Source organism: Gossypium raimondii, chromosome 13 (assembly GCF_025698545.1).
Source record: "Gossypium raimondii isolate GPD5lz chromosome 13, ASM2569854v1, whole genome shotgun sequence".
In the NCBI taxonomy this organism is placed as follows: domain Eukaryota; kingdom Viridiplantae; phylum Streptophyta; class Magnoliopsida; order Malvales; family Malvaceae; genus Gossypium; species Gossypium raimondii.
In genome coordinates, this window is record NC_068577.1 from 49,275,738 (window position 1) to 49,346,791 (window position 71,054).

At 32.0% G+C, this 71,054-nt stretch overlaps 6 protein-coding genes across 12 annotated transcripts in view; 3 read left to right on the forward strand and 3 right to left on the reverse strand.

Annotated features, from left to right (window-relative positions):
• Positions 1–14,789: 14,789 nt before the first annotated feature.
• Positions 14,790–18,588, reverse strand: LOC105783169 (heat stress transcription factor A-1b). 2 transcript variants are annotated; one of them, XM_012608452.2, is made up of 3 exons: positions 17,936–18,588; positions 15,992–16,049; positions 14,790–15,892 (listed from the first exon to the last, which is right to left on the reverse strand). In XM_012608452.2, the coding sequence occupies exons 1-3, from the start codon at positions 18,182–18,184 to the stop codon at positions 15,000–15,002; spliced, it is 1,200 nt and encodes a 399-aa protein (XP_012463906.1). In that variant the 5' UTR covers positions 18,185–18,588; the 3' UTR covers positions 14,790–14,999. The 2 variants fall into 2 exon arrangements, with proteins under 2 accessions (XP_012463906.1, XP_012463905.1); XM_012608451.2 differs by having other exon boundaries at positions 14,790–16,049; positions 17,936–18,587.
• Positions 18,589–26,845: 8,257 nt separating this feature from the next.
• LOC105783057 (protein TORMOZ EMBRYO DEFECTIVE) lies at positions 26,846–35,473 on the reverse strand. The gene is made up of 15 exons (XM_012608239.2): positions 35,329–35,473; positions 34,612–34,928; positions 33,675–33,857; positions 33,409–33,558; positions 32,527–32,744; positions 32,000–32,288; positions 31,544–31,678; positions 31,300–31,418; positions 30,219–30,375; positions 29,810–30,056; positions 29,649–29,725; positions 29,368–29,487; positions 28,345–28,475; positions 28,100–28,274; positions 26,846–27,526 (listed from the first exon to the last, which is right to left on the reverse strand). Exons 2-15 carry the CDS (start codon positions 34,906–34,908, stop codon positions 27,173–27,175), a joined length of 2,652 nt encoding a protein of 883 aa, XP_012463693.1. The 5' UTR covers positions 34,909–34,928; positions 35,329–35,473; the 3' UTR covers positions 26,846–27,172.
• A 1,675-nt stretch (positions 35,474–37,148) lies between these two features.
• Positions 37,149–41,126, reverse strand: LOC128035946 (protein MAINTENANCE OF MERISTEMS-like). Of its 2 annotated transcripts, XM_052626173.1 has the most exons (6): positions 40,805–41,126; positions 40,518–40,718; positions 39,333–39,359; positions 38,531–39,242; positions 38,369–38,453; positions 37,149–38,259 (listed from the first exon to the last, which is right to left on the reverse strand). In XM_052626173.1, exons 4-6 carry the CDS (start codon positions 39,220–39,222, stop codon positions 38,182–38,184), a joined length of 855 nt encoding a protein of 284 aa, XP_052482133.1. In that variant the 5' UTR covers positions 39,223–39,242; positions 39,333–39,359; positions 40,518–40,718; positions 40,805–41,126; the 3' UTR covers positions 37,149–38,181. The 2 variants fall into 2 exon arrangements, with proteins under 2 accessions (XP_052482133.1, XP_052482132.1); XM_052626172.1 differs by lacking the exon at positions 39,333–39,359.
• A 5,904-nt stretch (positions 41,127–47,030) lies between these two features.
• On the forward strand, positions 47,031–48,649 carry LOC105783471 (uncharacterized). Of its 2 annotated transcripts, XM_012608954.2 has the most exons (5): positions 47,034–47,412; positions 47,577–47,654; positions 47,767–47,866; positions 48,076–48,218; positions 48,290–48,649. In XM_012608954.2, exons 1-5 carry the CDS (start codon positions 47,098–47,100, stop codon positions 48,497–48,499), a joined length of 846 nt encoding a protein of 281 aa, XP_012464408.1. In that variant the 5' UTR covers positions 47,034–47,097; the 3' UTR covers positions 48,500–48,649. The 2 variants fall into 2 exon arrangements, with proteins under 2 accessions (XP_012464409.1, XP_012464408.1); XM_012608955.2 differs by lacking the exon at positions 47,577–47,654 and having other exon boundaries at positions 47,031–47,412.
• A 2,929-nt stretch (positions 48,650–51,578) lies between these two features.
• Positions 51,579–53,628, forward strand: LOC105783470 (putative pentatricopeptide repeat-containing protein At4g17915). Its single transcript, XM_012608951.2, has 2 exons — positions 51,579–51,767; positions 51,954–53,628. The coding sequence occupies exon 2, from the start codon at positions 51,976–51,978 to the stop codon at positions 53,344–53,346; it is 1,371 nt and encodes a 456-aa protein (XP_012464405.1). The 5' UTR covers positions 51,579–51,767; positions 51,954–51,975; the 3' UTR covers positions 53,347–53,628.
• Positions 53,629–56,099: 2,471 nt separating this feature from the next.
• LOC105783045 (structural maintenance of chromosomes protein 5) overlaps positions 56,100–71,054 on the forward strand; it is a 15,743-nt gene continuing 788 nt past the window's right edge. The window contains exons 1-28 of one of the 4 annotated variants that reach the window (XR_008192834.1): positions 56,103–56,376; positions 56,800–56,977; positions 57,054–57,207; positions 57,752–57,825; positions 59,456–59,605; positions 59,684–59,788; positions 59,859–60,004; positions 60,462–60,573; positions 60,680–60,835; positions 61,429–61,550; positions 61,643–61,787; positions 61,870–61,935; positions 63,184–63,312; positions 63,402–63,500; positions 63,624–63,795; positions 63,867–64,012; positions 64,213–64,276; positions 64,370–64,494; positions 64,660–64,737; positions 66,009–66,081; positions 66,690–66,793; positions 67,536–67,652; positions 67,724–67,801; positions 69,097–69,196; positions 69,274–69,328; positions 70,314–70,362; positions 70,455–70,532; positions 70,626–70,698. Coding sequence is in view for 3 of the 4 variants with exons in the window: in XM_012608223.2 (XP_012463677.1) it covers positions 56,339–56,376; positions 56,800–56,977; positions 57,054–57,207; positions 57,752–57,825; positions 59,456–59,605; positions 59,684–59,788; positions 59,859–60,004; positions 60,462–60,573; positions 60,680–60,835; positions 61,429–61,550; positions 61,643–61,787; positions 61,870–61,935; positions 63,184–63,312; positions 63,402–63,500; positions 63,624–63,795; positions 63,867–64,012; positions 64,213–64,276; positions 64,370–64,494; positions 64,660–64,737; positions 66,009–66,081; positions 66,690–66,793; positions 67,536–67,652; positions 67,724–67,801; positions 69,097–69,196; positions 69,274–69,328; positions 70,314–70,362; positions 70,445–70,532; positions 70,626–70,698 (2,996 nt within the window). In the remaining variant the exon portion in view is untranslated. Of the gene's footprint in view, positions 56,377–56,799; positions 56,978–57,053; positions 57,208–57,751; positions 57,826–59,455; positions 59,606–59,683; positions 59,789–59,858; positions 60,005–60,461; positions 60,574–60,679; positions 60,836–61,428; positions 61,551–61,642; positions 61,788–61,869; positions 61,936–63,183; positions 63,313–63,401; positions 63,501–63,623; positions 63,796–63,866; positions 64,013–64,212; positions 64,277–64,369; positions 64,495–64,659; positions 64,738–66,008; positions 66,082–66,689; positions 66,794–67,535; positions 67,653–67,709; positions 67,802–69,096; positions 69,197–69,273; positions 69,329–70,313; positions 70,363–70,444; positions 70,533–70,625; positions 70,699–71,054 lie in introns of those variants that run through there. The other 3 variants (XM_012608223.2, XM_052626617.1, XM_012608225.2) reach the window with 3 other exon arrangements.

Here is a 71,054-nt window from a genome sequence, read left to right on the forward strand (position 1 = left end):
TTGCATAATAGATTAACTAGAATGAAATGTTATTTAAACATGATAAACATGATGTCTATACAAGTTTAAATGGTCTCTTGCTTGATTTCTTAGTGTATTCAAAATACAAAGTTAGACTGATTTGTCAGCAATGAATGCAGCATTTCACATTGGGGTTTGTCATCTGGGTCGAGTGTGGAGTGTCATATAGATTTTTCTTAAATTTGAATATATGACATTTTATATTCAATTGTTTTATTTAAAAATAAATTTCCAGTTAACAATATTCAATTAATAATATTATTAATTAGACCTTAGTTTTAAAATTTGACAAATAGAGAGATTAACCTTAAATTAAAAGTAAATAGATTAAATTTCAAATTTTAAAAATACAGGACTAGGACCTATTCGAACTTTTTCAAATATTTATAGTGTTCCAATAACTATAAATGAATGAGTGTAATTAATCAAAAGATAAATCTTTTGGTCATTGGTCCAAAGTTATATCATTTGATTTTTGAAAATAAATTATAACTATTCAAACAATATTATTTGAATAGTTATAATATTAAATGAATAATTATATATTTTTAAAAACATTATTATTCAGAAAGACACATATTGAAAGATGTCTCTATGAAGAGATGTGAAAATTCCTATAAATAGGAATGAGATTTCATTTAGAAATCACACCAACAAGTTCTAAAAGTTTTTTCTATCCTTCCTCATTTTCTAATATTATTAGATTGTTCTATAAAGAGTTACTGCAGAAATTCTTTGTAGAAATTGAGTTTCTTATTATTTATTGCTCAGTGTTTAGTGCACTATTTTCGTCAGTGCAAATCGCAAATAGTCATTGGCTTCATTGTATCCTCAAGGTTAATTTGCTTGAAACTCTTTTGCACACCGAATATAGGTGGGGGTGAATATAACCTTAAAGTAATTGCTTGATACACGCCTTGGAGCCTTGTCCTATTTCTTCATTTTCTATTCGAGTTACGTTCGTGTGCTCGAGATTTTCCTCACCAAAGGTTTCTGATAACAATTTCAAGGTTATAAAATTCCTGACGACTACCACAACACATGAAAGTGAAACACTAAGAGAGTTGGCTTCCAACTTTGTCAAACTTGATCGTTTTGATGGTGGCAATTTCATACAATAGTAGAAAAAGATACACTTCTTCTTAACAACTTTGAAGATTGTCTATGTTTTGGATGCACTAAGACCGAAAGAGAATGAAGTCGAATCTGTTACTGTAACCCGAAAAAGGAAAAACGGGACAATGTTGATTACATGTGCATAGGCCACATATTGAATGGTTTATCTGATGGTTTGTTCAGCACCTACCAAAACGAGGTCACCGCTAAGGAATTATGGGACAAATTGGAGAAAAGATACATGACCAAAAATGCTACAAGTAAGAAATTTATTGTCGGACATTTCAATAGTTATCAAATGGTTTATGGTCGTTTTGTTATGGAACAATTTTGTGATATTGGAAAAATTTTGAATCAATTTAAGAAATATGATATGAAAATATATGAAATGATTGTTGTATCCTCCATAATAAACAAACTTCCTCCATCTTGAAAAGACTTTAAAATAAGTTTAAAACATAATAAAGAGGAAATATCTCTTGAGGCTTTTGCAAATCATCTTCGTATTAAAGTAGAATATCGAAAGCAATATCATAACCTAAATTCTGAAAATGCCAAAGTGCATGTTACGAAGGAAGTATAGATTATTAAATCATTCAAGAGAAAGTTCAAACAGACTGATAGAGCACCTAAGTTCAAAAAGAAACAAAAGGGTTCGTGCTATCATTGTGATAAGCCGGGACAATTCAAGAATGAATGTCGATTTTTAAACAAGAAATCATCTTCTAAGGTTGATAATAATGAAAAGTTTGTTGCAATGATATCTGAAATTAATATGGCACAAGATGATAATGCATGGTGGATTGATACCGAAGCAACCACACATGTGTGCAAAGAAAAAAGCATGTTCACAAAGTTCACACGATGTGAAAATGACAATGTCTTGTACATGGGAAATTCTTCCACCGCAAAAATCAAAGGCAAAGGGTCTATTGAACTACAATTCACTTCTGAAAAGGTTTTAACCTTGAATGATATACTTTATGTACCAAAAGTTAGGAAGAATTTAGTGTCTGAAAGTTTGTTGAATAAGTTTGGTTTCAAACTTGTTTTTGAGGCAAATAAGTTTATTTTTTCTAGGGGAAGAATTTTTGTAGGGAAATGATATATGTGTGAGAGAATGTTCAAACTCAATATTATTAATAAGAAAAAATAATATTTCTACTTATATTGTTGAATCCTCTTGTTTATGGCATTATAAATTAGGTCATTTGATTTATAGAAAATTGAATGACATGCATAAGTTAGATTTAATTCCTATTTTTAATAATAATATTGAAAAATGCAATACATGTATGTTAACTAAAATTACTAGAAACTCTTTCCCTAAGGTTAAAAGGAATACAAAGTTGCTTAATTTGATACATAGTGATTTATGTTACATACATAATACTCCTACATTAGGTGGAAAGAAATATTTTGTTATTTTTATTGATGATTATTTTAGATATTTTATGTATATTTATTGCATTCAAAATATGAAGCGCTTGATAAATTTAAAGTTTATAAATCTGAAGTTGAACTTCAATATGAATCATTGATCAAGTGCTTAAGATAGGATAGAGGTGGAGAATACTATAATCCAAGTTATTTTAAATCATTGGGATCATTCATCAAGTTTCAACCCCTTACACACCACAACAAAATGGTGTAGCAGAAAGGAAAAATAGAGTCTTGACTTAAATGGTAAATTTAATATTATCATATTCAAGTCTGGGACAATGTTTTTAGGGAGAAGTTGTTCTAACAGCTTTTCATATATTGGATAGCATTCCTAATAAGAAAACTAAAATATTCCCCCATGAACAATGGAAGAAAAGGAAACCAATTCTTAATTATTTGAAGTTTTGGGGTTATAGAGCTATTGTCAATGTTCCAACACCTAAACGTAAAAAGTTAGGTGAAAAAGGAATTGAATGCATATTTATAGGATATGCACATAATAGCAAGGCATATATGTTCATGGTAATTGAACCAAATGATTCAATTTCAATTGATATTGTTATTGAATCAAGAGATGTTATTTTTTATGAAAATAGATTTAATTCTATTTCAAGACAATTACATCCACAACAATTGATTCATTCTTCAAATGAGAATGATTCCATTGGAACAAATTGATAATAATGAATCGGTCAAGAATTAAGAAGAAGAAGTAAAAGGATTAAAATGTCAAAGATTTTGGACCAGATTTCATTATGTTTCTTGTAGAAGGAAAAGGTGAAATTATATGCAATAAGATACATTAATGTTATAATATGGAATCTGATCCTATTACATTTGAAGAGGTAATGAAATCTCAAGACTTTACTTTTTGGAAAGAAACAATAAATGATGAGATGGATTCAATAATGGGAAATTAAACTTGGATCTTTGTTGATCTTCCACCTAGTTACAAACCAATAGGTTGTAAATGGATCTTGAAAAGGAAAATGAAGGTCGATGGAACCATTGATAAATTTAAAGCAAGGTTGGTAGCCAAAGGTTTTACACAAAAATAAGGTATTGATTACTTTGATACCTATGCTCCAGTAGCAAGAATTGCTATAATTAGACTCTTAATACCATTTACCTCAATATATAATTTGGTTGTTCACTAGATGGATGTTAAAACTGCATTTTTAAATGGTGAATTGGAAGAGGAAGTGTACATGGAACAACCGAAAGGATTTGTTGTTCCAGAATAGGGGCATAAGGCATGTAAGCTTGTTAAATCTCTATATGGACTTAAATAAGCACCAAAGCAATGGCACCAAAAGTTTGACAAGGTTGTTTTAGCTAATGGCTATAAAATAAATGAATACGATAAGTGCATATATAGCAAATTTGAAAATGGAAAAGGTGTCATAATTTGTTTATATGTAGATGACATGCTCATTTTTGGCATGGATTTGAAACAAATAGAAAACACAGAATTTCTTGTCAAACAACTTTGCTATGAAGGATATATGTGTAGCAGATGTTATTCTTGGGATTAAAATAACCCGAGAGAAAAGCACTATAGCTTTATCACAATCACATTACATTGAAAAAGTGCTTAAAAAGTTTGATCTTTTCAATTGTGTACCAGCATATATACCTATGGATCCTCAAATAAAATTAGTATCTAATGCTGGTAGGAAAATTGATCAATTGAAATATGCAAGTCTAATTGGTTGTCCTATGTACATAATGACTTGTACAATACCAAATATTGCATATGCTGTTGGAAAATTGAGTAGATATGCAAGTAACCCAAGTAGTTTGCACTAGCAAGCTTTGAATAGAGTACTTAGGTACTTAAAGAAAACTATTAACTATGGATTGTGTTATAATGGATATCCTCCAGTTTTATAAGGGAATTCGGATGCTAGTTAGATTACAAGTTTGGAAGATCATGCATCTACTAGTGAACAGATCTTCATTCTTGGTGGAGTCATTTCTTAGGGTTCCAAGAAACAAACATGTACTACTGATTTCACCATGGCAGTAAAATTTATTGTATTAGCCGCTACATCTAAAGAAGCAGAATGGTTAAGAAATTTTCTTTATGATGTACTTTTATGGTTTAAACCAATTTCAACTATTTTTGTCCATTGTGATAGTGAGGCTATTCTAGCAAAGGCATATAGCCAAGTATATAATGGGAAGTCTAGACACATTGGATTAAGATATAGCTATGTCCGACAATTAATCTCTGATGGAGTGATCACTATTAATTATGTGAGATCAAGTGAAAATTTGATGGATCTGTAACACCCCTAACCCATGTCTGTCGCTGAAATAGGGTTTCAGAGCATTATCGTAGTTTACCAATCAAATAGAAATAAATTACAAACATTTCATAACATATAATATTCAAGTCATAAACCAATCAAACTCATATATATTATCCCTTATTCGAGCCCTCGAGCCCAAAATACGCATTAGAAACAAATTGGGACTAATTCGGAAACTTAGGTAATTTTTCGAAAAATATTAAAAATTTTCAAAGCTGCAGGGTTCACACGGCTAGGAGACACGCCCGAGTCTTAAACCGTATGGGAATTCAAAATAGGGACACACGATCGTGTCCCAGCCTGTGTCCATGCCCGTATAACTCTCTGACTTAGGTTATACGGCCAAGCCACACGCCCGTGTGCCAGACTGTGTGCCCTTTCGAAATGGCCTCGCACACCCGTGTGCTAGCCGTGTGTCTCAGACGGTCGAGTCACACACCCGTGTGTTTGGCCGTGTGGACTCAGCATGTACCTTAAACAACAAGTTTACCATTCCCTGCAAGCTTGGACACTAAGTAATTCAAAAATCATTCGTTTAACCAGTTCAAAACACAATCAAACACATTCAAATCATGTCAAAACAATCGTCCTAGGTGCCTAACCAATGTACCCTCATTGGTACCACATTTATGTCATCAAAACATATCATCAAAGCATTATTCAAGTCCAAATTTTAAACATACCTAATTTAATCCATTTTGCCTAGTTTTTGAACACTTAAACATCATTTTAACATGTCATAATATAACTTCAAACACAAACTCATATTCATATGTATATACCAAACCATTATTAAACTTATAACCTCATTTACAATCAAACCACAAAATAACTATTATTTAGACACACTAGGTACATGCCGACACAAAAGGATAAACATCACCACGTTTGAGATCGGGATCGTTGTTGGATGTTGGATCGGTGATCAAAATTGAAGTACCTAATCTGCGCACGGAAAACAAAAACCATACGCTGAGTAAAATTTGATGGTATTTCTATAATCCGAATATTTAGAGACAAGAGATTACAAACGTATATTTAAAATATAAACACATATTAATATTATTTAAAAATCACAACTACCATATGCCAACTCTTTAAATTCATACATAATAGCATATCATATTTCATTTGTTTCACAATTATCCCGATTCTCATACTTGTTATATAAATAGTTTTTCACAATTTGTTTCACATTTCATTTAAACAATAACATTATTCATTCCATATCCAATTCATGAGTACATAATTTATGTATCTCATTTTCATGATTCAATTCACTATTCCATTTTCAATTCACTTACAATATCATCCAATATCAATCATAGTACTATTTTATTTAACTACTCATATTAACACGACTCGGATTCAGACGGATACACGGATCTAACCAACACACCAGTTTGCCACCCAGTGCCTCATCGAATAAATCTGAAGTGATAGATTGACACCCAATGTCTCATCAACTCGAAGTCGAAAAAGTCCCTGAACTCATCCAATCCTATGGCATGCCATCTATATCCAACTAAGCCCGATATAGTTAATAGGGTTTAATTTCACTTTCCAAATACAACCAAAATTCAATTATAATGTTTGCACATATGTATATTCATTTCAATTCAATAATCAATACATTCATAATATATATATATATCAATTCAATCCATTCAATCAACTTCAATTCAATTCAATTTCAAAGTGACAAATACTCACCTTAACACTTACCATATGCATTTAATAAAAAATACAACAATTAATAACTAGTTTCGGGTTATAAAAATATAAACCAGAAATTTCGAGCTATTCCCTGTCGACTTTAACTTTCCCCTTTTTAGTCGAGGATTCCAGTACGACGTTAGCTACAGAATTAAAACAATTAAAATTCATCTATACAACACAATTCATTTTTATATTGAATATTTTAATTTTTACTCAATATTTGCATAATTTTCAATTTAGTCCCTAAATTGAAACTAACTTTATTTCTTTACAATTAACCCTATATTTTCACACAAATTTCACTTTAAACTAAATTTAACTCCCTATTTTCACTTAAATTCCTAAATTTCAAAATTTTCACAATTTAGTCTCTATTATTCAAAATTTACAATTTATTCTACAATTTAATCCTTTTCACTTCTAACTTAAAAATCTATCAATTTAATCCCTAATACTAAAATTATTCAACATTAACAACACTTAAAAACTCAATAATTTCTAAAATTTTGACATGGGTCGGGTAATATTTAACATCGGGATTTCAAAAATATAAAAATTACAAGAAAATAGACTAAATCGACTAACCAATTGAACTTGAAAACTTTGAAACCCTAGCCTTGTCTTTCTCCTTTCTTTCTTTCCCCTTTTTCTTTTCTTTCTTTTTATTTTTATTTCGTTTAGCCTTCTTTCTTTCTCTTTTTCTTATTTTGTTTTATTATAATTTTATAATATATATACACTTAATTCTTAAGGTTTTATATTATAACATATATATTTTAACTTAAATTTTATAATAATATGACACCTTATCTCGCCTCATTTAAAGGAGAATGACATAATTGCTTCTTTAGTCCCTTTAATTTTTTTAATCTATAATTTAACTTTCACCCTTTATGCAATTTAGCCCTTATACCTAATTACTCTTAATTCATGCAAATTCACTTAACCAAAACCTAATTAACTACACAACTAACTTCATAAATATTTTTAATAAATATTTACGAGTTCGATTTATGATAATGGAGTCTCAGGAATGTACTTTTTGACATTCGTGACTATCGGATCGTTATAGGATCCTTTAACAAAAAATCTTGCTAGAGATGCAATTAAAAAAACCTCAAAAGAGATGGGACTCAAGCCCATTAATTAGAGTCACCCATGATGGAAACTCGACTCAATGTTTGGTATAACATCAAGTCTTGAGTTCAATGAGACAAAGTACATCATTAGCATGTGACTGTTAGCACTATAAATAAATCCATCCTAAGCTTAAAGTGTTAGGTGCCCGTAATGATAAATGAAGGATGATTAATGTACTATTAATGGACCCATAACATAAATATGTTAGAGTGTTATAATTACGAAAACACTCTTGATGGGATCTACTTATGTGAGTGGAAGTATGGCCGCTTCTAGGAGCTCAAGGGCTTGGCTCTGATAGCACTCATAAAAACCAAAATAGTGTCCCTAGATACCATGCATTGGCCGATGTTGAAATCATTGTATGAAATGTGTTTAGTTAATCAAATGGAATAGTTGGTTCATAGCTTAGTCTACCATGCAATTTCGATTAACTTTTAGTCTACCATGCAATTTTGATTAACTTTAATATATTTTCACTAAGTGTAGGTTCAATCGTAAGACACGTTCATTTATGCAAATTGATTTCCAAGAATATCAAAATCTAAAATATTTTGAAAATGGGGGGAGATTGTTGGAACATTTTCAAATATTTATAATGTTCCAATAACTATAAATGACTGGTGTAATTAATCAAAAGATAAATCTTTTGATCATTGGTCTAAAGTTATATCATTTTATTTTTAAAGAATTATAACTATTCAAATAATATTATTTGAATAGTTATAACATTAAATGAATAAGTATATTTTTTAAAGACATTATTATTCAAAAGATACATATTGAAAGATGTCTTTATGAAGAGATGAAAATTCCTATAAATAGGAATGAGATTTCATTTGGAAATCACACCAACAAGTTCTAAAAATTATTTCTATCCTTCCTCATTTTCTAATATTGTTAAATTGTTCTATAAAGAGTTACTGCGGAAATTCTTTGTAAAAATTGAGTTTCTTGTTATTCATTGCTCATTGTTTAGTGGATATTTTCGTCAGTTCAAAACACAAATAGTCATTGGCTTCATTGTATCCTCGAGGTTAATTTGCTTGAAATTCTTTTGCACACCGAATATAAGTTGAGGCGAATATAACCTTAAAAATAGTGGCTTAATACACGCCTTTGAGCCTTGTCCTATTTCTTCATTTTCTATTCAAGTTTCGTTCGTGTATTCGAAATTTTCTTCACCGGAGATTTGTACTACTATAATTAGAACTTTTTATTTTAATGCAATAACATCATTTGATATTCTCTTACAACCAAATGTAATTTTTCTAATAGTAAAATAGTAATTAATGAGATTTTTACCAGCGTGAACTAAATAAATAAAAAGTGTGCTTTTTTTTTACTTTATATATATATATACATTTCAAACCTTTTTTCCTTTTTCTTAATGGTTTAAACGTATTTAAAAATAAAAATCAATTGAGCCATATACAAAATTCAATTCAATTGAGCTTATGTCATTAACAAAAATAAAACCAATTAAGTCCCTCTATTAACTATTTTTAAATTTTATCATATTGAGTGTTAAAATCAATTGACAAACCAATCAAATACAACCACTTTTGATTGAATCTTATATTTGTCTCATAAAAACCATAAAAATAATTAATATTATAAAAATATTTAAAATATATGTAACAACATTACAAATTTATATAAACTTATAAAAATTCATAAAACTTATAAAAAATTCTAATAAATTATAAAAAAATAAAACATATTTGAAATTTCTATAAAATTATAAAATTTATAATAAAACTTATAAAACTTATAAATATTATAATAAATTATAACATATCAATAATTATAAACCTTATAAAATTCAAAACAAGTTCTAATCAATTATAAAAATTTTATATTTTAAAAATATAAAATATTAAAATATATAATGATCATAAAAATTCATTTATTGATTCCTCATTGTTTAGTATGACTCCTATTTCAATTAAATTTGAGAAATAATCTTCCAGTTAAACTCTGTTTATTTGTTTCAATCAAACTCTAATTAGTCTAGATTATTATTTTTATTATTTGACCTATAAATAGACTTTTTACAACCTTAGAAAATACAGCCATTAGAGATTAGAACTAATAACACTTTTAGAGAATTTTGTGTTTACGTTTTGAGGGCTATTTGTTTTCAAATTTTTGAGTTTTCAGGGTTTAATTTTTATCTCCATCTTTTGTATTCTTCGTTCTTTTGTCATTATAGTATAATTATCTTTACCCGTGGTTTTTTTATCCTCTTTGAAGGGGATTTTCCACGTTAAATTTATGTTCAATTTTTCAATTTCTTCCGTTATTTTTATTTGTTCGTTGTTTAATCGGGTTGATCCACTACAAGTGGTATCAGAGCTAATTTAATTTTCATAGATCAGCCCATGCAGAGATAGTAGCAACAAGGTTTGAAATTGAGAAGTTCGATGTTGTCACAAATTTCAATCTATGGTAAGTTCGGATGATGACAATTCTAGTTCAAACTAGCTTGAAAAAGGTTATTATCGGGAAAAAGCTTGAGAATCTAAATCAAACAGAATGGGAAGAGCTTGATGAAAAGGCATTGTCTGCAATCTAGTTGTGCCTTGCAAATATAGTATTGCAGGAGGTATTGATGGAGAATACCTCATCTACATTGTGGAAAAGGTTAGAAACTCTTTATGCGACCAAGTCTCTAGCTAACTGTTTAGTGTTGAAACAATGTCTATTTATATTTCGCATCAACAAAGGTGAGCTTCTTAGAGATCGCATCAGTCAATTCATTACTCTTTTAAATGATTTAAAGAACGTTGAGGTTCAAATTGACGATGAAGATCAAGCTATGCTATTATTGTACTCTTTACCCTTTCATACAAGTCTTTCAAGGAGACTCTGATTTATGACAGAAACAAACTCTCATTCGAATATGTGAAGGGTCATTTGTTGAGTAGAGACAAACTCGGCAATGAGTTTGGTTCAAATAGCAAGGCAGGTACACAAGCTTCTGTTTTGGTAGTATTCAAAGAAGCGAGACAAAAGGTGTTGCTATTGTAAAAAGTTGGGTTACGTCAAAGCAAATTGTTATAAACTGTGAAATAAAAGAGTTGCTGAGAGTAACGAGGAAGATGTAACTGGTGTTAATTTGGCCGATGAAAGTGGTGATGATTTCTTGTTAATGCTAATGAGTGATAACTCCAAGCTTATGTCCAAGTGGATCTTAGATTCGGGATATTCTTTCCACATGTGTCCCAATAGAGAATGGTTCTCCACATACAGTTCGGTTGAAGGTGGAGTTATACGCATGGGAAAGGATTCATCCAGTAAGGTAATTAGTATTGGTACTGTTATAATTAGGATGCACGATGAGACGACTAGGACACTCTCAAATGTCAAGTATGTACCTGATTTACGAAAGATTTATGAAAGAATCTCATCTCTTTGAGTATTTTAGACTCGAAAAGATGTAGAATCAACATTGAGTCGAGCGTCATTAAAGTCTCTCGTGGGACTTTCGTTTTGTTAAAAGGAAAAAGGACAGACAGCCTTTATATTCTGGAAGGTTTTATAGTGACCGGTGATATTGGACGTCCCTCGCCCATTACGAAGTCGAAGTCAACTCGTTTGGAGCAAAGGCAACTTGGTCATATGAGGGGAAAAGTATGTATGTTTTGTTGAAGAGAGGTTCTCTTTTGGATGCAAGTTTTGAAAAGTTAGGTCAGTGTGTTCGTGAAAATCAAACTCATGTTAGTTTTGGTTTGGCAGTGTAGAAGTCGAAGGCTAGAAGTATTCTAGTTTTTAAGTATAGATTCGACTCAGTTAATTCCCTGCATAGTTCAAGATAGGCCCGTAGCAGGCTTTGGCAAAGATGACGTTGTGGAAATATGAGTCAAGGTGGAGATTTGTTGAATAGGACTCCTATTTCAATCAAATTTGTGAAATAATCTTCTAGTTAAACTTTGTTTATTTGTTTCAATCAAACTCTGATTAGTGTAGATTATTCTTTTATTATTTGACCTATAAATTTAGCCTATAAATAGACTCTTTTACAACTTTAGAAAATACAGTTATTAGATGTTAGAACTCATAATACTTTTAGAGAATTGTGTTTACGTTTTGAGGGTTCTTTGTTTTTAGGGTTTAGTTTTTATCTCCATCTTTTGTACTCTTCGTTCTTTTGCCATTATAATATAATTATCTTTACCTGTGGTTTTTTATATCATCTTTGGAGGGATTTTTTCATATTAAATTTGTGTGTTCAATTTCTCAATTTCTTCCGCTACTTTAACTTGTTCGTTGTTTAATCGGGTCGATCCTCAACACTCATTTTAGAAATTAAACCCCTAAAATCAAAATGAACATGTGACATTATACCAACAGTAGAATAATGGGAGTACTTGTCAGAATATTCCATGCTAGTATATGCTAATATTTGCAATTGATGGATATTAAAATTTTTATTTTATAGTAACTAACCGCACCAACAATACTTAGGGCACATTTGGTTCGCTGTAATGGAATAAAGCTGTAATGGAATAGAGGTGTAATAGAATAGAGCTGTAATGGAATAGAGGCGTAATAGTAATTCAATTGTTTGGTTGAATGGAATGGAATAGAACTGTAATAGTATTCTTGTGTTTGGTTGAATAGAATAATGTTGTAATAGTATAAAGAAAAAAACTAAAATGACTAGAATACCCTTAGCAAAAAATTTTTAAGTAGATGATTATTGTTATTGTTATTAAACTTTAATAAGATCATTATTAAAAATAATTTAATAATATATAATTTAATAACATTTTAAACATAATTATGTTTTTTTTGTAAAATATTAAAAAACCAAAATATATCCTTTAATTTAGTGATCATTTTATAATTTTTTAAAATTAAGTGACCAAAATATAAACTTACTAATAATTTAATTACTTGAGTGTAATTTACCCATAAAACCCACCAAATACCAAAGCCCACTCACCAAAATCCCAAACTGCATCCGCCATCATCACTTTCTTCCCCCATTATTTTTTCCCTATCACCCAAATTTTCCATCAACAAGAACAAACTAAAGCCCAGCAACCCAATCCAGAAGAAAGCTCTAGAAGCCACCGATGTTTCAACCAATGAAACAAAAGCAGTAAACTCTCCTACAAAGCAACAATCAGTAATTAATTTCCTTCGATTACCTAAATAGTCCTCTTCTCAACCTTCTTCAACCTTTCATTTCCTGCAAAAATGCCCTTTCCAGATCCTATATCCACCCAAGACTCCCCTCCCTTGAATCAGAAAACATATGTTCAAAGCAGTAAACATATGCCCTTCTCTGGCAAAATCAGGAACTCCGTCTCGCAGGCATTGATGTATCCCTCGTTTTAATCCTTCAACAGCCAACAGATGGGCAACAACATTCCAACATTTTTATTTTATCTAAAATGATAAAATATTTATCCTTCCATTCTTATCTACTTATTATGCTTAAAAATTTTGGATCCCAAAATTCCCAAAGAGCAACCAGTCAGGGCTTTCTTTTCTGCCTTAAAGACCAAACAGTAACAAAGATGAATTAACATGTAAGCTACTTACTTTAAAAATCTAAGTAGATTCAGTTCCTTTAGGTGTTCCTGTAGATGGGTTGCTGTTCTTTTCTTTGTAATTTGTTTGAGTGCTTGAGATTGAGATGATTGAGTCTCTTTTTTTTAAAGATAAATGTTATAAAATTTTGTTTTTTTTTCGGCCATGGTTTACTTTACTGCAATGTTCAGATTAAAGTGTTGCTACTTTTTTTATCGATTTTCTTTGTTTAATTTTGGAGTTTTAAATTATTTTCTGCATGGGTAAATTGGGTAAAACAAAATGAAATATATTTCGGAATCGCCGAATAACCCATTCAGAGATGGGCGTGCGTAATGGTGATTACGGGACTTTGCCGCTTAGTCCCGGAATGGCCATTCGGTTGAATGGTCATTCAGCCAACCAAACACCTGCTTCACAATAACAATGTGAATACACTCGGAATGACTTAGTCATTCAGGTGAACCAAACATGTTGTTAATATCATACAATACTTAGCAAACAAATTTCAATTTTTCAATGTCCAAACTACTATATTGTACTTAAAAAATTAGAGATAAAAATTTTAAAATAAAATAATATTTATCAATAAAAATGAGAGGATCTTGTAATTATCGTCTTATTTGTGAATGATCAAGAACATTTTATTCAACATGAAAATATCCCAAATAATTTGTTATTCTCATTATCCAGTTATTGGTGTGATGTCATGTATTTATTAGGATTTAATTGTTTAAATGACCTCTTTATAATTTTTATAATTTATTTGAATTTTTATATTCTTTATAAGTTATTATGATTTTTATAAGTTATTATAAAGTTCTAAACTTATTAGAATTTAATAAAATTTTATAATTTTTTTATAAGTTCTATAATTCAATAATTTTATAGAAATTTTAATATTTTTAATATTTTTATGAGATAATATAATATTAAATTATAAATTGTCACCATCTAATTACTAACTGATCCATCAATTAATTTTAACAATTAACATAATTAAAGACGAAAAGCATTGACACAAAAACTTAATTGATTTTTTTAGTAACAGCAAGGCTAAATTGGCGTGAATTTCATGCAATGACTCAATTGATTTTTTTTTTTCATTTTTCCTGAAGGTACTTTTGTATCTATGCATTATATTTTGTCAAACAAAGTTTTAATAATTGCTAAACAAGAAAAAACTAACTATTAATTGAAATAATAGATACTAGTCATTTGGAGTTAGAATTTGAGGCTTATTAATTAAAGGAAAATGACTCAAATAATGTATGTTTAGTTCATATTATTATTATTTTTTTGTAAAAATTACTATTATTATCATTGCAATATAACCTGACAGCCTAAAAGTTTTTTTTTCTTTTTTTGTCAAGGACAGCCTAAAAGATTCTAAACATGAAGCCACCTTGTTTATTTTTAGAGCAAATGATGTGTTAAAACAAATATCATTACCTTGCCCATCCACTAATTCAGAATATACTCATCGCAACATGATACCAATACAAAATTTGAATATAATATTAAGCCTTCTAAAACCATAGGCAGTAACAAGTTTTACCTCATAAAAGCAAGAAAAACAAACATGTATTTGTGTATACAACTTGTAGGACATCACCCCTTCCTGCTAATGTGATGTAAAGAAGGCCTATTTGTCAGCAAAGATGATTCATCCCATCCACTCTCCTCCCTTAAAACTGCATCCTATCCACCGTATGCACCATTTTCGAGGGAACTCGAGTTTATCTCATCTGTGTCCCCAGTGAGTGGACTTCCTGTAAGAAAATGTTCCCAAAAAGTGTCGTTAATTGCTGGAAGTTTAGGGCTTCCATCAAGCATGATCTCCATATCTTGACCTGCACAAGACTCGTCAGCTTCTGTGGGCATTGTAGCATTCGATACGACTGACATTGGATCAAGATATTCGGCATTCCTGCTCTCAGGCCCAACAATATTATCAGGTACAAATCCTAGCATTTGAGGAACGCTACCGAAAATTGCATCTTTCAGTGATTTATGCACACTTGTCTCAGTTGTTAATTGAGCAGCAGCTGTTGACAGACTAGAGTCGGGAACCCCTGATTCTGCTTGCAGATATGACTGCCAAGAAGCTGGTGAGACTTCTGAAAGAATCACTTCCGCAATCTCGCTGGAGGAGCTACTGCTGTGTAATGCACTGGAAGGAGGAGCGCCATGTTCCCTCCTCGGTGATGTGTTCACCTCCATCATCTGGTGCTCATTGAGTAAAGGCTGGAACTTTACAGTCTGACCATTTGGAGATACGGCACCATTTTCACCAGTTAAATTTTCTTCATCCTGCCTATGGAGTCTCCTCTTCTTGTTTGCTCCAGTCAGTTGCCTGTTGCATTCATTTTGCTGCTGTAAAAGCTGGTTTAAGAAACCTGGAGTTTGCATGACCTTAGCAAGAAAAGACATCATTTGCTGCTGTCTCTGCTCCATCATCTGTACACGCTGGCCATAAGCTTGCAACTGGTTGTCCGTGGCTTGCTGCTGCTGCCTCACCCTAACAAGTTCCTGCATGAGAACATTCTTGTCTCTCTTAAGCCCTTCAACCTCCTCTTGAAGCCCAAACTTCCCTACATCAACGCAAGCTCCAATGGATGAGTTCTGTTGCTGATTACAATGGACATTAGCAGGCTTCCGCCTGCTGATAGCTTTCAAGGCATGTTTCTGACCTCTTAGGAATCCCTCATTAGCAAATTCCCAACGATCAGGGTCAACTTTCTTAAAACCCTATAGGAAAAAAATTAGGATAATCAAAGACATGAGTTATCGTGTTCACTTGCTAAACCGAATATAGCAAGTCCGCAATGCATAAAGCAGGATTGAAGTTTTATATCTAAGTGAATCACATATCATGCGCTCAGTCGAACCCCAATGCCTGACCATAATCGATTAGTAATTACAAGCACATACTTAAACCTGCAGATGACAAACACAATTGCAATTTGATGAGTTCTTCAGCTCAAGAAAAAGAAAATATGTCAGAAAAGTTAAATATCTAACATTCACCCTCTCAATGAATAATTCCAAATTACAACCCATGACAGCAGCTTACAAATAACACTCTCTCCATCATACTTTGGTTCACTTGTTAGTTGAGAAACATCTTAAGACATGAAACGAACTTTAAAAAGAAAAGGAATGAAGAAAAAGCTAATATGAATCAAGATTTGATTTGTCAGTATAGCTAGTCCGTCGGATTTTGTATCTTACTAGGAAGACCCTCAAAAGAAAATGTTAGCTTATGATGCAATTCCTCTAGACTCATTTCTTAAGTAAACAAGTATAGTTAAGGTCAAACAAGGCAAAAACAAAGAAGAAACAAATCAACTACAGAAAATATCATGGAATGCAAGATAAGTCTCCAGACTTCATAGCATTTTATATGAAAAAAGAAAGTCAGTGAGGGTTTGGAACCTTTAGCCTTTAGGAACATGAGATTAATACAAATAACAAGCACGAACAATATCACTAGACATTTCAGGCTTCAACTATTGACATGGATAGAAGAATGTATAAGAAACTTTTAACTAATTCAAATCCAACATATAAGACTAGTAGGAAAGAAAGGTGATTTATAAATTAGCATCATCTAATATGATAGCAAAATCTGTCAAAATATATAAATAGGTGTATATATATGGATTCATGTTTGATGGAAATTAAGTATAAATGTGTCTGTATACCAAAGCTAGTAACTACTACAGGATTCCTATTGAAAAAAGAGAACTTAAGACACTAGAACTCATCAGCATTCCACCATGGCAGTTCAATTTAGAAATTCCATGTGCATCAGTCACAATTCACAACCAACTAAAACAATGTTATATTTAGTTTAATTAACCAAATTTGCATCTTACGAATAAAATGGAGCCTAGAAGGGAGGAAGGGAAGATAGGGAGAAATAGAAATCAGTTCTTTCAGCTAGCCTTACTTCAAATTTTCCAAATTTAGCCTAATAGACGGCCAAATAAATGGAGTTTTACCAGCTCCTGGAACCCTTTTGGCCAAACTTAGGAAACATTAGGTTACAGCCCCATACCATATACCCGAAAATTCAGTTTTTACATATTATGTTTCATATCTATTCTTCCACATTTATGTTCAAGGGAAAATGATTTCAACCAATCACCCTCATGCCATTGAGAATCCTATAAAATATGAGGAACTCCAACAGCCAAGAGCTACTCGATTATCAAAGTTCAGAAAGAAGTAAAAATTGCAGTGGCAAATCCCTACTCCTAGATTTCAACAAATTAATATGACCATTCAATCAAACTCATATTCCATTTAATTAATCTTACACCATAAATTCATTATCCAACAACCATATCGGTTCTGAAAACTCTCCTTCCACTCCATCACTGACTCAAAACTATTCAAAGGTGACTTCAGTCTCGCCTAATTTTTTTAAGGCAATATAAGTAAGACCAAATTTCCATACAACCCAAACTTTCCCAATAGTATATACAATAATATCTTATTGGTGTAATGTTCGAATCCAAATAAACCTAAAGCAGAGGTCTCATTAGCCTCCATAAGTATAAAAAATTGGAACTTGCAACATTAAAAAAGAAAAGAAAAGTGAACGAATATAAAATCAAAGAAATACCCACATAAGTATTAAGTTGTCTGACAAAACTGGAGAAGTTATTGTGCTTAAAATACATGGGCAAAAGGTCCCTCGCAAACTCGGGCACTTTCCAGACAACGAAGCTGTTGTTATCACTACTCCACGATACGACCGAATCGGTGGACGGATCGTCCACCACGTCGAAGGTTTTGCTCAAAAAAGGCGTCACCGTGTTGCCGTTGGCTGCGGTGTCCGCACACGCGGCTGGTACCGAACCATGAAGAGTCTCCATTAGGGTTTTAATAATGAAAAAAGAGAGAAGGAGAAAGAGGGTATTGGAAAAAACTGGTCACAGGATCAGATAGGGAGGGGAGTTGCCATGGGGGTAGCTTAGATTGTGTAAACACAAAGGAAGAAGAAGAGAAGGTAAAAGTAGGTGAGGAAATGGGGGAGAGAAGAAGAGAGTAAAGGGGAAGGAAAGGATTTTAGGTGCCTTTGATTTGATTGTTTGGATGGTGACGAAAATGAAAACCAAAGAGAGGATGAGGGATGGAGACGGTGCAAATTTATATCAGGAGAACAAGGTGAGGACAGGTCGATTTCTATAATTAATACTATAGGTTATATCAAACAACAAATTCTTCATTTTTGTTAACAAAATTTCTAAAAAATAAATTTCGAGCTGTTTCACTATCACCCGCTTTTCTCCTCTCTCAAGTCTCATCACTTCTTTCTTTTCTTTTTTTTTCTTATTTATTATATATTTTACAGATTTATTTTTTTAAGTACAATTGTTGTTTTTACAATTTGTGATAGATAAATAACAGTGTTTGTTACTCGCTAAAAATCTATCGGCCCAATAGTTTTTTTAAAAAGTGGGAGGCTCTTTTTCAACTTTTTAATTTGTTTTTCTTTTGATAGTATTTCATCATAATAAATAATTTTACGTGTCGATTTAGATCTGTGTTATCTTAAATTTTATATATTTTTTTTATTTTTTTCATTGTTTAATAAGTGTTCAGTTTTAGAAGTTTTTGTCTGCTCTTATAGCACGTTTTTTAGTCTTGTTTATGAATATAATCTTAGTTTTATAAGTGATTTTAAGGATGATTTTGTTGTCGTCTTCTTTAATTTGGTGAATGCTTGATTCTTTTGTTGATTTTTGCTCGTTGTTTTGGACCATCACATTAAGTGTTTACAATATCTCCAGATATATCGTGCTTGAGTTGTGATAAAGTTAATTGTCAACGTGTCATAATTTTCTATTGATGTTGAGACTAAAGTTTTTGTTGTGTTGAAGGAGCTTGTCCTTCCTCATCTACGACAAGTGTCTATTATTTTTTCTCTGAATTGTATGGTTTCATTTATTGAATGAATTAATGAATTTACATTTTAAAATTTTTTTATTTATTTGTATTTTTAAAACTAGTGTGATTAATAGAATAATAAAATAGTGACACGTGTACCTCAAACTAACATATAGAAATCAATTCTTATCATGCGGATGAAAATTTTAATAAAATGACCAATTATTTTTTAATCCAATATGCAAAAATTAATTCACCTATTTATTTTATACAATGCTTAGAATTATCCATAGCATTTCTCTAATTCTTAAGTAAGAGAGCATTCAAACTCACATGCTCTTATCTTGACAATAATACAAATATCAACTAAATTAAGACATAATCGACTAATTCACCCATTTTTATTAAAAGGGCAAAATACATTTCAATTTTAATAAAATTACCCGAATTTAATCTAATTATACATAACGATGTTGTAAATTTCAATAAATCACTATGTCCCATCAATTGTTTTTGGGTTAACTTTGTGGGTAATTATCCCCACACTTGTATGTTTTCATGTAAATCATCCTTATGGATTATGTTAAAATATGGGGTTTTTTACACAAATAATATAAAAAAAATTTAAAAAATACTAAAATAATACAACCATTTTATTATGTACCAAAATGGTACAAACAGTAAAAACACAGTCGAGGGTTCGCCACAGTGACACCTTTGCCAAAGGTACCAGGATGTGAGGCGGCACAAAGGTGCCAACGCCATGACGACACTGTGCCATGTTTTCCCGCACCTCCCCAATTTCACTTTCACTTCAGCTGCACGAAGGAGAAGAAAGAAAAGGAAAGGAGAAGAAAAAGGACAAGAAGAAGAAGGAGGAGGAGGAGAAGGAAAGGGCGGTGCCGGAAAAAAGAAAAAAAAAGAGAGAAAGAGAATAGAGAAAGGAGAAAGAAAGAGAAGAAAAAAATAGAAAAAATAAGATATTTTTTAAAAAAATAATTGATTATCTTGTTATTATTTTTTGTATGTTTTTATTGTTTTTGTTGTTAGTTTAGTTATTATTGTTAGTTATTAGGATTAATAAAAACTCTAATTATTATTTTAGTTAGTATTATTATTGTTAGTTTTAGGGTTTAGTTTTTAATAATTATTATTACTTAGTATTATTGTTAGTGAAAAACTAATATTATTATGGTTAGTTATTAGGATTAGTAAAACCCTAATTATTATTTTAGTTAGTATGATTGTTAGTTTTACATTATATTATTGTTAGTTATTATTTTAGTAAAACCCTAATTATTATAGTTAGTTAGTATTATCTTTAGTAAAAACTATTATTAATATTATTATTATTATTATTATTATTATTATTGTGTTAGTTATTAGGATTAGTGGTTAAATGTCGTTCATGTACAAAATGATAACTGAAATAGTATGACCTTATGAATGAAAAAAATTGCATATTGAAACATTAATTTTTTTATTTAAGTAATTTATTTACTGTTCGAAATTATTTTTTGAAATTTTGTTTATTTTTTAGCAGATTGAATATTGAAGATGGATGATAAGTTTTTCGTATGCGTTTTCGAAGGAATCATCTTGACAACAACTGTTGGATGTATATTTGAATGTCGGCAACAAATAGCAATGAGATTTTATAGAAATGTCTCGTTGGATGATATGAATGGAAGGATTAATGCAAAAATTGTTAGACGTTGTGGGAGAAGGATATCAAAAATTTTCTACAAGTTTCCAGTTTCGACAAATCCGATCAAATTCACCGAAATGGAACTTGTAGACGACGAAGACGTGGAGACAATGATCACTCTTTATTGTGGGAATGGGAGTGACAAAAATGCACCGATTCACTTATTTGCTGAGTTAGCCGGTATGGAGCAAAATAAAGATGTCAATGCATATGGTGAAGAACATGGAGCTCAAGAACCGTGCATGGTGGCTCCAATATCGTACGTTGATAGTGAATCGACTATAGGTGGGATCGGTATCGATCTCAATATTACACCCGATATTGATGTGGTTGGTGATGATGGATATGATGGTAGCGATCATTGTGATCAAGAGATTGATAGTGACATTGATCCCGATGTGGACGATGTACCTGATGATATTGACGATGAAGATGTGAATAATGATGGAAACATTTACGTGTCTTCGGTCGGGAACTAGATGCGACGTATTGTGATACCCAATAATCCTGGGCCACACATGTCGCTCATAGACCCCGACGCAGCGCATGTAGCTGAGTTCCCGGAGTACACAATAATTGGTGCGTTAGTGCACCACATATGAGAATGAACGTAGGCAGACGAATGTATAATAGCTGCAATTTTCAATCTACGATATGGCATCCATATAAACTGCATGATTAATAACATGGTTATAATTTAACACGGTGTGAGTAAGATATAGAAAGTAACATGTCACGAATATTAGAATAGCTTACCCCTTCCCCGGCATGTTGTTTGATCATCAAACGATATATCAGGACAGTGTACGACCTCCAGATACCCGAATAAATACTCTATCTACGAAAACAAATTTCAAGTCAATATAGTATCATTACAATAGTATCATAAAGAAATTGTCAATTAATGACAAGTTATATTTTATCACCTGTTAACTAGTGGATATACATATGGTTGGTGACTAACTGATGCCAAGAATGGCATCCAATAAAGTGCCCTGGACTGCAACAATGTAAGGCATCCTCCCATGTCTAAGACAGCAGGCTTTGTCGCCCGACAAAGTTCCCGATACAATACTGCCAGAACTGCGGAGCCCTAGCTATACGAGTGAACATTACTCAAATCAGCTAATAGAGGTAAGTGCATGATATGAACCTTGTTGTTGTTTGAATTGGGCATCAATACTCCCCCTATAATATGCATGATGTACACTCGAGCAGCACACATTAACTCTCCTTCAGTGGCATTAGCTGATAAGTGTCCAAATTTACCTTTCAGCCATGTAAATTTCAAGCCCGAAAATTTTGACTCATCATCGTCAGGCAAGTCTCCTAGTAGGCTATAACATAGTGCAGCCGGCTCAGCAAATGCACTTACTCCTGTTACGGGACTCCCGTCGATTGGGAGCCCAAGCTGTAGTGCAACATCCTCTAAGTCACTGTGCACTCCCCACACGGAAAATAAAAAGTGTGGGTCTACGGGCGTCACCGCTCCACTAGTGCAGATATTAAATTGTATCGCAAGTCGAACGTCCTGATCAATGTTGCTGACTCGAATCTAGCTTGCTCCAAGTAGGGCATCAATCGTTCATCCGGGGGATATCCTATACCATTCACATGGCCCCTTAATACGCGGTACGAGCCCTAATAGTGTTAAATTACAGAAAATAAATATTAGGATAACATGATTTATTTATATATATTACATATATCCTTTTTTAATAGAACCTGTGATTAACAAATAATAATATATTATCATATTATTAGCCACATCGGATATGTGAGGATTGTCGTTAATCAATCGAGCCATTGCGATGCCTGCAACTTCAAAACAAATTTCTGTTTTTAATTTCAATGTATTTTTCTGATTTTCTGATTTTTCTTATTTTCGGATTTTATTACTTTCAAAAAATATACTATTTTTGTATTTTATTATTTTATATTATTTTGAAATGTATTATTTTAGTGTGTGTTTTATATAAATTTAGTAAAACCCTTATTTTGGCTATTTATTCAGTATTTTTCTTATTTTGAATTTTATTACTTTCAAAAATATACTATTTTCGTATTTTATTATTTTGTATTATTTTAGTACATAAAGTTTGAAATGTATTATTTTAGTGTGTTTTTTATATAAATTTAGTAAAAACCCTTATTTTGGCCATTTGTTCGTATTTTTCTTATTTTCGGATTTTATTACTTTCAAAAATATACAATTTTCTTATTTTTTATTTTATATTATTTTAGTACATAATATTTGAAATGTATTATTTTAGTGTATTTTTATATAAATTTAGTAAAAAACCCTTATTTTGGCCCTTTGTTCAGTATTTTTCTTTTTTGATTTTATTACTTTCAGTAAATATACTATTTTCATTTTTATTTCTTTTCGTATTTTATTTTTCATAAACATATTTTTTGGTATTTTATTTTAATACTATTTTGTAAAAAATCTCATTACAACATGCTTAATAAATTTCATAAAAATATATCTAATCAATATAAAACACACTTAACAAATAAATAAAATAAAATAATAAAACATAGAATGTACATAACATAAATAATAAAATAATAAGACATAGTATGTACATAACATAAATAATAAAACATAGAATGTACATAACATAAAAATTAAAATTAAATTATGAATGAATGAAAATATAGATAAATATAAACATACCTTAATATCTCTTTTAATCAAATAATACCTTGCAAAAAATAAATTTAAAATTAAATCTCAATTAAATCAAAACCAATCACATTATAATAATAACAACAAAAATAAACAAATTTCCTTTATACCATTACTTACTCTATTTAAAAAAAAATTACCTTCCTTTATTTTTTTCCTTTCTTTTTCCTTCCCTCCCTCTTCTTTTTCTCCTTCTCTTTTTCTTTTTCCTTTTTCTTCCTTCTGCGCCTCCTTCCCCTTCTTCTTCTTCTCTTCTTCTTCTTCTTCTTCTCCTTTCCTTTTCTTTCTTCTCCTTCGTGCAGCTGAAGTGAATTGGGGGCCATTATAAGGCTGGGGTGCCGCCTGTGGCAGTGGCACCTTTGGTGCCACCTATGGCAGACCCTCAACCAGGTTTTTTTTTTCCGTTTGTACCATTTTTGTACATAATAAAATGGTTGTATTATTTTAATTTTTTTGTATTATTTATGTAAAAAAACCCTAAAATATGTTTTAAGTACTTTTATTCTTTCTGCATTTAAATTTGAATTTTTTTTAAGGAATTTAATTTCTTTCGAATTTAAGAATACAATTACAATTGTTAAAATAGTTTTAAAATTTTATTAAATTTAGGTTTGTTGTAATGATCTTTTTATTATATGACTATCAAGTGATTTTTTTATTTTAAAATGTTATATTAGTGAATTTAATAAAAAATTAACGGTGTTAAGAATTACACTTAAACTTTAAAATCGAAAAAGTAAAAAGATTAAATTCACGAAAAGGACTAAATTCTAAACATATAAAAATATAATGACTTGAAATATATTTTAACCAAAGCATGTAATCAATTTTAGCGAAAAGAATGGAGTTAAAGAATTGGCTAAATTTACAAAACAATGAACTACAAATTAAATTTACAAGTTAGTAAAGAAATGATCAAACTATAAAATTTTAATAAATATTAAATAAATTAAAGATTTTATCATACTTGTGGAGATTACGTATTTAGAATAAAGAGGTATATTTAAAAATATCATTATATAAATAATGAAAGATATGGTTTAAAACTAATTAATAATAATACATGAAATATGTACAATAGTAAAATATAAAAAAATAGATTAAATTGTGATAAAACAAATTTTAAACATATAAATATATCGGTTTAAGAATACTAAATAAATACAATTGTTTATCATGGTGTTATCATTAATCTTATGTTGGTGTCGAGTTAACTTGTGATACCAACTCAATCAACAATATTAATTTTTTTCGTATATCAAGGTGTCCTCCAGTCTGCATTTTACCGCAATGAAAATTAAAATACCCTAGAATAATATAACTTATTTTAAATACAAAAGATATTTTCGTAATTTCGTAACCAAGTTGATACTTAATTGACTCATGACATCAATCTAGTAACGGATTTAAATAATAGTATAGATATAAAATTGATGGAGGTAATAAAATTTAAATGTATAAAAATATTAAAATAAAATATTAGTTGAGTGCTAAATTTAATATTTTATTAATACAATTAGTATGGGTTCAAATATCATCATATGTATATTTTATTGATTTTTAAATAGCAAGATTAAAATACCATCAAATAATATTTTATATTTTAAATATAAAAACATTCAGTAATTTCCTTAATTGAGTTGATGCAGATTAATTTGTGATATCAACTCAATTTAAATTTTAAATAATAGTATAAATAAAACAATTGGTCTAATATTCTTTTCTTTTTTTTTTTTTTAGGTATAGATAAGAAATATAGAGAAAAATTATCAAACATTTGTTTTAAAGTATATAGTCTTTTTTATATTTTTATTTACATTATTCACATTTTATAGTTTAAAAATAGAAAATAATTTTGAAAAATTAGTTACCAAGTGTGATATTGCATTTTGTTCTCTCTACTCAAAGAAATGAATAAATTATTCTCTATATATTAGATCAAAAACAAATTGATCCTTTATGTTAAAATTTTATCTATTTTATTGTTAAAAATGGTATAACCGACCAAATAACCAAACAATGACATGTGACATGCTATATATACCTCATGTTAATGTACATGAACCAATTTTTAATTATAGAGATGAATGATATTTTCAATAGAATGATTAATTTACTCTATATCTAACGTATAGGAATTAATTTATTTATTTTAAAATAAAAAATAAAATACAATCTAATTCTTAATACAAAAATCTTAATAAAAAAAATTAATAATCATTTCAAGTGGTTATGTTACCTTTTATTCTTAAAAACTAAATAACTAACTTCTAGCTTCAAACTAAGAGTGGGTTTAGATGGGCGATTGGGCGCGGTGCAGTGCATTTAGCTTACTTTTTGTCTCACGTTACAATATTACTACAGTATCTAATCTCACCGCCACCGCTGTTTTTACACTAAGCACATATAAACGTACCGCCCATCCAAACTCACCCTAAGTTTTCAAGCTAAATGCAAAAGATAAAGCTTTTAAAAATCAAGTTTTGATGTTGTAAAACTACAAAACTCACCTCATTTACACAACCATATTATTTGCAAACATCTTTTTTTCCACACTCTACTATTATATATTTTTAAAATCTTATATCTAATATCTTTCAATTTATAGATTATTTTAATTTCTAAGAATATTCAAATTAACTTTTACAAAAATTTATATTATTTATTTAAAATAATTAAAATTTATATTTAATATATCAAAATATTAATAAATTTAAATATTTTAACTTTTCATAGTGTTAAAACACTTAAATTAGCATTTTATTTCTTTTTCAAATATTTTTCATAATTTTATATTTAATGTATTAAAAATTTGATAAATTACAATAACATAACAAAGCTTGAACAACAAACGCGACTAATACAATTCAAATCCAATACATGGGATAATAAAACCCTTAATTATCAGACCATCACATGGGTTCGTATTAAAATTTATATTTAATATATCAAAGGCAATGACTTTTGCGCAATTTTAATTTTTTTTCATAATTTTCTAAAAGAGAAGTCATCAGTTAACATATCAATCAAAACCCTCTATTTTAATTTAGGCTTAGTTTACATTAATAATGTTAAAGAGATTCTTGAAAGTTGCATATTGGAGTCAACTTAAACGCATAATTTCCTTCTCAAGTGAGTGTAGTTAATTAGGGTTTAAAACCATCTATTCCGATCCCTATATTTTCGAATTCTTTTTATCATTAAACAAATAAAGGCATACTAATATTGATTATGAAATCAATAATGGAACCACAAACAGTACGCCATTGACATTACTTGGGGTATGAGTCAACACTACAACTAAAAGAGTTGGGAGAAAAAATCATATATTCTATAGTAGAGAAGGGATTAGAAATGTAGACGTATCTATAGACTAATCTCAGGTTAAATAACAAACAAACTGCAATCCTTTGTAACCCCCTGAACTGTTTACTTTTCAGGGATGCTTCAAAATTGTTCTTCAATGGGGTTGGAAGATACATTTCCTTCTGAAACAAAACTGTACTGTAAACTTCTCAAGAGATCAGCCAACATGCATTCAAATCAGGAAAAAGAACACTATCTTACATCCCGTCATGCCTGCAATGGCACAGCTGCAGTATTTGCATGAGTTGAGCTGTCCTTGACTTTCTTATGTGAGCGTGAATGGCCTCCAGATTTGTGAGATTTCCTCTTTTTCCCAGAGGCCTTTGGTTTCTGCTCTTCGGAAACTTGCTTTTGATCTTCTTCCGCATTATCTTCCATATTTTTCTCGGAATGTAATAAAGATTTGGTCTTCAAATCATCCTGAGTCGTGGGTTCAATAACGGACATTCGAAGAAGAGTGTAGTCCAACAGAAATGTGCTTCTTATAAGCCTGTCTATCCTGCTGAAATGTCTCTGAGAATATGGGATAAGACCTTCAAGCAGTTCACTAATGCCTTTTATCTGCAACATAGTTTATTCAAGCAAAAATTCAGCGGGTAAAAAGCTAAAATATCAAACAAAATGAACGCCTAACCTTCAATAACCAAGCAGAAAACCTAAAACAATGGTTTAGGTTTTTGCTATTACTTCTTTAAAGAATGTTTTGATACTAGGAGAAAAAAGCGCATTTAGATGCAGAAATAAAAATTTTGAAAGAGATTGAACGCTAATATTCAACTTCCATAATAAACAACAAACCAGTAAATATGAACTTCATTTGAAACTATTTTAGTAAACTATTATTATGAACATCAATAGACCGTTTGATCTTTAGTAAAATATGATTCAACCATTCATTTGTTTTCCGTTTAACAATTTTCATAGAAAAAAAAATGTCAAAGAAACAATGACCAAATGGAAACCTAAACCATTTTTAAATTTGTATTAAGCTATATGATAATGGTTTTTACTTAATCTTTTGCTTCAAAGTTAGGGATGGGACTGGTAAAATATAATGGGTTATCCAAAGCCACATGCATCTTCCCTGCAGCCAAATGAGGCTATTAACATCAAGTGAATATTACAATAGAATACCTCGATAATCTCTGTCGGAGGAAGAATGTTGAAAGCTCGGAAAAGAACAGATTGGGCAACATGACACAGCTTTGGCTTTGTGTTCCATTCTCGTATATACTCAAAAAGTAGAAGAAATTCTTCTTTGCCAAGGGCATGAAGGGCTTTGTCTATATGGTCACCAGCTTCTCTCTTCCTATATCACGTTCTGCTATGAGAAAATGTTCAGCTTACTCAGAAAACTGATATGACTAGGCAATACTAACCTGCAAAGCTCAGAAAACAGCTCAAAAAGTTTACGAGGCCTCCTAAGCTCCAAAGCAATTTGTATTGCCTTTGTGTACTCAGCATCTAACAGTGCATTTTCTAATTCTTGCCCTCTCAAAACCCCTTCTTCCTGTGTCAGAATGGAAAAACATATTTAAAACTTTTTGTGCAACTAATACATAAACAACAAGATGTAATGAAGGAATAGAGGCCCTCATCATATCAGCCAAAATTGATAAACAATGCTAGGATCCTACGAAAAGCTAACTTTCACAAAAGGTCTTATTCCAAGCTCCAAGTACTTTCACAAAGCCCGAGGAGTTACTCAAAAGTGGGAAGGAAAATAGAAAAATCAGTATTCAGGCTTGAACAAGGTCATGTATCCAAGATAAAGTAAATTTTATCCGTTTCATTTCATAGTCTGGTTAAAACAAGTTGAGGAAAGAACAGTAATTAGGAGGCCCTAGAAATGTTTTAACTCTTATTTCCTTCTAATCCGCAGCTTGAGTTTCTCTTAAGAAAGGGTTAAATCACTTTTTAGGGCCTGAACTTGGCAACTTTTCCCACGTTGGGACCTGAACTTTTTTTTTGATCCAGGTTAGGCCCTGAACTTGGCAATTGTTGCTTCATTAGGGCTTGAACTTTTTTTTATCCAAGTTAGTCCTTGAAAACCCTAGAGTTCAATCCCCCATGAAAGAACAATTGCCAAGTTCAAGGCCTCACTTAAACTGAAAAAAAGTTTAGTCCCAATGTGAGAAAAGTTGCCAAATTCAGACCCCAAATAGTAATTTAACCCCTTAAGAAAACATATCAGTCTTACAGAAAACCTTTACTTTTTTATTTGTAACAGCATATTCCAGGTATCTTACAAAAATTCAAGAATCAACATTGAAACATATTTGCAACAAGTAACTCAGTCACTTAGCATATCCCAGGGCCTAGTATTAAATTTGTCCCATTCTATATTCCAATATGCTTCAAGGGGAAATAATATCTAGGTACAAAAAGTATAGTGGGCACACCTCTTTACGAAAAGCTTCCTCTTTCTCAGCAGCAGTTGAATCATGCCACAGATTGATCACTGCATCACTGCCACCTGTTGCTAACATTTCTGTCTTTTTCCCAACCGCCAATGCCCAAACCTGCACACCAAATTTTATCATAAAAAGAATTAATACCACACAGCACAATAAGTCCTTAAAAATCTATTAATGGTATACCATCGTATTTCCCACAGAATCCTGCCAAATCTATGAAAAGAAAGTAACCCAAACGTTAAAAGAATTAAAGAATAACTCAACACCTTGTCCTCGTGCTGATCATAGGTAGAGATGCATTCATTTGTTTTGATTGTCCACAGCTTGACCAACCCATCAGCACCTGAATGATGAATTACATGCTAAATGTCACCAAAACATTAAAATGGAAGAAAATCCTAATGAGTGTAGAGAAAGAAGTTATTACCACATGATACAAACTGGGTCCCACGCGTAAGAAATGATGCTCTTAATACACTTGATGTATGCCCTTCAAACGTTTTCAGGCATGAACCATCAGCTATAGCCCATATCTTTACAGTCTTGTCACCTGATGCTGTTATTACACATTGATCAACAGGTGAAAACTCTACGCACCAGATCCCTCGTTTATGCCCTGTAAACTTAACCACAAGTACCAGTTCTGGAAGCCTCCAAACACAAGCAGTGCGATCCTAACGGCCAGAAAAACACATTTAACCTTTTAAAATTATCTTTGGAATCATAAAAGCATGTGTCCAATACAATATATGTAGTTTCAGCATCCTCTATAAAATGAATAAATCAACAATACCATAACAAAATAGGACGTTGATTAAGATGTATTGCCTACTAACCTGCGAACCACTACACACTAAACTGTCATTTGGTGCAACAGCCAGAGAATTTATATCTTTATCATGTGCTGCTACAACTGCCTTTGCTTTTAAACTAATAGGCTCTTCAATATCATCAGGGAGTCCATCAAAGTTCCAAACCTTAATCGTACGATCACTGAAGAAGATGGTATACATGTAAGAATATAATATCATTATCACCCAAAAAGGAAAGAGAATAAAATCAGTAAAGCTGAAATCTTAGCAACAATTTACAACCATAAATTCTTATATCAGGAAAAGTACTGAATTGAGGCACTCCAGAATATAAAGATATAACATAAGCAAAAAATAAATATGTCATAGAAGCACTCCAGAATTTATCTCCATTCATTATCTAGAAATGTTTTTCTTTATGTTTCCTATTTTACTTTAGTTAAGGGTACTAACTATGTTTTATTTTTTCTTTGGTATATGACTAGCAGGTGCTCTTTTAAATGAGTTTGAATGGCAAGGAATAGAGGGGGCTTATTTGCATCTAACAGTTATGATTAAAAGCTTCTATACTTATGTTTTCCTTTTATTGTTTCTACTTCCACACAGCATAAGGTTACATGCATAAAACATAAAAGATAGAAGACAAAACAAGTATTTTTTAAAGCGCCAAATTTAAAACAATCAATCCACAATTCTAACCAAATATGACCCCATCATGTAGCATAACTTACAAAAATACAAGGTCCAAGATGCATTGTGAACTTATTTTCTTTATTTTCATCTAAAATACTCCAGCCGCTAAGTTAAAACAAGATCTAATGTCATGCTACCAAGCATAAATGGCAGACAGTTTTGAAGGCGTAATGCACTGTGTATCATAAGTCAAGTCAACTACAATCCAAAACCTAATTTCATTTGTCAAGTCAAGGAACAAAAAGCACTGTCAGATCACATAAGAGAAGGTTAAATCTTAGCACTTCACCCCCACCACAAATATAGAATGAAAATAATCAGCAACTAAGCATCATGTTATTTGACAAACTCATATGTGGTAAAAGTAAATTGCATCTCCAAATAGACAAGGCTTCCCATGATAAGTGCTCACCTACTGCCACTGACAAAAAAATCTCGGCACTTCTTGGAAAAAGCAACAGCTCCAACCGCTCCCATGTGACCTATGCCAAGTCCTATGCAACACCTTCTTTCTGATTCCCACAACCTTACCTATAAAAAGAAAATGTAGATGAAGAAAAATAAGTCAAATCTCATTAGCAATGTCAGAACCACTAACATAGGCAATACTTAGCGGCAAGCTTATATGCACAAGTCAGAAAGCAGAAAAAACGTACACTATTGTCCTTACTCCCAGTTAGAATAAGTCTTCTTCCATTACTTGATATAGATGTATCAAGGCATAGAATAGTATCAGTATGACCAGCCAATACATAGGAACATGACATGGAGGAAAGGTCATACACTCGAACCTGCATATGAGTAAATTAGTACAAATTAGACATTTACACTTTCATCCGCATAAATTCGTAGACATCAAGTGTCTGTAAAGTTATATAGGCACACAGCAAACCCTTGAAGGAGAAACACATTAACAAAATCAATCCCGATAAGAAATTCCAACAGAGATCAATCAAATATTACTAGGTACAGAAGAAGGAAAAGGGCCAACAAGGAGCCCAATTAAATCCAAATTTGAAATCAAGCCAACAATTGAATCATTAAACATCGAGATAACTAATTCCCGTGTAGCACTATGTCAAAATGCACCACCAGCAAGCTTACTACAGCACCTGTTCAAGATTTGTAGCAACAGCTAGATATTGTTCCTCTTCATCAAGAAACTTCATATCCACAATTTCATCATTGAAACCCACAAGTCTTTTGGTCAATTTTAAAGACCACTTTTCTTCTAGATGCTCCGCTGGAGAATAAAAGAGAAACTGCTGATCAGCTGTCACACAAAGCAATCCCTGATCCAAGGGCAGCGTAACAGCACTAGTGAAACCCCTTGTTGAATCTTCATCCTCAGCTGAGCTAACAGTAACATCTGAGGACTTTTGCTCATACAAGCAAACTGCACTGTCAAAGTAAATGATAAAAATAAGATTTATTTAGTATATATAAATGCAAAGACAAGTATCTTCATAGGGTATACCAAAAGAATCACAAATGAAAATAAATAAATTTATTTTGCACATGTTAAAGTGAAGACAGGTATCCACAGCAAGATGACCAAAAACAATCAAATGGATATCTATTTCATCAAACTAGAATTTCATTTTTAAAAGGAAGTACAATAATAATTCCATTTTATTACCCTTCAGAGGTCCAGATGCGTACAATTCCACGTTCACCAGCTGTGATAAAATAAATTTCAGTTGATCTGCTTTTCTTCTTTCCACTTTGCTGGAGGAATGCACCCAGAGACGAGGCAAACTGACTCCCAGAATAAACTATACACACAGCTTCAAGCACCTCATAAGTAGGTATTGTACTCTTGCATCTATAGTCATGAAGGTCCCATAAATTTACAACCTGAGATGATAAAGAAAAGCTTTCTGGTTGAAAATTTGCTAATGCAGTTGAATTGCTACAAATGATTGGTCAACTTTCTTCAGTTTAGAAGAAAAAAGCGGCATACACTCCAGTCAAACGTAGCATAAAGCAAAGCACCCAAGAACTTAGGCAAATGTAAACACAAATTCCTAGATGTACAAAGCATTAGCAAGATACTCCAAAACATTATAGTAAAAACTAGTGAGACATCAGACCGAAGAAGAAACTTTATAAGGTTAAAAGAAACAATTGAAGGGATAAAAATATAGAAGAATAAAAAAATATAATAGTAAAGAATTTAGGGAAATGTAAACACAAATCCCTAGAAGTACAAAGCATTAGGAAAATACTCCAAACTATTATAGTAAAGACTAGAGAGACATCAGACTGAAGAAGAAACTTGACAAGGTTAAAAGAAACTATTGAAGGGATAAAAATATAGAAGAATCAAAAACCACGAGTTAAAATAATCTAAAAGGTTCGCAAAAAGCATTAAAGTTGTCAAAAATCTTCATGGCATTTACAGGAAATTCTCACTGTTTAGTAGTGTTACTATATGCATACTTTGACACAAAATCACAACTACAAAAAGATTGATTAAGAACATTTATTTTTAAATCTGTATAAGGAACTTTGCCCCTACCTTATCTCTTCCTGCACTTAGCAATGTCCATCCATCTTCTGACACTGCCATAGAAGAAACTGCTGAGAAATGTTTTTCTAGCACTGCAACACACTTCTTTGCTAGAAGATCCCAGACTCGTACAGTAGTGTCATCGCTTCCAGAGAAAAGCTACATGAACAAGGAAAAAGGCTCAGACAGATTACATTTAAAAGCATAAAGCAATTGCTAGCACAAGGGTTAAAAAGAAAAAAAAGGCAGTCTAAATAGACTGAGGTACTACTTACAAGGCTTTTATTTACGTCAGGATGAAACATAATACTAGTCACAACACCTTTATGACCTTTAAAGTAATGAGTGCAGAAACCACCATCAACATCCCAAACAAGAACTTTCCTATCAGCTCCTGAAGTTGCAAGCAGTCCACCAGAGCCATGGCAAGCCATACCCATTACTGGACCATCATGCCCCTACTCAAAGATAAATATTAAAATAAAAATAAGGCCAAAAGCTCTGCCAAGTTTGTAAACATGACAACAATAACTATAAATTAATACTAATATAAAACTTATGTCATACATTTAACAACCACTTTGTGTTTCCCCCTCAATGTGAAATCAGTGATTTGGATCATAAAATGTCATTGTACCTAATTAAAGATGTCCTAAGCTAGGTAAAAATTGAGATCCATTCTGATGTGACACTCTTCTTCACTTGAAAAAAAAAAAGTTTCAAGGTATTCAAGTAAAAAGAAATGTATACATTCCAATGCACATGCTTAGCGTATCTTTTAAGAACAATTAATTGAAATTGATGTTGGTTACAAGACCCGCTAACTTGAACTTGGTAAGTCATTATAACAGTTAGCGCTTCATTATAATATGACTCAAAAATATGAACTTTATAAGTCATGAGATTTTAAAGAAATCATTATACTAATTAATGCTTCATTCCATTGTTACTTTTGCTACTGACTTTTTCTGTGCAGTTTAATTGAACTAATTTAAAATAACTCATTTCTACTTACCTCATTTAAGCAAAACCATGCTAAACTTTCGTTCCTAGCAAAATTATAATGGTACATTTTTAATTCTTCAAAGAAATAATTTGCTTTAACACCAAATCCCACCTTTTGGCTTCATAGTTGTAGAGCCAAAGAACAAGTTTAAATTCTTCATAACATTATTTAGGAAAACAAAAGCAAACAAATAAATAAAGGCTGACCTTCCAAGAGCGCAGGCATTTGAAAGCATCCAAGTCCCAGACCTTAATTTGCCTGCTATGTCCAGCAGAGAATAACAACTTATCATTGGGACTTAAAGCCAATGCCGTGATGGTACCGGACTCAGCCTCGATGGTAAATTTCGTGGAGGCATTTGATGAATCCACAATCTTTATGGATTCACTGCACGCACAAGCAATGAAAGACCCATCTGATGAGACCACAAATGGGCCGCCACTATAAAACTGTTGCAGCGACTGAGAGCAGCGATAGTTCTTTTTTAATGTTGCTGACGCCATTTTTTCTCTTCTCTACTTTTCTGAAAGGTGAGAAAAGGGATTTAATGATTTCTTTTAGCAGAGTTTCAAATAGCAGTGGCGTATCAGTGCCACAGCCGCTATTTCGTGGCAGCAGCACCTTCTGCCACCGCAAAGAAACCACAATAGCGGTTTCACATCAATAGCAGAGGATAGTGACCGCAAATAGCAGTGTAACAGAAAACAGCAGCGACAACGGTACGCTATTTCCTTAAAACCGATAGCTTCAAAAAAAAAAAAAACCCTTCTTCTCAACAAAGTAAAGGGATAGAGTATAGATGAGACAAAGTAGCAAGCAGTAGGATTGAAAACATAAAATCAAATATAGCAAAGTAATGCAAATAACTCAAAATCCCATGACTCATGCACAATATTAACTTAAGTTTAGGGTTTCAAAATTACCTTATTTGGTTTCCTGGCCAGTCGGCAACTTGAAGCCAAGAGAAGGCTTGGGTCAGGGACCGGAAGAGAGGGAGAGGCTTTTTTTGGCGGCGGGTATGTGAGAAAGAAGGGAGTTTGGAGAGGGTCGAGAATGGTTAAAACGAAATTTTAGAAAACCTTTCTAATCTATGATTGGATTAATTGCATCAGAACTCCTTATATTACTGCTTAAATTCTAAATTATCTTCAAACTTCAAAATATTTTAATTAAATCATCTGAATGTCATATTGTATCAATCAAGCCCTTTTGGTACGAGTTTATGTACTTACAACTCGAATAATATTTGGAGTTCGGATATAATGGGTTAGACAAATACCTTCTTAAATTTTAATGACATTATCTATTCAAACTAATAGAATAACTTACTTCATACAATATTTATATTTTAAAACTCAATTAAAACTATTTTAAATTTAGTCATCAATTAAATAACCCATATCATAGTAATGCTACATAATTTTATTTGGATGAAATATTAAAAATTCTAGTATGATTATGTCTAAGTAGTTAAATATTATGTATTATTTTATGATTTTATATTACAATGTAAGTGATATTTTTAATTTTATATTTATATTGTTTTCTTCCTTACATTATTTTGTTATAACTCAATAACAATGAGAAATATTTTATATTTTAATATATATTTACATTTAATAATACGAAATGCTCATCACTTCTTTGTGTGTCAAGAAAATGATAAATTTTAATGAGTAAAAAAAGGGCACAATACCAAAAAAATCAATTTTTTTTTAAATTTACCGAAATGGGTCATTTTCCCCCAAATCACGTCCACGTCAGCGCGAAGTTAGAGGACGTGTCAGCAAAGCGCTCTGACGTGGACGCGATTTGCTGCCACGTAGCGCGCCCCTAAGGACGCGTTTTCCCCATTTTTCCCATGTTAGGTTTCTATTTTTTAGGGTTAGGGTTTAGGGTTTTTAGGGTTTTAGAGAAAAAAATAAATAAATAAGGGATTAGGGTTTAGGGTTTCATAATTAAATTTATTATAATTTATTCAAAATTGGATTACGTTTCGTGTTTATAGGTTTTTAAGATAAAATCAAAGCAGGATTCTTTATCAGAAGAATTTCTGAAGTCGCGCCCACATGTACGCGCTTTTGCTACAGTAGGTCCTACAAAAATAATTTCGAGTTGACGTTTCTGAGCAAATAGTATAAAAAACGCTTCAAGCATGATGCTTTATGAGAAGAATTTGTGAAATCGCGCCCTCGTGGCCGCGCTTTTACTACAATAGGTCCTAGAAGAAATAATTTCGATTTGACGTTTCTGAGCAAATAGTATAAAAAATGCTTCAAGCAGGATGCTTTATGAGAAGAATTTGTGAAATCGTGCCCTCGTGGACGCGCTTTTGCTACAGTAGGTCCTGGAAGAAATAATTTCGACTTGATGTTTATGAGCAAATAGTTTAAAAAACGCTTCAAGCAGGATGCTTTATGAGAAGAATTTAGGGTTTTTAAGTTAAGGGTTTAGGGTTTTTAAGTTAAGAGTTAGTGTTTAAGGTTAGGGGGTTTTAAATTAAGTCAAGGGTTTAAAGTTTTTAAGTCATGGGTTTAGGGTTTGTAAGTTAAGTGTTTAGGGTTTTAAAGTCAAGGGTTAGGGATTAGGGTTTAAGGTTTAAGGTTAAGAGATTTAAATTAAGGGTTAGGGTTTAGGATTTAGGTTTTAGGGTTTAGGGTTTGTCAATTAAATTATGCATTTAATTATAATTTATAAATTTATAAATTTTTAATAAATTAGTTTAGGGTTTTTAAGTAATAACTTAAAAAAAATTATTTTATTACATTAAATAATATCAAAATATTCAAAATGTTTGTACAAATATATTAAAATACAAACCAATCTCCATGCCCGCCGGATTCAGTGTCACATAGCGGCCGTCGACGGTTACGCGTTGGATTCTTCCTTTGTCCAGCTTTCGGCGGCGGTTGTGGTTCCTCCGGCGGGGATTCTGGTTCCTCTGGTAGGGCATCTGGTTGTCGGAGTTGGGACGATGAGCCACCTTGATAGAATAGTGAATGTGGAGGTGTTTGCATCACCAATGGCGACGGTGTTTGAAACCCATACGGTGGTGGGGATTGGTAAAAAGAAGAGCTCCCCGATGGCCCCTCTTGCGATCCCTCGTACCTCGCTGGGCTATACATCGGCGGTCCACTCGGCGTAACAGGAAATTGAGCTGAACCGGGTCATTGGCTCTAACCTGCCATAAGACTCGAAAAAGGAAACATATAAGGGTTAGGATACATAAAAGGGCTAAGAAACGCACCTGGCATCATCTGAAAAGGCTGTGTCGTGGGTATCATCGGTTGAACTGTTGGGCCGGGTGACTGTGTCGGTGGTCTCGTTGGGCCTGATGATTGAATGGCCGCTGATGAGGGGCCGAGTGAATATCTGGGCCTCGTTGATGGGCCAGTGTCATCATCCTTTCGTCTTGGATTTAAAGGCTCGCTTATTTCCCTTTGGACACGTAATTGCTGCTGCCTCTCTTCTACCGACAGTGAATACGGCTTGCCATGGATCCTAAACCATGGCATGTATTCCGACACGCACGCTAACTCCGGAACGATGATTGGTTCCATAGTAGGTATATACTTATACCGATCTTCCCACATTTCGATGTAGTTGGACTAGAATCTTGGCCAATCCGTATGCAGTTGCCGTAGGTCAATTTTGTGCTGATCATTAAACACCTCAGGTGCCACGGGAATCAGTTGTCTACATCTAAATTGCCGTAACACTTTATCTGACTGGTGCATCTCCACGGTCGTGTAGCTGATCAACGCGACTTTCGGGTGTCAAGCGTTTGGATTTTGTAAGAACTCATCCGGAATTACTGCCCAAATTGCCGGATCCTCGTATGGTGTCCATTGAAACTATATGAACATGATAAAAATATTAGTTATATACATAATACTAAATACTAAATACTAAATACCAATCGACTAGCGAATGATGGAAATATCAATTTTATTTAATACTTACATGTGCTTCCGACTGTTGGTCTAATAGAAGCCGTATATCTTCAAGAGAGGTAGGTAATCGAGCATGACTTGCCGGATGGTTCCACCTAATTAAAGAAATTTTTAGCATACTATTATTTTTAAAAATCTACATAATAATTGTAAAATCTAATATAAAATTTACCTCGTTAAGAGTGGGAATGTATATGGGTGGTCCACTCGATGACGTAGAAATGGAAAGCGAAACCGTGCCCATGACTGCAATAGTGACAGGCAACCTCCGATTTTTGCTTTACTCGGTCGCGTCGCCCCGCACATCTTCCAATATAATGTTGCCAAGACAGCAGACCCCCAACTCAATTCACCAGCTGCTCTAAAATCAACGAGTTTCAGTAGCCATCTTAGATGTACGCGGCTCCGTAACAAGTCCAGCATCAGATAACGTCCAATTATCTGGAGAATGTATGCCCGAGCATATCGGATTCTTTCTACTTCAGTTGAATCATCATCCGGATCCGGGAATGTGTCTCGTAACCAACCAATCTCGATCCGACCTCCGTTAATTTTCTCCGGAATAGCGCCTAAAAGCTCGTAGCAACCGCTCCCAAATCGCCAGATTGAACAGACCCGGTGACTGGGTACCCGTCCACCGGCAATCCCAATTGCAGACTGACATCTTCCAAAGTTATTGTGCACTCTCCACATGGAAGATGGAATATGTGCGTCTCGGGTCTCCACCTCTCGATCAACGCACTGATAAGTTTCAATTCCAACTTGCATCCCCGGTATACCGTTGCCACGTGCCAAAAATCCGCTTCCCGCAGGTAGTTCTCTACCAACGGTGATGGAGAAGCATGCATATTCCGGATATAGCATTCCAATATTCTATCTACAGGCTTTTATAACAAATAATAAATTAATAATTATCTAAAAATGCATAAATAAAAAATCTTAAATAATATTTAAAAATTAAATTTAACACTTACCATTTTCATTTGTTCGACGGATATGCGCTGATTATCAAAGATGAGTCAATTCTCCGGCAATTGATTTAATGATAAAGACAAATTTTTACGATTTAAAAATTTTAAAAAATAATTTTTTATAAAATTATTTAAAATAGGGATTTAAGAGAAATTTAAGAGGAAATTGAGAGCAAATTGAGATTAAATATGGATTTGAGAGAAATTTGGAAGGAATTTGAGAGCAAATTGAGAGGAAATTAAGAGGAAATTGAGAGGAAATTTGAGAGAGGATTAGTTTGTGAAAAATAAATAAATGGTGGGGGTATTTATAGATTTTTTTATCGTTGAGAGCAACGGTCAAAAAATGACCGTTAATCCTTTCATTCATGGGAAATCGCGTCCCCAGGGGCGAGCTACGTGGCAACAAATCGCGTCCACAAGAATAGTACGCTTTGTCGACGTGGCAACAAATCGCACTTACATGGACGCAATTTGTGTCCACGTCAAGAAAGCGCTACCGACGTGGACGTGATTTGCTGACACGACCCCTGACTTCGCGCTGACGTGGACGCGATTTGGGGAAAAAAGGCTCATTCCGGTAAATTATAAAATACCGCGCCCATTTCTGTAAATTTAAAAAAATTAGGCTTTTAATGGTAAATTGCCCGTAAAAAAGTATACATGGTAGATGAAATTTTAATAATTAAAAAATCAATTTTTTTTAAAAGAAACACTAGACATTAAAAATACATAAATTAAGTCAATTAAGTTTTAGTTTAATTGGTATAAATGTTATTGTTAATGTAGAAAGATTAGATTCGAGTGAATTAAAATGGATTATAATTAGGGAGGGATTATAAATAGTGTTAGACATTGTGTAAAAAGTAGTAGATATAAGCTGAAATTGGGGTCATTAAGGGCTCCTTTGGATACCAACACACACCAGTGCGTTGAATTTTTTCCCCTTTATTATCAATCTCACTGTACTGGACTGGACTGTGGACAGCCTTTGGATGTGTTGGCTTCCAGCACAGTGAGGAGTTTCAACTGCACTGGACAGCCATAAGCTGACTGGTGGTAAAAGCTCCAGTAGGGCAGTAGACATTTTTAGAAGACAATACTACCCTAAATATTATACCAAACCCCATTCATTCTCTTATCTCAAATTCAGCAAGATTCTTAGAAGAAGAAGAAGAGCTAGCTAACCTTTCTAACAGGAACATGATTACGAGGATGTTTGGTTTTCAAATCAACAGTAAGATAAGGTTTGGGTTTTGCTGATGAAGAGCTGAAACGAATCAAACCAGCTTCACGAGCAGATTCAAAGTACTGAGTTATGGGCAATTCATTTGCATGATCCCAGTCTCCAAATGTTGGAATCTGCCCACTTCTCTTGCAATTATAATCCTAGTTAAACAGGCAAAACAAGAAAAATCCCACCTTAGATTTAGCTTTAAAGAAGAGATTCAAACAAGAAGAGAAACACAACTTACATCCATGGTGGTCGGCTGTTATTTTGAATCTAAAATAAAAATAAGAGCAAATTGAAAAGGTGTTAGGTGACTTTAAATGGTTGTGTTTAAAGAAAGTGAGATGAAAAAGCTGAAAAGAAGATATGGGGATTCTCAAGGAAGTTAAAAGAAGATACAGATTCTAGTTTCAGAAATTACATTGAAGAAGAGAATGAATTTAATCTAGCAGTGAAGTTATTACTTGGTCTATATTTTTTCCCTAATTTTGGCTTAAATTATTAGGCATTAGTTTCACAAACTGGAAAAAATATGAAGGCAGGAATGGGTATTCAGAGAAGAAAAGAACATGATGAAGAATGAGTTGGAATGGACGAGTTTAATCATATTTTTATTTTGGAAAAAATTAAATAAAAATAATTATCATTTTATCTAATAAATAATTTAAATTAATTATATAATTCATTAAAATATTAGAAGATACATTTTAATATTTTATTAAATGAATTTATAAATTCACATATTTTAATAATTTAAAAAAGTAAAATAATTTAAATAACTTATATTATATATCAATTCTAATCTGATGTCCTTAATAGTCATTTTTTATTCTTACCTCACCGCTGCAGCTACGTTTGAATCCAAACACACTCCACCATTGTTTCTAATCTCACCGCTACAGTATCCAATCTCACCGCTACAGTAACTAATCTCACCGCCACCGCTGTTTTTAGCCTCACCGGAGGTAAACACACCGCCCATCCAAACTAGCCCTAAAACTCTTTAGGTTGCAGCGGAAGAAAGCCCTTTAAGTTGTGTGGCAGCCCATGAAAATTGGACAGTCAATGAGCTCATAAAATGAGCCCATGCAATGCCACATTGAATTACATGGGAGCTAAAATAAGAATTAGGTTGTGTATATTCAAAAGTAATTCCAATATTTAATATATCAAAAACAATTATTTTTTTAGAATCTAACTTTCCCAACATGATAATGCGATTCTATGATTAAAAGATGGGAAAAGTTGATAATGTAGAATTTAAAGATAAATTTAATCTTATTTTATTTTGATTTAGGGTATTAATCTATTAATTGTAAATAAAATAAAGATTATTACCTCATTTTCTCTACCTATTAGGGGTGACAGTTGAGCAAGGCGGGAGTTAATATTGTTAAATCCATCACCACTCTACAATTGTCATACTCTACTTCACTATTCACCCTACTTTATTATGGAAGCAAAATTTTGAAAATCACTATCATCTCTATTGGATACATCCATCCTCACCCCGATTCGCTCCACTTCAATTTAATTTTTGCTACTTATCTTTAATATTTTTATTTTTTAATATCAAGTAAGTATTTAAACATAATTCTTCAAAAGACATTTAAATATAAAGTATGTTACTTTTTTTTCTATATTACGTTATTACATTTTTACTATTTTAATAATTTATATATAAAAAATAATATGATAATTTCATATATTGAAGCAGGCACTATTCCAAAAAAAACCTATCCCTATTACTAACTCTCTTGTTATTTCAATTAATTTTTGAAAGTTTTTTTAATTTTATTTTCGATATGTATATTTAATCAAGTTACATCTTTTAGGTCTCTTTCCTCCTCCTCTAATCCAAATCCCTTTCATGTACAAATCTAAATGATGCAAGGGCAGGTACCCAATCTTATCTTGGAGAGCTGTCACTTATGTAAGGCATCTACAAGTAATTGCTTTTGATGGAAATCCTTGTCTTTTTGGAGGCGTTGAATTTAACTTTGATATAATTTAAGATTTTATTAGGTTAGAAAATATATATAAATTTAAATAGCAAAACAAGATTAAAATTTTAAAAATACAAATATCATAACAGTATTTTACAAACCTCAACTTCAATTACAGAAAAAAGTCATTGAAATTAAGCTAATTTAATATACTCAAGTATTCTCATTCCACATGTGAAAAGGATTTCAACTATATAATGTTGGATTAAAATCCTCAATTATGGACACATATGTATAATGTATAATGCTATTATAAAGTGTGATACAAAATTAAGTGACTAATATTATGTTCTAAGTATCATAGGTATTAAAGTGTCATAAAAATAATATGTAGATACCATAAGTTAAATTTATAATTTGATGAGGGGCCAAATCATAAATACCCAAAATTTATTTAATAATAAGTTATTTAAAGTAGTAGTGGTCCCTAATAAATAGGTTATCTCATACATCTTTTCTATCCACATCACATAGTTATACAAAAGAGAAACTATTTTCTTGAAAGATAAAAAAAAACCTTATGGATAATTTCTAATAATGGATTCAAGTACACTTCCCATCTAATAGTTTGCTATGATTAAATATTTATGTCAACAATGATACAAAATTCGATTTAAAGTTTGGTTAAATTTTGGTTTTGTATTTTACTGTAAAAATTTGGAAATAGTAACTTTCGAAATTTTAGTTTTGACCTTTGATTATTATGAGAATTTTAAATTTGAATATTGAAACTTAGTTGAAGTAATGAGTTGCCAAACGACCTCTGTTGTTCAAAATATTTTGTTTTAAATATAAAATATTGTGTGCATGTAGCTTAAGCTACTTTAATATTGATCGCCCAAATGAAAGTTAATATTTAACAAAATTACATGTGCAACTGTGGTAATAAACATGTAACAATTATTGATTTTACATGTGAGTAATAAATTGGCCCAAGGAAGATTTATTGTTTAACATGTTTTTATTGTCAGTCTTTGATTACTACAATAAAATATCATTTACAAGTTAATATTTTTGTCCAAAGATGAAATTAAGAGAAATACTTTGAAACAAATAAATTGATTTTGGCTTTAAGTTTTAATTAAGGATGTCTAATATTTTAAATAGATTAGTTGGAACAAAATATCATTAAAGTTACTTCTTTTACGTAGATTAGTTTGTTTAAAATATCAAGATGTTTTTTTTTGAATGAAAATATCAAGATGATTATACGTATTTATGATTCATGCGTTTATTAATTGACCCAAAGGTAAATCAATATTTGGAAAATTTTAAATGACATCTATGGTGATAAATGTGTGACAATTATAAAGTACTCTATGTGAATAATATGTTAGTCCAAAGATTAATTTATTGTTTGGTATAATTTATTGTCAATATTTGATTGTTACAACAATAGTATCACTTACTATTAATATTATTGTCCAAATACTTGATATTAATGTTGTATTTGGTATATTGAGATGGAATTAATCATTATTTTGAATATATTGTTTACTTATGAATATTGATGTGAGCTTGTTTTTATTTATTTATTTTGTTCTATACTCAGCTAGTTCATCTTCTACTGCCGCAATATCTGCTAATATCAATTCTATGCCCATGCTTAATTGGACCGATTTCAAGGAATGAAAAAGGAACATACTTATAGTGTTTGGCTATATGGACATAGACCTTACACTAAGGGAAGAACAACCTGCACCTCTCACTACATCAAGCATCCTTGATGTTAAAAAGGATTTTGAGAGGTGGGATCGTTCAAACCACATGAGTCTAATGATCATGAAGCACAACATTCCAAAAGCCTTTGGGGGCACAAAATCTGAAGAGATTACTCAGACCAAGAGTTTTCTTGACGAAATTGAGAAATGTTTTGCCAAAAATGATAAGGTTGAAATGACATCACTTCTGATTTCTTTTATGTCTATGAATTATAAGGGTCAAAGAAATGTGATGGAGTACATTATGGAGATGTTTTGTATTGCTTCAAGACTTAAGACACTTAAGATCGAGCTTTCTGAGGAATTGCTTGTTCTTATGATTTTGGTATTGCTTCCTACACAATTTAACCAATTTAAACTTGGTTGCATCTGTCAAAAAGGATAAATGGACTCCTAATGAGTTCATTTCTCATTGTGTGCAAGAAGAAGAAAGGTTGAAACATGATAAGTCTGAAAGTGCTCATTTGGTTAGTGACTCTAAAAATAGCAGCTTACATTCTAAATAGAGTACCCATTAAAGCAACTGCAAAAAAAAAATACGAGCTTTGGACAAGTCAAAAGCATAATCTAAAACACTTTCACATTTAGGGATGTCCAACTGAGGCAAGGCTTTACAGGCCAAATGAAAAGAAATTTGACTCCAAAATAGTGAGTAGCTACTTTATTGGTTATTCTGAGCAGTCTAGGGGATATAAGTTTTATGATCCCACAATTAGGAATATTTTTGAGACGGGAACTGCAACATTTTTTGAGGATGTTGAGTTTGGAGGGAGAAATAAAGTTAGAAACATTGCTTTTGAGGAGGAATTGTATTCTAACTCATTTCCTACTTTCACTTTTAATGATGTTCAGGTTCCATACCTAATGATCAAGAAATGAATTCATAACCTCAACAAGACAATATTGAACAACTCTCTATTCAATATGAGGTAATTGTTCTAGATGAATAAACTCAACAACCTTAAAAACAAGTGCCATTAAAATGGTGCTCCCATTCGACACATGAGAAGGATAACTATCAATTACAAGTACATTATCTCTTAATTTGCTACACTTCAGCAAAGATGTGGGACGAAACTTGACTATTACATACTAACCTTATTAGAAGAGTGTTTTTACATTGTTCTTCCACCTTTTGATATTAAGAAATTTTAAAATGGTTGGTCTAGACAGCCCTTACTACTTACAATATATAAGTTCATACACTGTCAATGAAGGACATTAAAATACTTCATTAATAAATAAAATAAAATAAAATAATATAATATTTGATTCACCAATAATACATAAATCAAAAGTGAATAATCGAGAGGCCTCTATTATAAGGATTTGATCAAATTAGTCTCTATTATTTAAAAGAAATTAAATAAGGTAAAATTAGAATAGAATTAACATTTACTATTTCAAAAATATAATTTACGGTTTAACAAAGTTAACATTTTTAAGGTTTGGGTAAATTACACCATTAGTTACTAAACTACGAATAAGTTTTCATTTCACTTAAATAAAAAAGTTACAAATTGATTACTAAAATTTTCAAATTATTTTTTTCCGTCATCGATTGTTGAGTGACACTTTTTAATCTTTAGTTTTTATACTTGTTGTCAATTTGACCTTGATTATATCTAAAATGATAAAACTGAAATTCATTTTAAAAATTTAAAATTCTAAAATATATAAAAAAGTAGATAAAAATTCAAAAATAAAGTGAGAGAAAATAAGGAAAAATATTTTTAAACCCTTTAATTTTTCTTTTTGCATTATATGTACAAAAATATTTAATACACATTCATTTAAAACATATAAAAAAACATTAAGCAAAATTATTGATTATCTATTTTTACCTCTTATTTTTTGACATAGCTTTTTGTTATAAAAAATAAAAATTCATAATATATAAATATTTTTTACAATTTGAGTTTTGAAAATAATTTAAATAAATTGAGTCTGAAAAAGTTTTAGTATATTCTGTAATTTTGCTAAAAAAAGGGCACCAAAATTGATTTTACAAGATTTATAATAGTTGATTTTTTAGTGGCATAGAACTTGACTTTAAAATATTACTAATTTAGTTTCGATATACTAATTTGGTTTCAAGAAATGTTGAAGAAACATGTAATATTAAAAAAATGTTATTGGATTCTATTGAATGGCAATTTTCTTTATTTCCTTACATATTAGTTCTCAACAACAACATTTTCGACATTTTATTTTTCTAGAATATCTATACAGAATTTTTTTATAATTTTTATATAGAATTAGAGTCAAATTGATAGAATATAAAGTTCGAGGATTAAAATTGTTATTATACCAACAAAAAGTGTCACATAATAGTCGGGTGACTAGAATTCTTTTTAAATTTAGTGATCAAATGTAAATTTTTTAGTTACATAATCAAAGTGAAAACTTACCCATAATTTAGTGACTAATGTTGTGGTTTTCCTTAAAGTTTTTATGGTTTTGTAAATGAAATGAAATATTTTGTTTGGAATTGAACTACGATTAAAACGAATAATTTTCAAGACATTTTATATAATAAATTTTAATTCTATTACAATTTAGACTGATTTGAATTTTTAATAGAATAAAGAACTAAATTGATCTATTCAATGATAAAGGGACTAAATTGATTAAGTTCTTATAATATAAGGACCTCTCAACTACTTTAACCCATAATCAAACATAAAAGATGAATTTCTAGTTATTTCCCATCCATTACCCGCCAATAGCATTCATGATTGAAACTCATTACTCCTCACGAGTCAATAAAAGACAACAAAATTCCTAAACAAATATCTCTCTTTGCCCCCATGGCTCTCTCCTCTGCTTCAGTCTTCACCCATCCACTCGCCATCTCCACTCTCACGCGCCGCCCTTTAGGTGTTTCTCTCCGCTACCACCGTCTTCATCATCATCGTTCCCCTACTTTTGCTACTTTAAGCTCTTCTTCTCAACCACCCTCATCAACAGCAGTAACTCCTCCTCCTACTTCAGCCAGCGAAAATACTTTGTTGTCTCAAACTCATCAACACCCAAACCCAGGCAGCTTTAACTATGCGTTAGCCAATCCTAAAGGCGACTCATTACTTGGTATTGCTCGTTCCACCGAATCCAACATCGAAAAGGTATTTATTTAACTTCAGTGTTTGCCCTCTTTTTTCTTTTTTTCGTTCTTTTTTTTATGAAAGTTCAGCTCTTAACCCATATCCTCAATTCTGTTTGAATTTCCCCCTGTTGACATAAATTGTTTTTTTTTTCCGAAGCTTATGCTATAATTCGTGATCTACAGGTAATCTTTGACTTCCGTTTCTTAGCACTTTTTGCCGTTGGAGGTTCGTTGGCTGGTTCACTGTTATGCTTTCTAAATGTACTTTCTAATTCCCTGCATTAGCAAATATTTTGTTCTTGTTTTAAAGCTAAAAACATGTTTTGTGTAACTGATAATATATATTAATGTAATAATTAGTGAGATTTTGCAGGGTTGTGTTTACATTTTTGAAGCGTACAAGGTCTATTGGACAGGCTGTGTTAAAGGGATTCACACAGGGAATATGGTTTTACGATTGGTTGAAGCCATTGGTAACTTCTTCTAAAACTTAATTGAAACCATTTACATATTTAATCCTTGCTTAATCATATATCAGCATTCTTTGATATTGAGTACCTTTATTTCAACTTACATATTTATTGATTTGGAAGCTAAGTTTCAAATTGTAAATGAAAAACAATATAGGAATAGCTGCAAAAAGGAAGTGATCTATGTTAATCAATGTGTATGAATGTTGCAGATGTTTATCTTGCTGGAACAGTGATGTTAATATTTGGTATGGGATTGTATGGATTATTCATCAGTAACTTGAACCCGGAATTGCCTGCCGATGTCGATCGTGCCCTTAAAGGCTCGTCATTGTTCGGAATGTTTGCTATGAAGGTAACAAACACGCTCAAAGTCATTAATCATTGGTCTTGAAAAAAAGTCTGAAAAGTCAATAACCATTGCAGGAGAGGCCAAAATGGATGAAAATAAGTTCACTGGATGAACTGAAGACAAAAGTGGGACATGTTATAGTGATGATTCTATTGGTGAAGATGTTTGAAAGAAGCAAAATGGTGGCCATAAACACTGGCATGGATCTCCTTAGTTATGCTATCTGTATTTTCCTCTCTTCTGCTTCTTTGTACATCCTTCATCATCTTCACAAGCCTGAATAGTTCCATCACTCCCTCTCCTCTCACTTTCTATATACATGTAGACACTATTTTCTACACGTCAAACTGTTACTTTGTGGGATTTGTAGAGAGTAACACATGCACTACTTGGTTGGTATTAATAAGAGAATTTGAGTCCTTAATTTTTATTTATTTATAAAATGCATAGAATATCTATAATCTCACCTCTACTCTTAAATAGAAAGATAAAGGTACTTAAGCACGCTTAAACTCGTGATCTTGTACTAGCAACAATATCAATATTAACCAAACTAAGACTAAATCAATGACAACAATACAATGCTTAATTTTCACACCTGTGCGATTTATTTTTCTACCTTCGATAGGAAGGGTGGGTGAATGGTGAGTTCAACGGGTTGGGCTTGAATTAGAGGTGCCCATTGATTGGGCCAAGCCGAGTCAGGTTTTAGTCGAGGTTGTATATGACATTAATGCAATTTATGTTTGTCTAAATTTGGCCTAGCCTGAAATATGGGCATATAGTTTTATCTAAGTTTTTACATATTTGTAAATAGTTAGCTCAATCTCATTTTAAGTTTGCTCATGTTATTTATTTTAATATGTACTATTTTTAATTTAACATATGATATTTTAGATGTTTTTTCTTCTATTAAAATTTTAAATACAGATAAAATATTTTTAAAAGTTTACATATTATTATATTATTATATATTTACTTTTATGTGATATATATTACATAATATATAAAATAAAATAAAAGTATATTATAAAAGTATAAAATAGTTTGAGTTAAGCTTGGGCTTTTAATGTTGAAACCCAACCTTAAACCATATTTTAAACAAGCTTTTCTTTTCTTTTTTTGTTCAAGCTATTTTTGGGATCTTGTAGTTTTATTCAAATCCTCCCATATTCTGGGTGAGCCTTCAAACTTGAGTGAGTAATTCGAATCTTAAACAAGTCTAGCTTGAACCATTTATTATATTTGAAGATTATAATGGATTCATTTCTAGGTAAGATCTCGTAGGCAGACATATGTATGCTCACATAACTTGATACAAATCTCTATATTGACGTCGAAAAATATTGATACAATTTGCTTTCTTTTTTTTTTGTTTTAATTATGTCAGAAAATATTGATACAATTTATTTCTTGGACGCATTTTCACCTTCTCCCTCTAAAATCAACTTATTTCAATAAATATCCCAAAAATTAGTCTAATCACTCAAATATTTTTTAAATACAACATATGTCTAATTTAGCCATTTTTTAGAGCATTTTAGATTTTTCTTTGCAAGACTTTGAGTTATGTAATACAAATTGGGTGTTGTTTTTTTTTTTTTCAACTTTCACCACTAAGATCTCAAAGAAGGTGGAGATTTGAAGGGAAATGCTTATGAAATGTGGATGGACTTCATCAATCTATCTAGATCTCTCCAAGTATAATGGAGTATTTTTTGGCCTTACTCTTAAATTTCTTATAGCAACTATGTTTGAATTGGTGAATGTTAATGCTTGTTTGTGCATAATTCTAATGAGTAGCTAAATTGGCATGTGATTAATGGTTTGAATGTGAATGTTAGGTGATTGGATGTTTGTCAAATGGCTATCATCATGTTGCACTTGTTAATTAGGTTTATTTGAACTTAACAAATTTAAGTATAGTGAACATATACAATTTAACTATTGGTTGACCTAATTAACACATTGATCACTAAGTATTGAGAAAATTGATTTATGCTATTTATTGTTTAAAAACAATTTTTATATTTGAATTGTATTGAGGGAGCGTTTGTATATAATAAGGGTGTTCACAGTTCGGTTAAAACTGAATCAGCTGACCGAATCGATCTAATTCGATCAATCAGCCGTCGAATTTAGTTTAGTTGGAGGTTGATTGATGATCTTTTGAAAATTTAGTTATCAGTTAATTCAGTTTGAAATAGAGTAATTAACGAATTAACCAATTACCCAAAATATTTGTTGTTTTCAATACTTATGTAGTGTTTGGTTGTTAACTTTCAAGACTTATGCAATGTTTCTAATGTCACAATTAAAGTTGTTTGAACTATTAAATAAAAGAAAATAAACATTAGTAATGTACTTTTTATATGGTTTATACTTATTTTAACCAAAAGATAAAAATATATAAAATTCGGTTAATTCAGTTAACCGATCAATTAACCGAAATATTTAGTTCGGTTAATGTATAGAAAAATTTGATTCAGTTAATGGTTAAAATTTGTTACATTTTGGATAATTCGGTTAATAGTAATTCGGTTTGAATATTAACCAAACTGACCATTTGAACACCTCTACTCTTATCTAAAGAAATAAAGTATACTTTTTGAAATTTGTTACTCCTATATAAATTTAACCACTTCCTAAAATAAATAAAATTATATAAATGGAAATAAATTATAAATATTGTTTATTAATAATGGCCAACGTCATATATTATTGTGTAAAATTTGGATTAAAAAAACGGACAGAATTTTCTTTAAGAATAGTTATTTTTCATCGTATAAAGAATAATAATAAAAATATTCTTAGTATGATTAAGAAATACTATTATACAATGTTTTTTTCTGTAACATAACGATTTTTCTTATGCCTTTGATTGGAATAATTGCGCATGTGAAATCAATAATGCTAGAAATCAATAGTTTGTATTCTATATTTTTACACTTGGATTTTAACTAAATAATTGAACTTTTGTTTCTTCTCTTGAGGCACATATAAACGCCTCGAAATGATAACTAGGTATATCATTTTAGAAAGGTTATAACACTATGTGTCGTTTCATAACTTCAAAAAAGTCGAATAATAAGTGTTATTTTAAAAAATTATAACGTTTGGTGGCTAAATGTGACGTATTGTAATCATCATTCATTTGCAAAATCTTAGTACTTTATTGGAATCGCCTCAATGAAAAATAGAAAAAATATTTTTTATTAATTTATGTAATTAGCTAAGAAATAATTGCAATCATTATTTTAATAAATACAATTAAAATAAGCCGTGCATTCTAGTAGCATATAGATTGGATTGGCTGGAATAATGGGCTGTATGAGAAATTGGGTATGATGATGGTCCATGCGAGTGCCTCCTCAGTCTAATCAAATCACACAAATGGGCTGATTCTTATTCCCTAGTTCCCTCTCAAAATTCCAAATGGGCTCTCCTCGACCGGCCGACCGTCGTTCATCTCACACCGTTTAGCCTCTCTCATTCTACAAGCCGCGGCATCTCCACCTCACCATTCGATCTCCCTCTTTCAGATTCACTAAGGTATTTCTTGATTTAGGACTGAACCTCATTGATTTTTGTGGTTGTTGATTGCTATTTGCGTTCTTTGTGATTGATTACCACTTAATTGTTGTGGGTAATCTTTTTTTAAAAAGTTTTCAAAACTTTCATAGATTAAAATAAATAAAACTTCTCATTAATTTTTGTGATTAATGTGCTTGGGAAAAGAGAAAGAAGAAGCAGAAGAAGAATGGTTCATAGATTTTCAACTAGATTATTGAATGTTTGCATAGCTTCCCTATGTAAGGCCCATAAATTGGAGAAAGCTGAATCAGTTATTATCGATGGTATAAGATTGGGAGTGCTCCCTGATGTTGTAACTTACAATATATTGATTGATGCATACTGTTGTTTTGGAATTGATGCTGGTTACGCCATTCTCCATCGAATGAGAGAAGCTGATGTTACCCCAGATATTATTTCATATAATTCTTTGATAGCTGGTGCCACTAGGAATCGCCAAATAGCTCGGTCTTTTGATTTATTGGATGAAATGATTCAAAGAGGCATAGCCCCTGATGTTTGGAGTTACAATATTTTGATGCACGGCCTTTTCAAGTTAGGAAAACCAGATTTGGCCAATAGGATTTTTAAGGATATTATACTTGCTGAGTATTCACCTTCTATTGCTACTTTTAACATTATGATGAATGGTCTTTGCAAGAATGGGTATACAGAGAATGCTTTTATGTTGTTTAGGAATTTACAGCGTCATGGATTTGTGCCAGAGTTATTGACTTACAATATTCTTGTTAGTGGATTATGCAAGATTGGTAGATTAGGGTCAGCAAGGAGGGTTCTTAAAGAAATAGTGGAATCGGGCCATGTTCCAAATGCCATAACATACACTACTCTATTGAAATGCTTCTTTAGGAAGAAGAAGTTTGAAGAGGGAATTGAGCTATTGTTGGAAATGAAGAGTAAAGGGTATACATTTGATGGTTTTGCTTATTGCACAGTTATTGGTGCTCTAACTAAGATAGGTAAGGTGAAACAGGCGACTGAATTCATGGTGGACATGATTGAAATTGGTATCGAGCTTGATATAGTATCTTATAACACACTAATTAATCTGTACTGTAAAACGGGTGAGTTGGAAGAAGCCTATAAGTTGTTGGATGAGATAGAAAAGAAAGGGTTGGAGTGTGATAAGTATACACACACTATAATGATTGATGGATTGCGCAGGGCAGGTAACATTGAGGGGGCCGCACAACATTTGAAGTATATGAATATGATGGGCTTTGATTCAAATTTGGTTGCATATAATTGTTTGGTTGATGGGTTGTGTAAGGTTGGTCAGATTGATGATGCAATCAAAGTCTATAAATCAATGGAGGTAAGAGATTCTTTTACCTACTCCTCTTTGGTGTACAACCTTTGCAGGGACAGGAGGTATCATTCTGCAGCTAAGCTCTTGCTATCTTGCTTACGAAGTGGCATGAAAATACTTAAGTCTGCTCAACGAGCTGTCTTGCTTGGTCTTCGCTATTCTGGATTTCCTAGAGAAGCAAAAAGGCTCAAGTCTAAGATTCGCATTGCTCGAATATTGAATCATTGATAATTTAGTCGTTATTTTCGATTTTAGTGTTAAAAGTTGGAAGATTATGTATTTCAGTTGATTTACCATCGAGGATCATTCATTAATGTCAATGGTTCTCTTGGGGTAGTAATCCTGCAGGCCATGATAGAGATCAGCAACTCTGAATCAAGCTGCATCTACTTGTAATGTAATATATATTATTGTATGTAGATAACTTGAAATTGCAAGTCATTTTTGATAACTTTCTTCGAATGAAGAAACTATAATGGCTCATGAAAATAGTGAGAAAGTTGACACTTATTTATAGTGTAAGTGTGAAATATTAAAATGTCCTTCAGTGAATGTGGGATTTATGACACCTACACTATATAGGAGTGTAAACATAATTGTTAGCGATGGACAAAGGATTAGATCACTGATGTATTCCGTACACCTATATCCAGTTCAAAGGTAATTTTGGGAACTTGTTAGTTTAGTTAGCTAGCCTTAGTTTAAATTCATTCATCAAATTGTCAACCTGTCGCATTCATAACCATGGACCTAATTGTTAACTTTGTTGTGCTTTAAATTTTCCATGTTATATTCTTGTGGTGTGATCTTTGAAATACTTAGCTAAACAAGTATATCATTGTAAGAAATTTATTATTGCGATGACACCATCATACTTTCGGTGATGCACTATCTTTAAAATGACATGTTTTTGAAAGTGCATTAGACGAGCATCAAAAGTTTTATCGGCAATTCTAACATGTCAATGGAGTAACTTATTAATTAGTGCATTTGACCTATCAATACACGTTTCTTATATCCTAAGTGATTCTCAAGTTTAATTGTGGATACCACCAACCTGTGAGCTCGACAAGAAATGTTGCGACTCCAAAAATACCACATATGTAGATAAAAGAAGATGAAACAACAAGATGTCAATAGATGTCAGTATAACGAGAAATTGAAACTTGTGTGTTGTCAAGGTTTTGACTCAATAAGATTTTATTGGGAATTTTCTTTGCTTTTATTTTTCCTTTTCTATCTTGGGTTGTATTACATGACAAATCCTTGAATGGATATCTAATTACAATATGTTAAAAAGGCAGTTAACGAAAGCATTGATATCGACCAGTTACAATTGCGCTTGACATTGCTCAGGTTTTCATAGCTTGCCATATTTAGAATTGATAATCTTTTCAAACAAAACATTTGGGTAATGACTTTAGTTGATATTTTGGAATTGTGTTAGCCTATATTTGAATATCGATCATTTGGAGCAACAGATCATTACGAATTAAATTGAATCAAACAAATTAGATCCCTAAAATAAGAAAATGAATTGTCAAATTTAAATACTTATTTGAGATATCTTTAAAATATTCTAAACTTTATTAGGATATTCTTGATGCTGCTACTTTGGTGGAGACTGTGATTGTGGTTGATCCTTATGTTAGAAAGCCCAAAAAGTTTTATATTTGAAACTTGCATAGATATTATGTACCGAGAGTTTAACACTTAATTTGTCCATTAGGAATTGTTTATTGAAGTGATTGAGTCACTTGGTTTTACAAATTAAATTTTCAGATGGAAGATTTTTTGTGCTAATGTGAGGTTGCTATATTGATATGTAATAGTGATAGGACTTAATAATCATTCGTACGAGATTAAATATAGTGAATTATCTTTCTAAATAAGATCCCACAAATATGAAAAAATTAAATTACATAGATATTTATTTTCGCACCTTTTATCTTTTTGTAATTACATCTACGGTTCACTTTGTTGTTGCAATAATTGAAAGCATAAAAAAAATAAATTTGAGGGTTGAGTGTTTGTTTGAATCATGCACATCTCATAAAGGGCAGCTGTATCTCTAGTCGTTGGTGAGATATTGTACCAAAACAACATAAACTCCCAGCTATATATGAACAACCTTTTTCATATTATTTTTTATCTTACCAAATAAAATGGACTGAACGTAGAAGAACAAGTTGAACACCCACATTGATTTGATTTTCTTTCGAAGCAAGATTTTTGTAGTCTATGCTTTTATTATCTGCTTTTGAACAAGGCAAATATGTTATTTCGATTTATGATGCAGGATCAAATAGGGGGATTTTATAAACAGAGAGAATTAAATTTATTAAATTATTTAAAATTAAGATCAACTTAATATAAATTTATGATAATTAAAAAATAATATTTTTAAAATATCAGAACCTATTAAAAACATTGGAAATGAAGTTAAAAGTTTTTTAATTTAATTACTAAAACCATAATCACGTTAATAGTAAATATTAGGCTTAATCATAAATCGAGTCAATGTGAAATTTTAGGTTCGGATCCAACTCAAAAATGGGTCTAAAATTTTATCTAAATTCTACTCAAATAAAAATGTTAAATTAAGTCTGGCTGGTCATATTAAATTTTTGTATATAATTTTTATATAAAAGAAATTTAAAAAAATATAATACATCAAATACACTAAAAATATTAAAATAAATGTATAGTAAAATAATTATACAATATCTAAATAATAATAAAATAATAAAAATATAATAACAAAATGATAATAAATAACAATAAAAAAATAAGGTTAATTCAGGCCGAACAAATTTTTTTATCAAAAGTTAAACTCATTTATTTTCATATATTCATTTTTATCCAAACCCTTTCATTTCTCCATCGACAGGTAGCACAGTAAATTTTGCATTTTTTCCCTCTTTCGAGCGCGAGGACGATTAAAAAACATAAAAATTTAACTCTATGACTATTGGCTATGAAAAGGAAAAAAAAAGAACATCTGGTCAGTATAAACTTCCTTCAGCTCGGCTGATCTGTTTCCCGCCATATTTAGCTTCTAGACACACCGTTCGGGAAATTAGGGTTTCTCTAGTTCCATGAACTATTGATCTGATTCAATCATCTTCTACGGTTTCAATTGATTTTTCTTAAGTAAATTCGCATTGCCTGAAGTCACCATTCTAATTGCAGCTGACTGTCGCTGTTTCTTGTTCTTCTAATGGAGGAACCTCGCGTCAAGCGCCCCAAAATTTCAAGGTCATAATGCTCTCACAACTTTTCTTTTATGCTTTTAAGTGTTTTTTTAGTTGCTGTTTTCTTCAGGGGGTCGAAAATTAGGGTTTTTTTGTTTTGAAAAGATTTTTTATAGTGATATTCAGTGTCACAATTGGTTACTGAAAAAAGCGCGGGAAAATGTGGGGGAACGGAGGTTCGGGTTGAGAGAAAAATGAGGACTTGAATTTCGAATTTTGGTTTGTTGGTGATAAGAGGAGATACAGTTAAATATTTTGGATTTTTGCCTTTTTTCTGTCTGTCTGCTTCCCGAGAAAATGTGGGTGGGGGAGAAGGGAAATGCGAGAAAAAAGGGAATTCGGAATTATTTTATTAGTGAATTACTAATTATCATATTTTGAACAATCTATAGGGATAAATTGATTTTTTACTTTTTTTTTTTATCAGGGATGAAGATGACTATTTGCCAGGAAATATCACTGAGATTGAGCTCCATAATTTCATGACCTTCAATCACTTGGTATGCAAACCTGGACCTCGGTTAAACCTTGTCATAGGGCCAAATGGTTCTGGTAAGAGCTCTCTTGTATGTGCTATTGCACTTTGCCTTGGCGGTGAACCTCAGGTTGGTATTCTTTGCTTTATTCTATAGCTTATATTTTGTAGGGTGTTTAAAACTGAGGGTGTTTGACTCTGTACAGCTGCTTGGGAGGGCCACAAGCATTGGTGCATATGTGAAGCGTGGGGAAGATGCGGGATATATTAAGATTTCCTTGAGGGGCTACACTAAGGAAGAGCAGATCGCCATTGTCCGTAAAATTGATACACGCAACAAGTCAGAGTGGTTTTACAATGGTTAGATGTTAAAATTATTGATATGGCTCACTCTCTATAAGAACATTTTTGGTCAATCATGGAATATATATACATTTTATTGTCACGGTTGCATTCGATTGAAAGGGGCTATAAAGTTAACTTTATGAGCTACTTGTGCTTGAATTTCTCAGGTTTCCAGTATATTTTGTGATTTATTGTAATAGAATTTTGCATAGCAAAGAAGCTACTCTTCACTTTTAGTGAATTGGCCTGTAACTGGCCTGAGTGTTTTTAGTTAAATTCAGTTGTTAGTATTTTTTACCTTGTGTATAAGGCGTTCTGATTTTTTTTTTCCTCCAGGACTTCCTATCATCTTGTTTATATATGTTTTTGTGCTGTATTTTTCTTTGTGTATGGTCCCAGTTTCTTATAGATTACTTGCTTGGATATCTCTTTCTCTCTCTGTATAGAAGTTACCTATTGGTGTTATAGGCTTGATTAAGTATTTTTCTTACTATAAAGAAGGAAATTGAGAAAAAAATGTGTGATATGGTTTTACTTACCAATGATTTGTTGATTTCAGGCAAATCTGTGGCCAAAAAAGAGATATTGGAAGTAATTAAAAAATTCAATATCCAAGTCAACAATTTGACGCAAGTGAGTTTTGGATCTTACAGTTTGGAAATTACATGTATCATCTTTCTTAACTCAATTTCATGACTGAATTTGCATATTTGGTGTTTCTGAGTGACATAGCATTTTACAGTGATTTTGTGCTTGTTGTCTACTGAGTTTGTTTTATATGGTACTTGCTTGTCCTAATAGTTCCATATCCAATTTGCCTGTTACATAAATTTCATTTGAGAGACAAGTATAGATATAAATGAAAATTTCTTTTGGAGGTGGTCACTGTAACCATTTTTGTTGCTTCACTCCACTGTTGTCAAGGTGCTTGCCTAGGTTCTAAGGTTTAGATAAAGCATACTGCCTCACAGCTCTTCAGTAAGGTGCTTTTGATCAGGTGGCTGCCTTTTGTGACAAAAGGCACGTAAAAGCGTGCCTTGCGTTTCTTTAGTTATTTATTTTCTTTTCTTTAGCTGATTTTTTATACGTAAATAAAAGGAAAACATAAACTATATATACAAGAATAAGACATTTGGTAAGATGATTCATCAACAATTATTGATTGAAAGAAAGGGAAACTATTGAGTCACAATGGATTGTGACTTAGTTAATTTAGGCAAATCTTGATTTTCGGAAGGCATTATGCAATCTAATGAAACAGTCTCTTAAATAGTTGTTAACAAGATTATATGTTGTATTCCACAGAATTTCCTTTCAAGCTGTATTTCTTTCATACTTTCTGTTTGTTGCTTTTAGCAGTTAAATATTGGCAAGATGCAATACTGAACAGAAAAATCTGGAAATGGGCTGTTGACAGTTATGATTTCTGTTTTTAACCATAAGGACTTTTCCGTGTTTACATTTTAAAATAATATCTTGAAATATAGTAAGGTGTCATTCTCAACAGGGTTGATTCATTGCTTCAATAGTTTGATAAAAAACTTTACAGATAGATAACACTAGAAGAATTCAGGGGAAAGGACCGTCTTACAATCTGTATTTTGCAACATTTGTCAATAAATTCTAGGGTTTTGATATCTATATAGGAGGAAGAGTATGGTCTATATTGCTTCTTTGCTTGAGGTTGTTTTTTAAGGGAAAAACAAGAAGTTGCTGAACATAGAGCCAAATCGAAGACCCATGAGATGTAATATTATTATCTCATGCTGAGTCTACCTGCTAGAGTCTAAAAGAGTTCCATTCTGTTTCCAAAAATCAACATTTTTTAAAGTGGTTTGAGCCTTGGACTTAATGTTCAAGCTAGAGGAGTTCAGCTTTGCACTTTATACATTTGTTTATTATCAGGCTTTAATGAATAGCACCTTCTATATAACATTTGAAGCCTTCAGTCTTAAACACAAATACATATGTCCTTTTTTGCCCTCCCTTGTTTTGCTTTACCATAACGTATTTGTGGTGGATATTAATGGATGCCCAATATCTTTATTCAAATTCTAGCAATATATACTATCAATCTATATTGGTACTTCTAACCTGTTACTTGGCTGGATACAAGTTTATATTTCATGATTGGAACTTGGAAGTAGTTAGTATGTGTCCTGCCTGCAAGTACCTGTGTTTTCTTCTTTCTTTCTCCTTGTATTTGGTTTCTGATATCACTTTATGTCCTTTTTGGGGGTTGGGTGGTTCTTTTCTGGGATAGTTCTTACCACAAGACAGGGTTTGTGAGTTCGCCAAATTAACTCCCATTCAGCTCCTAGAAGAGACTGAAAAAGCAGTTGGTGATCCTCAACTTCCAGTGCAGCATTTTGCCCTTGTAGAAAAAAGCCGTGAACTAAAAAAATATCAAAAAGTGAGTTCGAACTCTATTTTTTTTGGTGTTATTGATTTTGTAATCCAATGTGTTTGAACTTCACCCTATTTGTTTTAGGCTGTAGATAAAATGGGAGAAAGTTTGAAACAGCTGATAGCCCTTAATGCTGAGCAAGAAAAAGATGTTGAGCGTGTTCGCCAAAGAGATGAACTTCTAGAAAAGGTTTGCCTTTTGCTTTTTATTATCTTAGTTGCTCCATAACATACTGAAGCATTTTTGTGGTAAATTTTAGGTTGATTGTATGAAAAAGAAATTGCCTTGGCTGAAGTACGATATGAAGAAAATTGAATACTTGGAAGCCCAAAAGAGGGAAAAAGAAGCAAAAAAGAAGTTGAATGAAGCTGCAAAGATGCTAAATGAATTCAAAGCTCCCATAGAGTATGATGGCTTGGTTATTTTGATTGTATTGATAACTGAAGCACTCATTTCTCTTCCTATGCAAAATATATTGCTCGATAAGTGATATGTCTTATTGTGGATTGCTGTTCACTTCCATGTCTAGACATTATACATTTAACTAAAGCCACATTTCAGCCTTAAAATTATAGGTTTCGGTTTCAATTATTTTCTTCCTCTTAGACAGATTATTATTATTATTATTATTATTATTATCATGATGATTAGTGATTGCTAAATCAACTATATGATCAAAATTTTCTTTTGTTAATAGGACATTCTATATGAAATTATAGCTAAGAAGTCCTTTGAATCTTGATCTTGAAGATTTTCATTTGTATGCTTACATGCTTTTAGCCCTTCCTTTTAGTATCTTTTTTATTGCTATATTTCCTCTAATTATAGTGAGAATATTCAATAAAAAAATTAATGGTTGCAGAAAACAAAAGCAAGAGAAAACGAAGCTGGATGATCAATGTAAACGCATAAGCAATTTCATGAATGAAAATATTAAGAAACGGAATGATCTTCTGCAGAAAGAGAATGAGGCGGTGTGTTGAACTTGCCATAGCCTTTTGCTGTTAGGCTTTCTGTATATAGTTCAATGAGTGATTGAATAATTTATATTGATATAATGAATAAATTCCACACTTTTAGGCAGTGCAAGCGCGGAGTAAATATAAGGAAATCGAAGATTTGAGGAGAGAAGAAGATTGTCGCAAACAAAGTATTATAGAGGCTAAAATGAAACTTGCTGATGCTGAAAGGGATCTTCAGAACTTGCCTGCATATGAGCCTCCTAAGGAGGAAATTGTAAGTCATATTTATTGGCTTTTTGTTATTACTTTTTTGCAACCTCTCAAGTAGCTTGGTACTGCATAAAGTGGTTGTAAACCATGATTTATACATAACAGATGTATAGTTATCTGTTTCTAAAAGATATTAGTCTAAATTGTAGCTACTTCTCTCCCGATGTACCAATCTTCTATTCTAAGTGCAAAATTCAAGCGATATAGTTGGTTTTTTTTTTTGCTTAATTTTGTCTTTTTGCCCTTAATATTTGATTATTTGTGGCGATTGATAATATAGTGAACGTGTTCAAAGTTGATTGTGAAATAAAGAATAAATTGGTATTTACTTTTGGTAAATGGGAAAAATTTCCATGAAGTTGGGAAGATGATCTAATTTTCTTTTTGGGACATTGGTAGTATTAATTTACACTTTCATAGAGCTGAGATTGTTATTCGAAGACAATTGGCCATATATATTGGCTCAGAAGAATTTATTAGGATAGCTCAGCTTAATATTTTTATTTTCTCAAAATATATTGCTGATGTTCATTTGCTGTATACTTTTGGAAATTTTGACATCCTGCCTCTGATGTTTTTCAAACTTCTTTTCATCAGGAGAGATTGAAAAGTCAAATTCTGGAGCTAACTTCTTCTGCTCATCAAATGATGCAGCAGAAGAAGGAGAAGGAAAAATCTCTAGGCCAAATGAAAACAACCCTAAGGAACTGTGTCGATGGGTAATGTTTAAATGGTTCAAGTTCTGTTCGTCTGCTATTAGAAAATATTTGAGTTATTTGTTGAATTTTTTGATATTTTCCAAAATTTGCAGTTTGAAAGATATGGAGAATACAAAAACTAAACTTCTTCATGCTTTAAAGAAATCTGGTGCAGAAAAGATATTTGAAGCTTATCAGTGGGTGGAATTGCATCGCAATGAATTGAACAAGGACGTTTATGGCCCCGTATTGATTGAGGTACGTGTTTCATAATTCAAATTATTGTGTATATTACTAATAATATATCTGTATTCCCTTACTCTGTAAATGCAAAACTTAGGTGAACGTCTCAAATGAGGTCCATGCTAAGTTCTTGGAAGGCCACGTTGCTCATTACATCTGGAAGGTATGCTCTAACATTATGCCTTTATTTTCTAAATTTCCTTTTATATATTTTCTTATATTCAACACTAACAAGCAGAGGTTACAAAATTTCATTGCTCACTTTTTTCATTGTGAGTTTATTTATGTCCAAGCAGAGGCTAAGAATCCCTGTTGCATTTGCAGTTAAATGTGCTTACTTTGTCCTGTATGAGGTTTATTCATGTTGCACACAGTACTTGGCTTTTTACTGTTCAGGGTCCTTGGTTATACAAGGAAGTTGGCTAGAAAATGTTGGTAAAAGATCTGGTAGAAATGATGCTGATTAGTCAAGTAATTCTGCATTAAAACTTTGAGTAATTTAGAACAAACAAGATTGAGATGAACTGTAATCTTTATTCACATCTCCAAACATACTGTATTTTCATGTATGCAAGGGGCTGTAAATTGATGCTTTCTTCCAAATCTTTCCCTAATTGCCAAAATGCAGTATGTAGCTTAGATAAGTTTTGCCTTGTTGAGGTCTGGCTTGCTAAATTTAAGTCGGTTAAACTGAGCTTAAGAGTTTTGAACTTGGCTTGACTCAGTTAAGTGAGCTCTAAGCCAAACATGATCCCCTATTGAACTATTTGTTGAAGCCAAAACAATGGCTTGAAATTCATAAGTTGAAGACTAAAATTTTAACTGTAGCTCATTAGTGCTAAGCCAAACATCATGGGTCAAAATTGCACTTTTCCTAGAATCTGGTTCTGCCCGTGTAGGAGCCCTTCAAAGTTTGGCTTATTTATGGATGCAACCTCCCCTTTGACTTCTCGTCAAGTTTTTTTCTTTGATGAGAAGAACATGGACATAGGAAACACTGGTCTACTGTTTTCAAATTTTGGCCATTAACTAAACTTAATATGAGCACTAGTCTCATTTTGGCCTGTAACAGTATCTTCCAAATTTTGTTTTAAAATAAATAAAACCTGATTGCTCAAGAAAGAAAAATGTTCTTTGGTTTAGAAATGTTGTACCACAGATCCAATGGTCTAGATCCTATTATAGAACTTCCTCTATCTTGTCTTCTTTATTTTCATTATGGGTTATGCGGGTAGAATATCTTTTCTTTGGTCTCCGTACTTGTCTTATGTTTTTGTTTTCATTTTAATCCATAAATTACTACGTTACTTACCTACTCAAAAGATTCAACAGCTACTGTGAGATTTGCACTTACTATTTTATAGGAAATAATGATCTACTATTTGTAATGTTTACTTTTCTTTGATTTCAGTCTTTTATTACTCAAGATTCTGGTGATAGGGATTTTCTTGTAAAGAACCTGCAGCCGTTTGATGTTCCCATTCTAAATTATGTAAGAGAAGAATCTGGTCGGAAAGCACCCCCTGAAATTTCTAAGCAGGTATTTCTTACCAATGGCCCAATTCAGTTTTTTATCCAAGCAGCTCCTAGCAACTTAACATTTGTGTATGTTTTCTTGTAACTGAGCAGATGCATGAACTGGGCATCTATTCCCGGCTCGATCAGGTGTTTGATGCTCCCGCTGCTGTAAAGGATGTTATGTCCTCACAGTTTGGTCTGGAGCATTCAGTACGCCTTGAACTTCCTTGGTCAACATATATATATTTCAACTGAATTTAAAGATGTAATTTTTTAATGTATTTAAACCTTTGATATCTGATCCTTTTTCTTGCTTTCACTTGCTTCTATCAGTATATTGGGTCAGACAAAACTGATAGGAAAGCTGATGATATTGCAAAAGAATTGGGAATTTTAGATTTCTGGACTCCACAAAACCACTATCACTGGTCTGTTTCTAGATATGGTGATAATGAAATGTCAGCAAGAGTAGAACCTGTTCATGATTCACGTCTTCTACTGTGTGGTATTTCCTTACCCTTTCTAGATTGGCCTCAAATTGTAAACTTGTAATTTTCTAAGTTACTTCTTTTAAAGGTTTGGATAGTGGGGAAATTGAAAATATGAGGTCCAGAAAGAATGAGCTTGAAAAGTTAATTGCTGATGCGGAGGAAGGCATAAAATCACTTCAGATTCAGCAAAGGCTGGTTGAAGATGAAGCAGCCAAACTTCAAAAACAGCGGGTATGCTAAAAGAATGGTGTTTACTTTATTTTCTATAAAAGCTTTTAACCAAATGTTCTTTGCTAATACATGAATGTGTTTTTTTGATTTGCTTTATTTTGTGATTTTATATGCATGGTCTGCAATTAATATAAATCTCAAATTAGCATTGTCTTGTGGAGCTTATCTTTCCACATATATCTAATTCATTCTTTCTGCAGGAGGAAATGGTTGAAACTGCAAGAAGGGAAATGAGAAAACGAAAAGATTTGGAAAGCTGTGTTGGTAAGTTCTGCAATTTCATTGGTTGCTGTTGAGAATTTTCTTATTCCTTCTTATCATTTGTTTACAATAATTGTTTATACAAATGCAATGTAGAACAAAGGAAAAGAAAATTAGTATCCTTGGAGAGAAGTGGTGATATAGAAACAGCTGTAGATAAGCTCATTGAGCAAGCTGCAAGATCAAATATAGAGCGGCTTAAACATGCAATTAAAGTTAAGGTAAAGATGCTTTTGAGTACATGTTTTCTGTTGTGTTTGCAGACAATAATTTGAAATTCTGTCTGAAACAAGTTACGCACTGGCATTCACTGTAATGTAGTATATGTGTATTTACTCAGTTCCTTTGTTCTTGTGTTGTTAGTTCTTACTTTTTTGTTTTAATAGGATTTGCTGGTTGAAGCTGTTTCCTGCAAATGGAGTTATGCTGAAAAACATATGGCCTCCATTGAATATGATGCAAAGGTATTATTTGGTGAAATATGCAAGAGTAACTTTCTCCCCTATTGATCTGGTGAAATAACCGTGATAACAATTTCTTTACAATTAATTTTTCATCTGTTACAAAACTGTCGTGTCAAATGTCCATCTATTCATCATCAGTCATCAGAACAAACTACATAAAATTTGCCTTGTTATCGCCATTGGTTGAGCAAATGGCTTCTTTGTATTTACTTACATTTTTTTTTATATTTCTGTTTTTATTTTCATTTTCATTTTTGAATTTTACTACCTCCTAGCCTCTTCTCTTGCCCTGGGTGGTTGGCTGCTGTTCGGCTTCTCGGCTTTCCTTATTTTTTCTTCTTTACCTCTCACCTTCATTTCACTCTTCACCCCCTCACTCTATTGTTTCACTTTCCCAGTTTATCTGTCTAATCACCGGATCTTGTTGATAGGACACCTGGATCAGATGGCTCAATTTGATGCTTCTGGCCTCCTTTGTTTCTTTTTTTCCCTTTTTCTCATTAAAATTTCTATGTTTTTTCTTGTTCACTGTTTCTATATTAGTACTTCGCTGCACTATTTTTTCTCCCTTCCCATTTTCTCTCTCTTTCTCCCTGGGTTTTTTTTAGTCAATAAAAGGGGGTGATTTACATTTTAGGTCACTTAATTTAGCATCAACTTTCTTGTAGATCACAAACCTTTAATTTTCTCAAATTACATCACTGAACTTCTGTTATTAACAAATTAAGTCACTTATGCTAATTATGTTAGATAATTCTTATGGAAAACTTGGCTCAAAATGCATACATGGGGTCAATATGAAATCCCAAAGTTGATTCTATTTAGAAAATAAGTCAAGTATGCATGCTAAGACAGCTTTCATATTAAAATTATTTAATGGAATTGGCGTTAGTATCTAATTTTTTAATAATAGAAGCTCTCTGATATAAATTGATGAAATTGAAGTTTTGTGACTTGCATGAAAAATTGATGCTAAGTTTAGTAACATAGAATGTAAATTACCCTGATGGAAAGCTGTCTGGATTTCTGCCTATTTACATGTGGCATTTGTGGAGTTGATATGGAAATTTGTCTGGTGTCTAATGTCTGTTTCACATCAGCACTATTACAAAATTTTGACCAAAAATTTTGAATTCCCTTCTTTCCTTTTTCATGGATGGGAATGGAACTTTCTTTAGGGATCAGAGAATGCTGGCATAAGTTATTGACTACATAATTTTGTATTTCTAATTCGTCAATCCCTGGTTTTTGTTGGTCTTGCAATGTTATAGATTATAGACTCGGAAGTCAATCTCAAGGAGCAAGAGAAGTTTGCTTACCAGGCATCAGTGAATTTACAGAATTGTGAGTTATTTGTTTCCTTTTTCTTTCTTTAAATGTAATTTTAGGTTCATCTCTTGATGGAAAGCTGGCAAGGTGGATTGCATTATGGCTTGCCTTGTGCATTTAATATGCAGAACATTCTTACTCTCATCTTGCCAAAAGAAAGAACATTCTTATTCTCTAGAGTTCATAGTTTCTGGAAATAGTTCCAGGTTCATTTGTTGCCACAAATTTAATATTCAGAATTTTTTTGCTTCATATTTTTGTAAAATATTTTACATAAATGCATTTCTTTGCTAGGTTAATGCTAATGTAAATGTTTAAGGGATGGATACTTTGGGTGGAGTATATAATTTTTTCAATTGATTGGATTTCAGTGTGTCCCTTGAAGTAGGCAAATCCTTAGTTTCTTTTCTCAGATATAAGCAAAATCTCTTTATGATTGAACTCTTTGTACTTTTTTGTTTATTTATATAGCCTAACGTGAATGTTGTTGACTGAAAAAAAAAACAATGATTTACTTATTTACTAAACTAGGATATACTGGAATGATGATTACCTGGAATTCTTTTGTGTGTGAAATATTGTTTTCCAAAAAACTTACTTTTTCCAATTTTCTTCTTGATTAGGTCAACAAGATGTAAAGGATTATTCTCAACAACTGTTGGCTGCCAAGAGAAATGCTGAATCAATTGCCATCATTACTTCTGAACTTGAAAGGTTATTTCTTCAGGTTTGTTTCTGTTTTGGGTTGAAGCAGAACCATGAAAATTTATTATTCCTTCGAATTTGTTATGAGCACCTATTTTCCAGGTTTACAATTTTGGATGAGTAAAACTTCATTCATCTACAGTGCTAAATTCTTCACAAATTCACTATTGTGATTCCAGACTAGTATGGATTGAATCCACAGAAAAGCAATTCTGCTGGACAATTAATCAATAAATTTGATTCAATCCCAGAAGAGATTATATATATATATTTGAAACTGATCACCGGAGAGTACGGGCTAACATCAATAAGTTCGGACTCAATCCCAGGAGAGAGTATATATATATATATTTGAAGCTGATCACTGGAGACTGGAGAGTACAGGCTAACTAATAGACTATAGTGCATGTGTAATTGGTCCTTATAATTTTTTATGAGCATCAAGGTTTGTTGCCACAAATTGGGGCTGAAATTTGCAGTCAGTGAATATGCTTTCTTCTTGTTGTTCAGTTATGAGATTAGATAACAAGTTTCATTTTTCTTCCTTGGGTAGTTTTGATTTCACAGTTTTCTCACTTTATTTTAAAATAGGAATATAAATCATCTAGATTCTTCCTTTTTGTTCAAAGGTAATATTAATATATGTGAAATGTTTATTTCAAAAATCTCTTCTAGAACACTAGTTTGTTTCATCAGTTCAACTTGAATTGGTTGAGCTTTTTTGTTCTCCGGACATTTATTAATTCTTCCTAGTTTACCTGAAGATGCCAACTACAATTGAGGAATTGGAGGCTGCTATACAAGACAACATTTCTCAAGCCAATTCTATTGTTTTCCTAAACCAGAACATACTACAGGAATATGAAGATCGTAGACGTCAGGTATTTTTGTGTCATCTTCGTTTTTTCTTTGGTATGTTACTAAAATCTCATCTGTAGTGCATATATCACAGATAGAAACCATTTCTGCGAAACTGGAGACGGATAGCAAGGAACTACAAAGGTGCTTAGCTGAGATACATACTCTGAAGGTGAGAGAAGTCATCTTATGTTCTTGTTGTAACTATGAAACGTTGTGGCATTATGAAAATTGATGATATTACTGCCTGCTGTTTGTGGTAATAATTACTATGTTTGTGTGATGCATGTGAAAAGTACATGCATTATTTGGAAAAGGGACTTTGCAGTTGTCTCTTTATAACATGTTTACCTCCTCTTTCCAACTGCTCCTTCTCCTGCTTGTGGTTTTTAATTTTGGCATAATATCCCATTTGTCTCCTAAATTAAGGAAATTCTTCAAGGTACCGACCTTATGTGGTGCATGTGCTAAGACAGATGTTCAATGTAGTACCCAAACTTCCATTCTGTCTATCAATGTGTCCTAATGTGTCTAGTGGCATGCCAATTGGTCAATTGATGTGCCATGTGGCCAAGTAAATTCCACCTCATCTTGTGAAATGATGATTAGAATAGGTGCATGATGGCCTTTTTCTCGGGGGTGTTGGAAATTCTCTTCTTTCTTACATTGCAGTTTCTCTTTCTTCTTCATCTGAGTTTTCTTTTAAGTTAATATAATTTGCGACCCCTAAACTTGGCTACTAGGTCCATATTGGTACTTGTATCTTTTCTAGTCCACTTTGGTACCTTAACTTGGCAAATAGGTCAAGGTTTGATGACGTGGAACTCTGAGATTATACCATCTCATCACTTTGATATTGTGCCACATTATCAAGCTTTTACGTTTCCCAAGTTCAGAGACCAAAATGGACCTAGTTGTCAAGTTTAGGTGCTAAAGTGGACAAAAAAAAGTACAAGTACCAAAGTGGATCTAGTTGCCAAGTTCAGGGGCCAGAGATTACATTAACACTTTTTCTTTATGGAGGAGTTGCCTTTTTTCTACTTTTATTTCCTTGAATTCTACTTTTAGCTAAGAGAGATTGATATGATCATTTGATAATTATTATTTTGTTTCAACTTTTTCCCCTTAAAAACATGGTTTTTAGTGATTAACATAATATTTTTCAAATGTCACATTCATTATTGCCATATTATATTTTTCGCGAGTCATTTAACAGCTTGCTGTTGAAACTTCAATATGGTTGTACTGTTTCCTATTAACTTAAGCTCTTAGGTAACTTGTCATATAAGCTTTTGGAGGCTTATTATTTTTTCTGTTGACTACTCCTATTTGAATCACTCTGTTGACTACTCGTTCCTCTCTGGATTTTATAACAGTTTGGTGCCTGTGGCATTGTTTCTATTTATTACAGATATTGGTCTCAATTTTGTTTAATACCTCAATAAATCTTGTAACTGTTACATGCAGGGAAGTTGGCTTCCAACATTGAGAAATCTTGTTAGCCAGATAAATGAAACTTTCAGTCGTAACTTCCAAGAGATGGCAGTTGCAGGAGAAGTTTCACTGGGTATCATATATTATTACCTTTTAGAGTTCACTACATGCTATCTGTGGTTTCCTATTCTGATTAATGTTTTCTTTCAGATGAGCATGACACCGATTTTGATCAATTTGGGATACTTGTAAAAGTGAAGTTCAGGTGGGTTTCTGAACTTGTTATTACGTCACCAATATGACAGAATCTTTGGTATGGGGTTTATGCATTTTGAAATAAAACATCACATTTGTCTGTTTTTCAGTTTTGGAGTGATGTGTGGGATATGTTTGCTATGTGGGATCAATTACAATTTGCAAAAGTCTTTTCAATGTAAAAGCTTAATGTTCAATGGGAGATCTTTGCTCTATTAAAAGACTGTATGCAGTCGATAAATATCATTATATTAATGGATGATACCATTTGTTATTCATGTTCCGGTTTTAAAATAGCTGAATCAGATATTGCCTTAAAGGTTAATATTTGAACATTAAGGCACTGAGATTAGTGTTTTGAATGTTAAATGTTGGCCTTTTTGTTTTCCTGCTTGGAATCCATTCGCCAATAAACACTTCTCATCAAGGTCACTATATTGCTTAAAAATCTTAGATGCTTTCCTGAGTGGTAGCAATGATACTAACTTGATAATTCCTGATCTAAATTTCTCATCGCCTATCATATAAATGCAACTCTAGTGTGATTTATCATATTAAAGTAATATAATGGACATTTTCTATTGAATGTGATTCCACTATTATATTCATATGCTATTGATCACTTTTTTGGCAGTTGGACTGGAATAAATGAAAACAGAATAGCTATAGTATTATGCTTGCTCATTCATAAAATATTTAAACCATGCCCTTTATGGTGTATATCTTTATCAAACACCTGTCTTTAGACCAATTCCGTATATATCTTTCTTAATAATTTGTTAGCTGAGAGAAGCACTCTTTATGTTTTATTTATTTGTCTAGGACTAGTGTAAGTTATATGCCCTGGGTGTCACTTCACTACATTTTGTTATATGATATACAATGATTCCAAGACTATGTTTGCCTTTAAAACTGAAGAATTTCTTATGTGATTTATGTTTCTGCACGGTTAATACTATTAAATCTTGATTTGTTTTTTTGGTGTTGTCCATCAGGCAAGCAGGTCAACTTCAAGTTCTCAGTGCTCACCATCAATCCGGAGGGGTATTTCAATCAAATTCTGTAATTCATGAATCAATTTGGAATAGCATTTTTTTTGCTGCAATTTTGAGTTTCCTCTTTGTAGGAACGTTCAGTTTCAACGATTCTTTATCTTGTTTCTCTTCAAGATCTCGCTAATTGTCCCTTTAGGGTGGTTGATGAGATTAACCAAGGTAAGCCTGAATCAACTTCTACACACCATGTTACTGATACGTGTTGCATAAAAATCCTCATTGATTATTCTTCTGTCTTCTTCCTTGTCCCAGGAATGGACCCCATTAATGAAAGAAAGATGTTTCAGCAATTAGTACAGGCTGCCAGCCAACCGAACACCCCACAGTAAGCATGAACATAAGCAGGAGATGCTGTTTTCTTTTTAAACTCTGTAGTTTATTGACCTTGATTTGGCTAATGGTTAAAACTTGCTGCTGTGGTATAAATTTAGTTGTCATTGAAAAGTTACTGCTATACGTACTTTGCACCTTTTTTTTTCTTCTGTAAACTAGGGTTTAGGGTTTATGCTGAGCATCAGTATAGATAACAAAAACGAAGATAATCGGATTAGGCTGGGAAGTAAATGTTCAAAACAGATGATAAGTGAGTGTTAAGTTGCTTCTCCTATTTAAAAAACAACAACCTAAAACTGGCCTTAATTGATAAGGATTTTGATGTTGTGGACCAAATCAACTAGTTTG

Excerpts from the sequence above, each read along its gene's own strand:
- LOC105783470 (XM_012608951.2), top strand. The coding sequence starts at position 51,976 with ATGGTTCATAGATTTTCAACTAGATTATTGAATGTTTGCATAGCTTCC.
- LOC128035946 (XM_052626172.1), bottom strand. The coding sequence starts at position 39,222 with ATGCTATATCCGGAATATGCATGCTTCTCCATCACCGTTGGTAGAGAA. Across the intron at positions 38,454-38,530 it reads ACATTCCCACTCTTAACGAG|GTGGAACCATCCGGCAAGTC; the intron begins GTAAATTTTATA and ends TTCTTTAATTAG. Across the intron at positions 38,260-38,368 it reads ACCAACAGTCGGAAGCACAT|TTTCAATGGACACCATACGA; the intron begins GTAAGTATTAAA and ends ATGTTCATATAG.
- LOC105783057 (XM_012608239.2), bottom strand. The coding sequence starts at position 34,908 with ATGGCGTCAGCAACATTAAAAAAGAACTATCGCTGCTCTCAGTCGCTG. Across the intron at positions 30,376-31,299 it reads TTTTTTGTCAGTGGCAGTAG|TGATCGTACGATTAAGGTTT; the intron begins GTGAGCACTTAT and ends CATCTTCTTCAG. Across the intron at positions 30,057-30,218 it reads TAGTGTGTAGTGGTTCGCAG|GATCGCACTGCTTGTGTTTG; the intron begins GTTAGTAGGCAA and ends TCTGGCCGTTAG.
- LOC105783471 (XM_012608954.2), top strand. The coding sequence starts at position 47,098 with ATGGCTCTCTCCTCTGCTTCAGTCTTCACCCATCCACTCGCCATCTCC. Across the intron at positions 47,867-48,075 it reads ACGATTGGTTGAAGCCATTG|ATGTTTATCTTGCTGGAACA; the intron begins GTAACTTCTTCT and ends TGAATGTTGCAG. Across the intron at positions 48,219-48,289 it reads TCGGAATGTTTGCTATGAAG|GAGAGGCCAAAATGGATGAA; the intron begins GTAACAAACACG and ends TAACCATTGCAG.
- LOC105783169 (XM_012608451.2), bottom strand. The coding sequence starts at position 18,184 with ATGGAGACTCTTCATGGTTCGGTACCAGCCGCGTGTGCGGACACCGCA. Across the intron at positions 16,050-17,935 it reads TCAGACAACTTAATACTTAT|GGTTTTAAGAAAGTTGACCC; the intron begins GTGGGTATTTCT and ends TTTTTCCTATAG.